Source organism: Zingiber officinale, chromosome 3B, assembly GCF_018446385.1.
Source record: "Zingiber officinale cultivar Zhangliang chromosome 3B, Zo_v1.1, whole genome shotgun sequence".
NCBI lineage: Eukaryota > Viridiplantae > Streptophyta > Magnoliopsida > Zingiberales > Zingiberaceae > Zingiber > Zingiber officinale.
Window position 1 is genome coordinate 62,549,069 of NC_055991.1, and position 72,089 is coordinate 62,621,157.

The 72,089-nt window shown below is 37.0% G+C and overlaps 1 pseudogene; it reads left to right on the forward strand.

The window, feature by feature from the left end:
* Positions 1–32,053: 32,053 nt before the first annotated feature.
* LOC122054918 lies at positions 32,054–34,598 on the forward strand (annotated as a pseudogene).
* The last annotated feature ends 37,491 nt before the right edge of the window (positions 34,599–72,089 follow it).

Consider the following 72,089-nt stretch of genomic DNA (forward strand, 5'->3'; position numbering starts at 1 on the left):
GAGCAAGGAAGAAGATGAAGGAATGAATGAGATTAATTCACAAAATGAAAACTCTTCAACCCATTCATGTGGCCGGCCACATTAAGAGGGTGTGTAACTCCCATGGAATGCCAAGAGTCACAACTCTTGGTAACTCCCTGTTAGAGTGTATACTGAAAGCCTAAGCTTTTGTAAACATTTATTTTGAATAAAGAATCACATTTGGTCAAATTATCTACATTTGTTTGTAGTTGTTCAATTAATTTATATTGTAGATAACATAGTATGTGGTGTCACATACAGAAGATGATGTTATCGGAACCTTATAAATTATAAACAGCAGCTCACGATCAAAATGGAAAGGAACAAACCATTGGAAGGTCGTAGTGTAATTAGGAATTAGTTTATGTTAACTATATAATTACACTAGTACACTTAGAGTGTATTGAGTAGGACCATTTGAGGTCGTTTCTTTTATACTGACTTTATAAAGGAACAAAGACCTCAGTTATTATGGAAGTGTGTGCTCTTAATCCTAATATAATAACAAGCACATATATTTGATATTTATTTCTTTAATTTATCAATGGGTGAGATTTAGTTCGATGAATCAATAAGTCTGATAAATTGGGAAATGATATCACTTATAGTGTGTGTTGTTGATTATAGAAGGAAACTGTGTCCTAGTAATCTAGGTTGATAATGTCCCCAAGATGAGCTCATAAAGATTATCATGTTAAACCCTGCAGGTGGACTTAGTCCGACATGACGATAAGGTTGAGTGGTACTATTTTTGGATTAAGATATTAATTAAATGAGTTGTCAGTAACTCACTTAATTAGTGGACATTCGACATCTTAAACACAGGGAGACTAACACACTAATAATAAGGAGCCCAAAAATGTAATTTGGGATTGGTGCGGTAGTTCAATAATAGTTCTCTAATGGAATGAATTATTATTGATAAAATTAAGTTGTGTGTTCGGGGCGAACACGGGATGCTTAATTTTATCGGGAGACCAAAATCAATTCCTCCTCTCGGTCCCTATCGCAACCTCTTAATTATAGAGTACTATACCCACCTATACCCACCTTCAATACCCACCTAAAGGGGGTCGGCCAAGCTAGCTTGGGGATCAAGTTAGGGCCGGCCTAAGCATGGTTTATGGGTGCTCGGCCCTAGCTTGAACCCAAGCTAAAGGGGGCCGGCCCTAATGAAATTAAAAAAGAATTTTTATTTTTCTTATGTGGAAGATATAATTTATTGGAGAGAATTAAAATTAAAATATCTCTTCTACAAAAGATTAAGAAAAGAGATTAGATCTCTTTCCTTATTTGTAGATAGGAAAGATATTTTATTTTTTTCTTTGAAAATTATTCACATGTTGAAAAATTAAAATTATAGAAATTTCTTTTTATCAACGATGAAGGGATTTTAAAAGGAAATTTTATTTTTTAAAAATTTCTGAAGGCAAATAAGGAATTTTTAATTGTTGATTAAAATTGACTTGTTTGCTCTCCATGAGGTGGCCGGCCACATATAATTAATTAGGAAATTTTATTTAATTTTTCTTAATTAATTGTTGTCAAGGAAAGTTAAGGAAATTTTATTGAAATTAAATTTCCTTATTTACCAAAGCTAAGGAATATAAAAGAGGGGGTTGGGGTGCCTTCATGAGACACAACATCTATTATTCTTCTCCCTCTTTTCTTCCTTGGTGTGGCCGGCCCCTTCAAGCTTTCTCTTCTCCTTGTTGTGGCCGAACCTCTTCTTCCTTTTGGAGATCAAGTTGTGGCCGGATACAAGCTTGGAGAAGAAGGAGAGAAAGCTTATATCCCATGGAGCATTGGTGGTGTTTTCTCTTCATCCTTGGAGGTGCATTTGAGTTGGCCGAATCTTACAAGGAGGAGAAAAGGTGCTTTGGTGGTTTCTCATCTCGGAAGATCATTGCCCACACAACGTCCGAGGTTAGAAGAGGAATACGATAGAAGATCAAGAGGTTTTTCTAAAAGGTATAACTAGTATTTTTCCTTTCCGCATCATACTAGTTATTTTAGGAAATAATACCAAATACAAGAGGCATACGATTTTAGTGTTTCGAATTTGCTTTCGATGTAGTGTTCTTTTGTTTGTTCTTTTCCTTGTGATTTGATTTTTTTTTTCGGTTGACCTAAAGTTATTTTAGGAAATTAAATATTAGCTTTCCTTAAAAGGTTTTGTCTAGTCGGTGGTGGTTGCTCCCATATCCAAGAAGCCCATGTGCCTCGCAAGTCAGTACTGGGAACCAATTATGGAAATTAATATTTAATGGAATTAATAACTTAGGTGATTTGGATCGAACGTGTTAAGTTCCGCAGGAGATCCAAGTCAAAACCTAAAAGAACAAATAGATTAAATTTCAGATCAAACGTGTTAAGTTCCGCAGGCGATCCAAGTTTAATTTAAAAGAACACATGGTAGCTAGGAAAAGGTTCGGACCTTTGTACAAAATTTTTGTACAGTGGAACCATTAGGTTTTCCGAGTAGCAACCAACAATTGGTATCAGAGCTAGGGTTTTGCCTCTGTGTATTTGGTATTAGTTTAATTATGCACATGTCATACATAATTTAGGCAGGTTAATAGTAGGATGTGCCAACTTTGTGGATGGAGGATCCAACTATTATGACTTATAGTTTTTTATGTGTGTGATTGGATCCTTGGACATGTCAAGGGCATTTATATGTGTGTGCATGATTGTATTATAAAATACAGCAGGAGCTGTATTTAGTTTTTATTAGGATTTTATTTTTGATCTAGTTACATGTACATTCCTTTTATGGAATACAGGATCGATGGATGTAAATTTTTATTTTATGTTTGATCTAGTTTACATGTACATTCCTTCGAGGAATATAGGATCGAAAAATGTAAAATTCTATTTGTGTCGCGGATCAAATCTTGCACGGCGTGGAACCTTTTGAGGACCAGAGGCGCAGCGGAACATGGAGCAAGATGGATGCGACAGTAAGTCCCGGTGGTGGTGGCCAAATATGGCAGCAGCTTGGGATAACAACACACGGAGGACAACCATATATAAAAGCCATAATAGTTAAAAATTAGATTTTCTATTTATTGCTTTTATATTGTGTTGTGTGTGCATGTTAGTATACATGTTTAGTAGGCTAGCATAGCTAAAATTCCTCATTTATAAATAACTAAGTGGGAGAAGGATTTTAAATAAATTCCACGGTCTCCATTACTGGTTTGTAAGTGATGCAAACAAGCTTGCGCGTTGGCTCTGAGTGCCTTCCTCCATATCGGATGAGCTTGTTTGTGGATCACTAGAACAAACTTCCATTTAGGATGACTATAGGAAATTAATTAAGAGCGTGTGATCTTCCCCATCGGAAGGGGCACAATCTTATTAATGGACTTAGTGTCAAGTAATGGTATACACTTAGGCACATCTAATAGTATCCTCCCCATCGGAGTCACTGCTATTATTTGTGTGACCAAAGGATACCAACTATTAATTTTATTTGTCAAAAAGTTAGGTTGACAAGATAATAAAATTAATGGGTTAAAACCCTCCTTTTACAAATGCTGAATTTGTATACGTCCACACTATCGTGGCATACAATATTCACGGTGTTTTGAGGTGTTGGTTAATTTAAAATAGTATTGTTTGAGGAATCAATATTATTCTAAATTTAGAGTTCTGACCAAAAGTTATTTGTGATTCTTAGGATGACTTTCAACCCACTGTCCATCATACTACAACAGAATAGACTTATTGGTCCTAATTGAAAAGGAACCTGGACATTGTTCTTACTGCTGAAAGCTATAAGTTTGTACTGACTGAGCCTTGTCCTGATGCACCCACTGGTGAATCTACTCAAGAGGAGATTGAATATCATAGGAAATGGGTAAAGGCAGATGAGATGGTGCGGTGTTACATTTTGGCTTCAATGTCAAATGTATTGCAACATCAGCATCAAGATTTACCAACAGCTTATGATATTATAAACAATCTCAAGGAACGCTTTGGTCATCAGGATCGGGCTTCTAGACAAGAAGCCATGAGAAAGATAATGACAGCCACCATGCAAGAGGGTACTCCTGTGAGGGATCATATCCTAAAGATGATGGCTTATCTGAACGAAATACAGATCCTTGGAGGAGAAATTGATGGGGAAACCCAGATCGATATGATCCTCCAAACACTACCTAGAAGTTTTGAGCAATTCCGCCTGAATTACAATATGAACAAAAGGATATATTCATTGGCGGAACTACTGACAGAACTTCAGGCAGTAGAAGGTTTGTTTCGTCACAATTCTCATATTCACTATGTTGAAAATGGTTCTACTTCTAAACCGAAAGGAAAGAAGAAGAAGAAACAAGTTGGTTCAACAAAGAAAGTGAATAAATCTCATAGTACAGCACCTAAAGCTGGAATGAAGAAGCCGAAGGGCAAGTGCTTCATTTGCAAGCAGTCAGGGCATTGGAAGGCGGGCTGTCCTCGTAGGAATCAGAACAAAAAAGGTATATCTCATGCTCTAGTTGTTGAAACATGTTTAGCGGTGTTATCTACCAGCACCTGGTGTGTAGATACGGGAGCCACTGATCATGTCTGCAATTCCTTGCAGGGGTTCCAGGAAACCCGACGACTAACTGAAGGAGAGATTACCGTCTACATGGGTAATGCTACTAAGGTGGCGGCTGTTGCAGTGGGAGACGTCTACTTATCTTTTAATAGAAATAGAAATTTGGTTTTAAGAAATTGTCTTTATGTACCCAGTTTTAGAAAGAATTTAATTTCAGTTTCTAAACTGTTTTTGGATGGATATTCAATTTCTTTTAGTAATGATGTAATTATTAAGAGAAATAAAGTGATTATCTATTCTGGTGCATTTGTTGGCAATTTGTATACTTTAAATCAAATTTCTCCCACAAAGCAAAACATGGAAATTTATAACTCATCTTCTAACTCAAATAAAAGAAAAGAACCTTCGGAAATGAACCAAGCATATCTTTGGCATCTAAGGCTTGGTCATATTAACTTAAGTAGGATTCAAAGGCTTATAGCCGATGGACTTTTCAGTTCATTAGAGTTGGAAAATTTTCCAACTTGTGAATCTTGCTTGGAAGGTAAAATGACCAAGAGGCCTTTTAAGGCCAAGGGGCATAGAGCCAAAGAAGTATTAGAATTGGTTCATTCTGATTTATGTGGTCCTATGTCTGTCCAGGCAAGAGGAGGTTTTGAATATTTTGTATCTTTTATAGATGATTATTCAAGATATGGATACATTTACCTAATCCGCCGCAAGTCTGAGTGCTTTGATAAGTTCAAAGAATACAAGGCTGATGTGGAGAAACGACTAGGTAAAAGTATCAAGACACTACGGTCTGATCATGGTGGCGAATACCTCTTAGGAGAGTTTAGGAATTACTTATCAGAGGCAGGGATTCAATCCCAACTATCTGCACCTGGTACACCCCAACAGAATGGTGTGACAGAACGAAGGAATAGGACTCTTATGGAAATGGTTAGATCGATGATGAGTTATTCAGAATTATCAAATTCATTTTGGGGATACGCTCTGGAAACGGCAGTGTACATTCTGAACTTAGTACCTTCTAAATCAGTTTCTTCTACTCCCACAGAATTGTGGAATGGACGAAAGCCCAGTCTAAGACATATTCAGATTTGGGGTAGTCCAGCACATGTGCTGAAACCAGATGCTGATAAGTTAGAATCTCGTACAGAAGTTCGCGTGTTTGTGGGGTATCCCAGAGGAACGAAAGGTGGTTTATTTTATAGTCCTAAAGACCAGAAGGTCATTGTTAGCACCAATGCCCAGTTTTTAAAAGAAGACTATATAATGGATCACAAGTCCAGTAGCAAAGTTGTTTTAGAAGAACTTAGAGAGGACACGTCTACCTTAGTACCAACAGTACAAGATGAAGTACCACAAGAGACTGCAACACGTGTCACACATGATACACAACCACAGACTGTGCCTCGTCGTAGTGGGAGGGTTGTTAGGTAGCCTGATAGATTCATGTTTTTGGGAGAGTCTTCGGACTTGATCCCGGGTAAACATGAACCTGATCCCCGAACATATAACGAAGCACTCCAAGATATAGATGCAGCATCTTGGCAAAAGGCAATGAATTCTGAAATAGAGTCTATGTACTCTAATAAGGTCTGGAAGCTCGTAGAACCACCTGATGGTGTAAAAGTTGTTGGATGCAAGTGGATCTACAAAAGGAAAAGAGGGACAGATGGGAAGGTAGAAACCTTCAAAGCTAGGCTTGTTGCAAAAGGGTACACTCAGAAAGAGGGAATCGATTATGAGGAAACCTTTTCACCGGTAGCCATGCTTAAGTCTATCCGGATACTCTTATCCATTGCTGCTCATATGGATTATGAGATTTGGCAAATGGATGTCAAGACAGCTTTCCTTAATGGAAGTCTTGAAGAGAACATCCATATGAAGCAACCAGAAGGGTTCATTGAAAAAGGTAAAGAGCATCTGGTGTGCAAGCTCAATCGGTCCATTTATGGACTGAAGCAAGCTTCAAGGTCTTGGAACATCCGGTTTAATGAAGTGATCCAGTCATATGGATTTATTCAGTGTCCGGATGAGTCTTGTGTATACAAGAAGTGTAACGGAAATGTGGTGGTATTTCTTGTACTATACGTAGATGATATTTTGTTAATTGGCAACACTGTCAAGGTATTATCAGACGTAAGGGTATGGTTGTCCAAACAATTTGATATGAAGGACTTAGGAGATTGTGCACACATTCTAGGGATCAAAGTTATAAGGGATCGCAAGAAAAGAATGTTGTGTTTGTCTCAAGCTTCATATATAGATACAATCCTTGCTCGTTTTAGCATGCAGGATTCCAAGAAAGGTTTCTTACCTTTTAGGCATGGAGTAGCTCTATCTAAAGAGATGTCTCCGAAGACATCGAAGGAGATAGAGGACATGAAAGTAGTTCTTTATGCTTCGGCTGTAGGAAGCTTAATGTATGCAATGCTATGTACGAGACCTGATATCTGTTTTGCAGTAGGCATGGTTAGCAGATATCAGAGTAACCCTGGACAAGGACATTGGATTACGGTAAAGCATATATTAAAGTACCTGAGAAGGACTAGAGATTATATGCTAGTTTACTAAGCAGTTGATTTGCTCCCTGTGGGTTACACGGATTCAGATTTCCAATCAGATAGGGACAACAGTAAGTCTACATCAGGCTATGTGTTTACTTTGGGAGGTGGAGCCATTGCGTGGAGGAGTGTTAAGCAGAAATGCGTTTCAGACTCAACCATGGAAGCTGAGTATGTAGCAGCCTCTGAGGCGGCTAAAGAAGCAGTATGGCTCAGGAACTTTCTAATGGACTTAGATGTGATTCCTGGTTTGCCCAAAATCATCACAATTTATTGTGATAATAGCGGTGTAGTTGCAAACTCGAAGGAACCACGAGCCCATAAGGCGAGTAAACATATAGAGCGCAAGTACCACCTGATACGAGATATTGTGAAGCGAGGAGAAGTTGTCATCGCCAAGATTGCATCAGCAGATAACCTGGCAGATCCTTTCACTAAGGCCCTTCCAGCAAAAGCTTTCGATCGGCATGTGGAGGGAATGGGAATCAGATGTATGGCAGAAGATATGGCAGCTTAGTCATTAGTATAAGTGGGAGATTGTTAGAGTGTATACTGAAAGCCTAAGCTTTTGTAAACATTTATTTTGAATAAAGAATCACATTTGATCAAATTATCTATATTTGTTTGTAGTTGTTCAATTAATTTATATTGTAGATAACATAGTATGTGGTGTCACATACAGAAGATGATGTTATCGGTACCTTATAAATTATAAACAGCAGCTCACGACCAAAATGGAAAGGAACAAACCATTGGAAGGTCGTAGTGTAATTAGGAATTAGTTTTTCTTAACTATATAATTACACTAGTACACTTAGAGTGTATTGAGTAGGACTATTTGAGATCGTTTCTTTTATACTGACTTTATAAAGAACAAAGACCTCAGTTATTATGGAAGTGTGTGCTCTTAATCCTAATATAATAACAAGAACATATATTTGATATTTATTTCTTTAATTTATCAATGGGTGAAATTTAGTTCGATGAATCAATAAGCCCGATAAATTGGGAAATGATATCACTTATAGTGTGTGTTGTTGATTATAGAAGGAAACTGTGTCCTAGTAATCTAGGTTGATAATGTCCCCAGGATGAGCTCATAAAGATTATCATGTTAAACCCTGCAGGTGGACCTAGCCCGACATGATGATAAGGTTGAGTGGTACTATTCTTGGATTAAGATATTAATTAAATGAGTTGTCAGTAACTCACTTAATTAGTGGACATTCAACATCTTAAACACAGGGAGACTAACACACTCATAATAAGAAGGAGCCCAAAAATGTAATTTGGGATTGGTGCGGTAGTTTAATAATTGTTCTCTAGTGGAATGAATTATTATTGATAAAATTAAGTTGTGTGTTCGGGGCGAACACGAGATGCTTAATTTTATCGGGAGACCAAAACCAATTCCTCCTCTCGGTCCCTATCGTAGCCTCTTAATTATAGAGTACTATACCCACCTAAAGGGGGCCAGCCAAGCTAGCTTGGGGATCAAGCTAGGGCCGGCCTAAGCATGGTTTATGGGTGGCCGGCCCTAGCTTGAACCCAAGCTAAAGGGGGCCGACCCTAATGAAATTAAAAAAGAATTTTTATTTTTATTTTTCTTATGTGAATGATATAATTTATTGGAGAGAATTAAAATTAAAATATCTCTTCTACAAAAGATTAAGAATAGAGATTATATCTCTTTCCTTATTTGTAGATAGGAAAGATATTTTATTTTTTTCTCTGAAAATTATTCACATGTTGAAAAATTAAAATTATAGAAATTTCTTTTTATCAACCATGAAGGGATTTTAAAAGGAAATTTTATTTTTTTTTAATTTCTGAAGGCATATAAGGAATTTTTAATTGTTGATTAAAATTGACTTGTTTGCTCTCCATGAGGTGGCCAGCCACATACAATTAATTAGGAAATTTTATTTAATTTTTCTTAATTAATTGTTGTCAAGGAAAGTTAAGGAAATTTTATTGAAATTAAATTTCCTTATTTACCAAAGCTAAGGAATATAAAAGAGGGGGTTGGGGTGCCTTCATGAGACACAACTTCTATTATTCTTCTCCCTCTTTTCTTCCTTGGTGTGGCCGGCCCCTTCAAGTTTTCTCTTCTCCTTGTTGTGGCCGAACCGCTTCTTCCTTTTGGAGATCAAGTTGTGGCCGGATACAAGCTTGGAGAAGAAGTAGAGAAAGCTTATATCCCTTAGAGCATTGGTGGTGTTTTCTCTTCATCCTTGGAGGTGCATTTGAGTCGGCCGAATCTTACAAGGAGGAGAAGAAGGTGCTTTGGTGGTTTCTCATCTCGGAAGATCGTTGCCCACACAACGTCCGAGGTTAGAAGAGGAATATGGTAGAAGATCAAGAGGTTTTTCTAAAAGGTATAACTAGTATTTTTCCTTTCCGCATCATACTAGTTATTTTAGAAAATAATACCAAATACAAGAGGCATACGATTTTAATGTTTCGAATTTGCTTTCGATGTAGTGTTCTTTTATTTGTTCTTTTCCTTGTGATTTGATTGTTCTATTCGGTTGACCTAAAGTTATTTTAGTAAATTAAATATTAGCTTTCCTTAAAAGGTTTTGTCTAGTCGGTGGTGGTTGCTCCCATATCCAAGAAGGTCATGTGCCTCGCCACGTTAGTACTGGGAACCAATTATGGAAATTAATATTTAATGGAATTAATAACTTAGGTTCCGCAAGTCAAAACTTAGTGATCCAAGTTAGTACTGCAGGAGACCCAAGTCAAAACCTAAAAGAACAAATAGATTAACTTTCAGATCAAACGTGTTAAGTTCCGCAAGTGATCCAAGTTTAATTTAAAAGAACACATGGTAGCTAGGAAAAGGTTCGGACCTTTGTACAAAATTTTTGTACAGTGGAACCATTAGGTTTTCCGAGTTGCAACCAACACTCCCATGAGGTGGCATCCCACTTATGCAACCATGATGATGTGGAGCATCATCATTGGCCCACTCAATGCCAACTCACCAATGAGGTGGCATAAAGTCAAGTCAAACTTGACTCTTCATTTTCCTCTCAAGTCAAGTCAAACTTGACCTAATCTCTCTCATGGTTGATCTAATCCAACCATTTATTTCAAACCAATTAAATATATAATGAATCTAATTCATTTAATTAAATTGATTCAATGAGTCATAATCCAAATTAGACTCATTAAACACATGAATCAATTTGAGTCTAACTCAATTAGCCCAATTAGGATTACTCTTAATCCAATTTGATTCATCAAATAAATCTAATCCTCTTGGTTCATCATATGAACCTAATCTCCATCTAATTGTCCTTAGTGTGTGACCCTATAGGTTCTTGTAACGTTGGCAATGCCCCTAAACCCATTTAGGAGCATAAGTAATGAGCGATATCTAGCAACACATCATTACTACCCAATGTTACAAGAATGTTGAGATCCAACATCACCTTGTGACTACTAATTGTGACTCCTCACAAAATATGACAAGTGTCCTTCTATCCTAGACATCTAGATTGATTAATGTGAGGCACAGACCATGTCATCCTCTGATCAATCTAAATCTTGAACTCCAAGTAGACTCACTAAATCAAATGAGCTCAATATCTTATATTAACTCATTTGGACATGGTCATGCACTTCGTGGTCTCACTCTATCAAGAATACCGATGTCTCTCCCGTCATATAGGAGGGATAGATACCATCTACATCACTCACATCCCTCCGCATAATTTGTTACATACCCAGTAATCGCCTTTATAGTCCACCCAGTTACGAGTGACGTTTGACGTAACCAAAGTACATAACTCCTTATGTAGGGAACCATGGTGACATCAGGTCTAAGGACTAGTAGTCATACTAATAGCCACATGAGAAAGTATATGGCACTCATATAACGATCCATGATACTTTCTCATGGCAGATAATTCAGTATACATTCTCTAATGCATACCCATGTGTCAACTTGATATCTCTATATCCATGACTTGTGAGATCAAGTCATCGAGTTGACCTACATGCTAGTCTTATTTCATTAACATTGTCCCTGAATGTTAATACTCGACTAGGAATGATTAAGAGTAGTGTTCCCTATATCATCTCACTATCGATTCAACCAATCCATTGATATAGGTAAGAACCTTCTACTCAAGGACGTTATTATACTTAGTTTATTTGGTACCAATACAAGTAAGTATAATAACCAAAAACCAAATGCCTTTATTTATATAGAATATGATACAACAAGGCCAAAAATACAATTATCAAATGATTGGCTCTAGGGCTCTAGCTAACTCATACTTGGTTGGTGTACATGGATTCCATTTTGGATCTCATGGCCTCTAGTCATTTCTCGGAATCTAGTCTCATCACAGCTTCTTGATAGGTGGTAGACTCATCCTCTATGAGCACAACGTTATCATGGTCAGAAAAGAGAAATGAGTATCTCTCAGGCTGACGACGTACCCTATCAGACCTGCGAAGAGGTATGTCTACTTGAACTGGTTGTTGTTCCTCAACTCCTTGTGGAACAACATTATCCACAACACTTTGTGGTTGCAGTTCAACTTCCATCTAGGCATCAGTGCTATGGTCCACATCTTGAACTTCTTCAAGATCGAACGTACTCTCACTAGTCTTTCTAGAAACAAAGTCCCTTTCTAGAAATACCCCAGTCTTTGCCACAACTACCTTGTGCTGACTGGGAATGTAGAAGTAATATCCCTTCATTTTCTTGGGATATCCAATAAAGTAGCACTTGTCGGATTTGGGTCCTAACTTGTCTGAGACTTGACGTCGAACGTAAGCCTCACAACCCCAAATCCTCATGAAAGACACCTGGGCATCTCTCCCAGTCCATATCTTATATGGTGTCTTTATCACGGCCTTGGATGGAACTCGGTTGAGTATAAAAGTTGTCGTGTCTAGAGCATAGCCCCAAAGGAATGTCGGAAGATCTGTGTGACTCATCATAGATCGTATCATATCTAATAGAGTACGGTTCCTCCTTTTGGATACACCATTCCACTGTGGTGTTCCAGGAGGAGTGAGTTGGGATAGAATCCCACACTCAGCTAGATAGTCACCAAACTCATGGCTAAGGTATTCTCCACCTCGATCTGATCGAAGTATCTTAATACTCTTGCCAAGCTAGTTCTGTACTTCATTCTTGAATTCTTTAAACTTTTCAAAGAATTCAGACTTATGTGTCATCAAATACACATAACCATATCTACTGAAGTCATCAGTAAATGTGATGAAGTATCTATAACCGCCTCTAGCAGCGACATTGAAAGGGCCACATACATCACTATGTATAAGACCTAACAAGTCAGTCGCTCTCTCACTGTGCCCACTAAAGGAAGTCTTGGTCATCTTGCCTAGTAGGCATGACTCGCACGTCTCATAAGATTCAAAATCAAATGAGTCCAGCAAACCATCCTTATGGAGCTGGGATAAGCGCTTGTCATTTATATGACCTAAGCGACAGTGCTAGAGATAGGTTTGGTTCATGTCGTTTGACTTGAACCTTTTGGTATTTATGTTATAGATAGGGCTTTCAAGGTCTAGAATGTAGAGTCTGTTTATCAGAGGTGCACTATAATAGAACATTTCATTTAAATAAACTGAACAACATTTGTTCTTTATAATAAATGAAAACCCTTTCTTGTCCAAACAAGAAACTGATAAAATGTTCTTAGTCAAGGCAGACACATAACAACATTCATCTAATTCTAGTACATGCCCAGAGGGTAGAGATAGATAGTAAGTTCCTACAGCAACAGCAGCAACCCGTGCTCCATTGCCTACTCGTAGGTCTATCTCGCCCTTCGTCAATGCTCTGCTATTTCTCAGCGCTTGTATATTAGTACAAATGTGAGAAGCACATCCGGTATCTAATACCCACGATGAAGAAATAGAGAGGTTGACTTCTATAACATTTATACCTCAAGTAGAAATCTTATTTCTCTTCTTCTTAAGATCTTCCAAGTATCCTATGCAGTTCCTCTTCCAGTGCCCTGCTTGTCCTTGATACAGTTGACGAAGATGTTCAACCATATCATAAGCGCCCATTAACTCGTGTTGCTTCTGAAGCTCAAAATTCATGGTCGCGAGCATAAGACAGGACACATCTAATGCGTCATCTTGATGCTTCTTGTAAGCATCTCGGTCAGCTCGCGTGGCAGTGGCAGGAGGAGCCTCCGAAATGGGCTGCTCCAGAACGTACAGTTTACGTTCTTGGGTGATAACTATTCTCAAGTTCCTATACCAGTCCAGGAAATTTGCTCCGTTGAGCTTGTCCTTCTCAAGGACATAACACAGGGAGAAAGAGTTCGTATTCGACGTCATGGTTATCTACAACAGAAAAATGCAGAAAATAAATATCATATTCTTTTAAATCATTTAATTAGGCCTTTAACTAAATGATGCTCCCGCTGAATTCTATAATTCATGTGGGACAAGATCCACATCATACTAACCCTTGAGTTAGCTTTGGCTAATACGGCCAAGATTTAGTATGATCAGTAGGTAACGATTTACCAATTACATCTCTATGCAACTCTCGTTTATAGGATCATTATCCGCAGTTATATTAAAACTTGAGTTAGCTTTGGCTAATACGCCCAAGAATTAATATAAATGTGATTATGTCCTATATTCCAACCGTTGGAAATATGCCTATAATTTTACTAGATCCAACCGAGTTAACTAGTTACTCAATCTAATTGAGTTGTACTCACCCATGCGTTGATAGGCGGGACCAAGATTGTCCCTCCGTACCCTACCAAGATAATATGTGTTGCTCTGCTTTGGCAGATTCAACAACACATGTGATCGAGGTAGTGATAGGTATCACGGCATGGTAGGCATTTTAGAGTTGACGCAATTTAGATCTAATCTAATCGACAATGTGTATCATATACTCGATTTAGATCTAATCTAATCATAGAGGAGGTGCATCATGTGCGCGACTTAGATCTAATCTAATCGTCGAGATGTATCATATACGCGATTGATCGAATCGAATCGTTAAGACGCTAATTAACTACTTTACTAGCATGCATCAAATACACACACACAAGCAATTAATTATACTATTTGTGATTAGTTATGGCCCTACTACGATCTTCTCAAGCCAATGAGAAGATCGGATGGTCAACCTAGGGTCAACAACTTCTCAAGCTCCTCCTTTGACCACCTTGTGTTGCTCGCGCCCTCCTCGTAACTCCGTCTCGAGTGGACCTTCCACAGCTCCAATTTTGTACATTACAATTTTGAAACTCGAGTTACATACGAGTCTAAACTAATTTACAACAAGAATATAAAATAGAGAAAGGCACGATGCGTAGGTCGCGAATAAAATACAACACGCACATCACAAATAACGACGCGCAGGCCGTTATATGAATTACAACACAAATCCAATCAGATTGGGTCTTTTTGGGCCATGACTATCACAAATTATACATAATTATAAATTATGTAATTTCCATAATTTTTTATAATTTTAATACTAATTTTTACAATTTTTACGAGTAAAATTTTTCGACGGTCCCGTTTAGCCATTTTCGGGCGCAATCGCGGAACGAATCCCGTTGCGCGGCCAGGGGCAGCCCCCCTACCCGCGATCTAACCATCGCGAGTATCCCTAAGTGATCCTACAGCGCCTTAGTTCACTGTTCCAAAAAGTTTTGGGGCGAAACCTTGCCGTTTCAGAAAAATCTTATCGGTAGTCGAAGCCTACAAGCGTATAAACACTTGTGCTTCACTTCTACGAGAAAATTACTCATAAAAATCCATAAAAAATTAAATTTACAGAAAATCACAGAAGCTATATTTTTCATAAAAATCAAAATAAACTCGTACAAGTCTTCGCACGTGGCTCTGATACCACTATTGGGTTTTTCGGGCCGCGAAAACCGCTTTTCGCGTCGCGGAAACCCCGAAACCCCCAGCCACAGATCCGTGCGAAGTAAAAACTTTTGAAAAATACGAGTACGAGTTTCTAAACTTTGATCTACAGTAGATCTACAAAGGGGAAACCTTTTACCCTTGATGCGAAGCCCTTCGCAATCCCACTCGTCCTCGATTCGCCGGATCTCGAAAGTGTCAAAGTAGACACTTTTCTATGTGTATCCACACAAGCAAGAGATGGAGAAAAAATCTCTAAGGATGTGCTAGCAACCTTAGAGATCAGTAATGGAGGAGAGGGAGAGCAAGAAGAAAGCTAGAGAGGAAGAAGATGGGAGTTACCACAAAAAAATGGAACTCTCCACATGAAATCAAGGTGGCCGGCCACTTTAAGTGGAGGTTGTAACCTCCATGGGATACCAAGAGTTACAACTCTTGGTAACTCCCATGAGGTGGCATCTCACTTAAGTAACCATGATGATGTGGAGCATCATCATTGGTCCACTTCTTGCCAACTCACCAATGAGGTGGCAAATGGTCAAGTCAAACTTGACTCTTCATCTTCCTCTCAAGTCAAGTCAAACTTGACCACTTCTCTCCCATGGTTGATCAAATCTAACCATTGGTTCAAGTCAATTTTAATTTAATGAATCTCTATTCATTGAATTAAATTGATTCAATGAGTCTAAGTCCAAATTAGACTCATTTAACACATGAACCAAATTGAGTCCAACTCAATTAGCATAATTTGGATTACTCTTAATCCAATTTGGTTCATCACATGAACCTAATCCTTTAGGTTCATCAAATGAACCTAATCTCCATCTAATTGCCCTTTGTATGTGACCCTATAGGTTCTTATAACGTTGGCAATGCCCTTAAACCCATTTAGGAGCATAAGTAATGAGCGGTATCTAGCAACACATCATTACTACCCAAGTTACAAGAATGTTGAGATCCAACATCACCTTGTGCCTACTAATTGTCACTTCTCACAATATATGACAAGTGTCCTTCTATCCAAGACATCTAGATTGATCAATGTGAGGCATAGACCTTGTCATCCTCTAATCAATCTAAATCTTGAACTCCAAGTAGACTCACTAAATCAAATGAGCTCAATATCTCATATTGACTCATTTGGGCATGGCCATGCACTTCGTGGTCTCACTCTATCAAGAATATCGATGTCGCTCCCGTCATATAGGAGGGATAGATCCCATCTACATCACTCACATCCCTATGCATAATTCGTTACATACCCAGTAATCGTCTTTATAGTCCATCCAGTTACGGGTGATGTTTGACGAAACCAAAGTACATAACTCCTTATGTAGGAATCCATGGTGACTTCAGGTCTAAGGACTAGTAGTCATACTAATATCCACATGAGAAAGTGTATGACACTCATATAACGATCCATGATACTTTCTCATGGAGGGTCATTCAGTATATATTCTCCAATGCATACCCATGTGTCAACTTGATATCTCTATATCCATGACTTGTGAGATCAAGTCATCGAGTTGACCTACATGCTAGTCTTATTGCATTAACATTGTCCCTGAATGTTAATACTCGACTAGGAATGATTAAGAGTAGTGTTCCCTATATCATCTCACTATCGGTTCAACTAACCGATTGATATAGGTGAGAACCTTCTACTCAAGGACGCTATTATACTTAGTTTATTTGGCACCAATACAAGTAAGTATAATAACCAAAACAAATGCCTTTATTTATATAAGAATATGATACAACAAGTCCATAATACAATCATTAAATGATTGGCTCTAGGGCTCTAATTAACATGTGCGTACTCTTAATCCCGATATAATAACAAGTACATGTACTTAGTATTTATTTTTTTTAATTTATCAATGGGTGAGATTTATTCCTTAAATTAATAGGCCTGCTATGTTGGGAAATAATATTATTTATATGGTGTGTTGTTGATTATAGAAGGAAACTGTGTCCTATTTATTAGGATGATGATGTCCCCTTGAGGAGCTCATAAAGATTGTCATGTAAATCCTCTAGGTGGACTTAGTTCCAACATGACAATAAAGTTGAGTGGTACTACTCTTAGAGCTAGATGTTAATTAAGTAAGTTGTCAGTAACTTATTTAATTAATGGGTATTCGATATCTTAAACATAGGGAGATTAACACACTCATGATAAGAAGGGCCCATAATGTAATATGGGATTAGTGCGGTAGTTCAATAATAACTCTTTAGTGGTATGAGTTATTATTGATGAACTTGAGTTGGGTGTTCGGGTCAAACACAGGAAGCTCAAGCTCATCAGGAGGCCAAAGCCAATTCCTCCTCTAGGTCCCTGTTATAACCTCTATGTATAAAGAATCATATCCAACCAAGTCCACTTCTTACCCAAGTAATGGGCCGACCACATCCTTGCTTGGTGCCCAAGCAAGGAGCCGACCACAAGGGAATTAAAATAGAGTTTTAATTTTTTTTAAATCCTTCCTTTTATAGCCATCCTCCAAGGGATTTAAAAGAGAGATTTTAAATTTAAAATCTCTCCTTTTATAGCTATCCTCTAAGGAATTTAAAAGAGATATTTTAATTTTAAAAATTTTCCTTTTATAGACATCCACAAAGGGATTTAAAAGAGATATTTTAATTTTAAAATCTTTCATTTTTTTTAGCCATCCACAATGGTTTAAATGAGAGATTTTAATTTAAAATGTTCCTTAATTGATAAGGGTCAGCCACACATAATAGAAAGGTTTTAATTTTAAATCTTTCCTTTTTTGCATTCACCAAGGATTATAAAAGAGAGGTAGATGGTGCCTTATGGTAGAACACAACCTAAGTCTCTTCTTTTAATCCTTGTCTTGGTCAGCCCTCTTCCTTTTCTATTCTCCCATTGTTTCCTTTACCAAGGGTCGGAGGCATCAAGAAGCTCCATCTTCTTGTGGCCGGTTACTTGGAGGAGAAGAAGAAGAGAAGGAGGCTCCCTATTCTAGCATCCCTTGGTGGCCGAAAGTCTTAGAGGCAAAGAAGTGGTTCAGGTGGTGTTGTCTTGGTAGATCATCGCTCACATGACGTCCAAGAGGAGGAGAGGAATACAGAAAAAGATCAAGAGGTCTTTAAACTACAAAGAAAGGTATAACTAGTTAATTGTTTCTGCTGTGTACTAGTTTATTTTTCCTTTGTATGGATTCTGAAATACCAACACAAAAGGCTAGCGATCTTGTATTTTGATTGAGGTCTCTATAGTTTAACCTAGAGTTTACTGTAAAGAGTTCAAATATTCAATTTCTTTGAAAGGCTTTGACTAGGAAGTGGTGGATGATCTCATACCCAAGAAGGTCGAGTGCCTCGCCAACGACCTAGAAGTCAATCCTTGAAATAGATATTTAATCAACTTCTGTAATATGGTTTAACTTCTGATGAACACGTGGGTTAAACTTGGATTAATAATGTTAAGTTTCATTTACAATCCAAGTTTAACTTATGAAAAGCACATGGGTTGCTAGGAAAAGTTTTGTACTTGCACAAATTTTTGTACAGGGGAAACAGAACAGAATTCCGTGTAGCGCCAACATGGATGATCATCAAGACCGACATCTCGCTCCCACTTGACGACGCAGGAAACCCCGTATCATGCAAAAACTGGGAACCTAGCATAATAAAGAAGGTAGAAGCCAACACAAAAGCAACGTGTATCCTTCAATGCGGCCTTACAAAGGAGGAGCTCAATCGAGTCGGCCCCTTCTCAAGTGCAAAAGAGTTGTGGCAAAGACTGATCGAGCTACATGAGGGTACATCAGGCACGAAGGTAAGTAAGAGGGATCTCATTTTTAACAAATTATATAATATAAAATTGTAGGAGGGTGAAACAGCAAGCCAATTGCATGCACGCATCCAAGACCTCCTCAACGATCTCCACGCAATCATACAAAAGGTCAAAAACAGAGATATAATCAGGTATTCACTTAATGTTTTCCCGAGGAATACCTTATGGGCATCCATGGTAGATGCTTACAATGTATCAAAGGATTTATCTTTAATTAAACTTGACAAATTATTTTCTGAATTTGAATTACATGAACAAATTAATGCTTGATCGGTCGGGAAGGGTATAGCTCTGATTGTAGGTACAAGCAGAGCGCGCAAACCAAAAACAAGACGTAGAACTAAATCGGAATCAGAAGAGGAATAGGACTCAGACGATGACGACGATGAGATCATAGCCGAACTCATCAACTTGGTAAGAAAGCTTTATAAAAAGAAGAAAGGCTTCAACAAGAAGGACATCAAGAAGGTGATCCAATCCAAGGAGGTTCAACCAAGCTCAAAGGTGAAGTTCGAAGTAACCTGTTACGGCTGCAACCAAAAGGGACATATCAAAGCCAACTGTCTGAATCAAAAGGATGCAAAGAAGCAAAGAAAGAAGAAAGCTATGAAGGCAACCTGGGACGAGTACTCATCAGAAGAATCTGATGAAGAGCTCGAATAGACGAGCTTCCTTGCACTGACGGCCCGGACCAAATCAATGAATCTGAAAGCGAGATCGAATCGGAAACAGAATCAGAGAGAAGCCACGGATCCGTATCCGTTTTTGAAGGGCCTAACCCCGATGTAAGTATTTCTCAGTTGCATAATTTAGTCAATTATCTTATGCATAAATTAAATAAAGCTAACGTTCGGATCAAATCACTTCTAAAGAAGGTAACAACCCTTAAAGAAGTGACTAACTCTAAATCCTTGACTAACCCTATTCAGACTGAAACCTCAACTCAAGTCCAAAAGCTTAAGGAAGATAATTCCAGCCTGAAAACTCAAGTCAAGGATTTGAAGATCATCTTGGAACGGTTTACACTGGGTTCCAAGAATCTTGATCTGATTCTTGGAAAATAGCGAGTCGTTTATAACATATCCGGGCTTGGATTCAAAGCTAAATGAAAATACAAGTCATATTTTTCTCTGCTAAATAGAAATAATAACAAATTAGTCCAAGCATCGGTCCCCAAGTCAAACTTGGTTAATCAAGTTAGACTTGGACAATATTGGATCCCCAAGGATCAAATTCATTACCTTGATAGACCATATCGAGGCTATGATCTAGGGGGAGCCAATTGGAAGACCATTTTTAGAATTGTTTGATGATTATTGTTTACTGCTTTAACTACACATGCTTAGATTAGGCTAGTAAGGACCTAGGCGTAATTTACACTTGACTAGTTAGACCTAGAGATTTCAAAAGGAAAATTAAATACTCAATTTCTTTAAGCGACTTTATCTAGAAGTAGTGGATGATCTCATACCCAAGAAGGCCTAGTGCCTCGCCATAGCCTAGAAGCCAATATTTGAAATGTGTATTTAATTGACCAATTGAAAAACCTGAGTCTAACTCATATGTAAATTAATCCTTAGACATAACATAAAATAAAGATAAAATTAAACCATCTCACAAAACCCATAAGGATCCCTGATTGATAATTTAGAAATGGGTGAGATAGACCTAGGTAAAATTTAGAAGTGAATTAAAATAATTGTAAATTAACAAATTAATTTTAAAACAAATAAATCAATTGTAACCTAATCAATTTCATTTTAAATAAATAATTTTAACTCAATTTTCACTTAATTAAGTTTCACTTAATTAATTTTACCTTAATTTTCACTTAATTAATTTTAACTTAAATTTCACTTAATTAATTTTAACTTAATTTTTAGTTAAATAATTTTAACTTAATTTTTAATTAAATAAATTTAACTTAATTAATAAAAATTATACTCAACTCTAACCAATTCCTAATTGAAAATTGTTTAACTCAATAAAACTATCTCACAATCACTCATAGGGATACCTTGTTTGATAATCTAGCCTGGGTGAGATGGAATATTAAGAGTTAATTTCAATCAAACTATCTTTCTATCTATCAAATTGAACCAAATCAAATACTTTATGTGTAAGAACAAAAAGATTTGGATCAATGGATGCTAGATAGTGTGATCCAGGCACATGACTGGAGATAGATTGAAATTCACTAAGTTAAAATTGAAGAACCTAGGGTCTGTCGCATTCGGCAACGACGGGACACTAAAGGTAATCGAAACAGGTAATATCCAACTAAGTTCTGATTTCTATATTCGAAAAGTTTTATTGGTTGATCGATCGAATTTTAATTTACTAAGTATTAGCCAGTTATATGACTCAAGATACTTAGTCACATTCTCAAAATTTGAATACTTAATTAAAAATGTTGAAAATCCTAACATCACACTTAAGGGTATTAGGAAAAATAATATCTATTCAATTGATCTACCAACCTCCTCAGTCCTCACTTAAGTGTCTATTGACACAACATGAGGAAACTAAGCTGTAGCACAAAAGACTGGGTCACACTCACACCAGACTCATTTAAAAAATGAGTCAAAATGGCTTAGTCAGAGGCTTGCCCAAATTAAAATTTACCAAAAATTCAATTTGTAATACATGTCAACAAGGTAAACAAACCAAGTCATCCCATAAATTAACTAATTTAAGTAGAACTAACTCAATACTTGAACTTCTACATTTAGACCTATTTGATTCACATGGGGCTAAGTCACTAAGAAAAAACCAATATTGCTTAGTAATAATTGATGATTACTCAAGGTTTACTTGGATAAAATTTCTAAAATCTAAAGATGAAACCTATGAAATGTTTAAAACTTTTTGTAACTTAGTAGAAAATGAAAAAGATACTAAAATTAAAAGAATTAGAAGTAACCATGGGAGAGGGGGGATTTGAAAACCTCAAATTCATTAAATTTTGTGAGATTAATGGATATAAACATGAATATTCATGCCATAGAACCCCCGACAAAATGGTCTAGTAGAAAAAAAATAGAACCCTACAAGAAGCCGCTAGAACAATGTTAAATGAATACAACTTAAATAATCAATACTAGGCTGAGGCAATTAATACATCCTGTTACATTCAAAATAGAATTTTAATTAATAAAATACAAAATAAAACTCCATATGAATTATATTACAACAAGATTCCTAACTTAAATTATTTAAAAGTTTTTGGGTGTAAAGTTTATATATTAAACACTAAGGACTAGTTAGGAAAATTCACATCTAAGTCAATCCCGGAAATATTTTTAGGGTATTCCACAACCAGTAGGGCCTACAGAGTTTATAACAAAAATACCTTAAAAGTTAAAGAAATAGCTAATGTAATTTTTGATGAAGAAAATAACTTACCTAACTTAATAAATGAAAATATTAATTCAAGAAATTTAGAAGATGATGAAGATATTTAAATAAAATCTAGTCAATCACAAGAACTAATTATTGACTCTAATATAAGACCATCAAGAACAAGTACCAATCACCCACCTGATCAAATTTTGGGTGATCCAACCATAGGAGTTAGAACTAGATCATCTTATAGGAACCTAAGTCAGATAACTCTTATTTCAAAAATTGAACCCAAAACTATAGAAGAAGCCCTACTTGACCCAAACTGGATAATAGTGATGCAAGAGGAGCTAGCCCAATTTGAAAGAAACCAGGTCTGAGAACTAATACCCAAACCCAATAACAAAACTATAGTTGACACCAAATGGGTATTTAGAAATAAATTGGATGATAAGGGTGAATTGTAAGAAATAAAGCTAGGTTAGTAGCTAAAGGGTTTAGTCAAGTAGAAGGGTTAGACTATGATGAGACTTATGCCCCCGTAGCCAGGCTTGAATTCATTAGGATGCTGCTGGCCTATGCAGCACACAAAGGATTCAAGTTATTCCAAATGGATGTATAAAATCTACCTTTTTAAATGGATTTATCAAAGAAGAGGTATATGTAAGTCAACCCCTCGGATTTGATGACTTGGACCACATGAACCATGTTTTTAGGCTAAAAAAGCCCTATATGGACTAAAATAAGCACCTAGGGCTTGGTATGAACGACTATCAAATTATCTAATATCTAAAAGTTTTAAACAAGGTTAAATAGATCAAAACTTATTTGTAAAAACCTTAGAAAAAGATATTTTTATAGCCCAAATCTACGTAGACAATATAATTTTTTGTTCAACCAACACAAAATTCCTAAAAGAATTTACCAAATTAATGGAGAGTGAATTTGAAATGAGTCTAGTAAGAGAACTCAACTTTTTCTTAGGCTTACAAATTAAACAAACCAAAGATGGAATTTACATTTTTCAAACAAAATATGCCAAGGAATTAATTAGAAAATTTGGAATGGAAATTCAAAAATTATAAGTACTCCAATGGCTACAAATGTTAAAATTAAATTTGACTTAGAAGAAAAACCAGTAGACTTAAAATACTATCAAAGTGCGATAGGAAGTCTACTCTACCTAAATGCAAGTCGACCAGACATCCTATTTGCAGTAGATATGTTTGCAAGATACTAATCTTGTGCAAAAGAGTCACACCTAACAAATGTTAAAAAGAATACTTATGTAACGCCCCGCCCCTCCTACTAAGGCGACGGGGGGTTACTTGGACATACATACTTACTTACTACAGCGGAAGTCTTGCTTAAAGAATTTAAAACTTTTCCTTACTTTAAAATCACCATGGACATATAAACCACATAGCATACTTAACATGAATTTTTGAATCATAATACTTAACACATAACTAATGTCATGGAGTCATAATGTAATAACATAACATGGCATATTTCTTATTAAACAAAAGCAAGTCTTTCCATTTAGCCAACCACTTCCACACACATCCTTCTAGCCCCTCCTACTGCTCCCCTAGTACATCCATTCCTTGCCTTTATCTGCGGTACAAGAAAGTAAGCTGTGAGCACTCATGGCTCAGTAAGTTCCTTTCCTACTCACAAAAAAAATCGCATAGCATATCAAAATCATAAGTCATAATGCATGGAAACAAATCTATCATATCAAGCAACATATCATGGCATATCGTAACATAACCAGCATAAGGTATCATGGCATAATATAACATAATCATCAAATGTGCCCTGATATAGCATAACATCATCATAAATATCATGGCATAATCATAACGTATATACAAGGTAAATTCCTAATCATGTATCATGAAACATATGCAACATGTCTTTTGAAAACTTATAGTATACATACTTAAACATAATCTCAACATGATTAGGGCCCCGGCTTGTACCACATACATAAATGCGCGCGTCCTATGTAGGTCCAAGGTAGCAAGTCTTGAACCCTACAAGGCATACATACTAGGTTCGTTTCTTAGTCCATCGACCTAGGGGCACTTAGGAGTCCATCCTAACGAGGCCCGTTTCTTAGTCCATCGACCCCGGGGCGCTTATGGAGCCCACCCTTGGTACAAGCCATACATAAAGTAAAGTAGCATGTCATACATATCATAATTCTTATCATTTCATGCATATCATATTTCTTAACATATCATAAAATATGCATATTTGGGCACACAGCACATGCATGGATCATAAGCATACATAATGAACATGTCATTTATCACATCATAAGGCATGCATATTTGGGCACACAGCACATGCATGGATCATAAACGTACATAATGGACATGTCATTTATCATATCATAAAGCATGCATAATTGGGCACATAGCACATGCATGGGTCATAAGCATACATAATGAACATATCACTCATCATACAAAGACATAATCATACATGGAATCATTTAAATAACATCTCTTATTTCATAACATGGCATGTGAGGCACAACTAGGTCACTAAACCTTTTATGGCCGAAAGTCAAGAGTAGGGGCATGAATTCTAAACAACATACAAACATAAGAAATTCATGATAACTTCATATCCTATCATAAGAAAGATCATAAGCATGTTAACCTAAATTTTTAAGCTCTCCTAGGTTCCTAATTCTTTCATGGCCGAAACCTTCATAAAGAGCAATCAAGTTCTAAGCAACATGCAAACATGTAAACCTAAACTCATATCACATCATATTTCATAAGGAGCAACTTGAGCATGTTTAATTTGGGTTCTAAGTTCCCTAAGCTTCTAACCTTATCATGGCCGAACCCTAGCAAGGCCTTATTCTAGGTTACATGTAGCATGAAAATGTTGAACCTTAAGCCAATATCCTACACATTTCATGAGGAACATCATAAGCACATTTGGTTCAAGTTCTAAACTTCCTAAACCCATTAACTCAAGGTGGCCGAAACATATTAAACATGGAAACTAGGTTTCTAGTGGCATAAGAGCAAGGAAACCACAACTACATTTCATAGCATTTATCACAAGAAACATCATGAGCATATCTAATTTGTGTTCTAAATTTCCTAGGCCTTTAATCCCATGGTGGTCGTAACATGTGAGCAAGGAACTAGGTTTCTAGTGGCATAAGAGCAAGGAAAACACAACTACATTTCATAGCATTTATCACAAGAAACATCATGAGCATATCTAAGTTGTGTTCTAAATTTCCTAGGCCTTTAAACCCATGGTGGCCGAAACATGTGAGCATGGAAACTAGGTTTCTAGTGGCATAAGAGCAAGGAAAACACAACTACATTTCATAGCATTTATCACAAGAAACATCATGAGAATCTCTAAGTTGTGTTCTAAATTTCCTAGGCCTTCAAACCCATGGTGGCCGAAACATGTGAGCATGGAATTGTTTTTCATGTGGCTTAAAAGCATGGAAACCTTACACAATTTTCATGGCATCATTACAAGAAACAACATGAGTAAACTTAGTTTAAAAATCTAAGCATCCTAGCCCTAAAACTTAGTGTGGCCGAAAGTTACATGTAGCCAAATTTCTATGTAATAAGCAACCCTAGGAACATCAAACTAGTTTCATAACATTTCATCAAGAAGGTCATGAGCATCTTAGACTTGGTTTAAACTTTTCCTAGGCCTCAAATCTCAACATGGCCGAATCTTTACAAGCATGAAATAGAATTCAAAACCAACATACAATCATGGCATAACATCTTAGCTTCATATCTTGTCTTAGGAAAAATCATAGCATGCTTAGTTTTAGGTTTAAACTCTCCTAGGCCTTTTATTCTTCCATGGCCGAATATTCATGAGCATAAAATAGAGTTTAAATCAACATACAAGTAAGAGGAAAAGTTAATAACAACATTATCATAGGGTACATAACACCAGAACAAGGGAGCATGTTTAGTTGGAGTCTTTAGCTTACCTAGTCCTCTTGTTCATGCTTGGACGAGAGTCTAAGGTTCATGGATCTAAATTCTAATTAATCATTCTAGTATGAACACATTAGATTAACCTCCTACATAAGATACATGTCATAAGGAAAATAATAAGCACATCTAGTTTAAATTTCTTAGCCTCTTCCTTTTGTCTTGGCCGAAAGTTCCATAAAACAACCCTAGGTTTCTTTTTAAGCACTCTATCTTCATGAAAAAAAAACATATGAGCTATTGTACCACAGGTGAGGGGAAGCTTACCTAGTGTTCACTTGTAAATCCTTAAGGAAATGGTACCCTTGGTGAAGAGGAAGAAGAGAGCTACTCCTTTTGGTTTCTCTTGCTTGGAAGGGTACACCTTGAAGGCTCCTTCTTGTAATTTAGTTTTCTCTTAGGGAGAAAACCTAAACTTGGCTTGTGGTGATGAGGAAGAAAGACTCTAGTTTCGGCAATGGTGAGGAAGAAGAAAGAAAATGAAACCCTTTTCTTTCTTTCCTTTTTATGCTAAGTGGGTGGAAGAAACAAATATGAATTTTGCTTCCCTTTCTCCTTAATTCATGTATATACTTTTCTAATGAGAATATGTCCTCATTCATCTCCCTTAATTCTCCTCATTCTCACTCTCTTAATCCCCACGAAAACAAGGAGAAAAAAAATAGAAAAGACAACTTGTCTTTTGCTTACTCCTTTTCCTTAACCAAGAGGTAAACAAGAGGAAGAAAGCTACTTGATTTTCTCTTGTTCCCTCACTTAATTATATCCTCACTTTTAACTACCATTCCCATCATTTTCCATTCATATGTTGTTCATTATCCTAGTGGTTATCATACATAAATTTATTTCTATTCTTTGTGAGAGGTTCAAGGTTCAAACCTTCACCTCTTCTTTTTATTTCTCTTATTTCTTTTTCTTTTGATTCTTCTTACTTTTATGCTCTAAAGCAAATAACACCCATATACTTATCTTATAATTCTGTGGGTGTTACAACTTAGGTATATTAAGGGAACTCTAAATGTAGGACTGTGGTACCCTAGAACTTGCACCTTTGTTCTAATCGGCTACTCTAACTCAGAATATGTCGAGTGCAAATTAGATAGAAAAAGCACAAGTGGTAGCTGTCAATTCCTATGTTGGTCAAGTAGAAAGCAATACTGTGTTGCATTATCCACTATTGAAGTTGAATACATAGCCTTAGGAGAATGTGCATCTCAACTATTATAGATGATGCATACCTTAAAGGACTATCAACTAGAATATAAAAACACAAAAATTTCCATTGATAATATAAGTTCAATTAACTTACCAAGAATCCAATTCACCACTCAAGGACTAAGAACATAGAAGTTAAACACCACTTTGTAAGGGATCATATAGCTAAGGGTGACATTGTGCTTAACTACATTGAGTCCAAGTCAAACCTGGCTGACATTTTCACAAAACCCTTATCTGAACTCGAGTTCAGTGCACTTAGAAGGAAAATAGGGATGTGCTTAGCAGAATAGGGGTTGTTTTTTTATTTTTTTCAATTGATTCTTAATTTTCAATTTCAAAATACTTTGAATTCAAATTCTAGGAAAAATAATTTTCAAAAATCCCAAGTTTATTAGTTTTCAAAATTTTGGATTTAGCCTAGGAAATTACCCCTAGAAAGCATGTACCCCTAGTTTTAGCCAGAGCATCTCACAAGTACACTAGGATTACCTTACTTGTATATGAAAACACTTAGAATGGTGTGAGATGCATAGGGTACTACTTAGACTTCAGAATGCTTATATCTGTGCATCATAGTAAGTCTGAGCAATAAATACCAAATTTACATTAATCAAGTTAAGTTATTCTGTCTTAGTCAAATCTAACTGGATCACTGACTTAACTTGACTAACAAAGTGAAAGATATTACCTTTTAGGTAAGTAGCTAGTAACTAATGGTTAGACATTTGGCTAAGGAAGCTAAGTATTTAGTTTGAATTTTTTAATTACTCATGCTTGGACTTTAGGACTTTGGAAAAGAAAACTAAGTTTTTCTTTAACAAAATTGTCTTACTCTTTTTGGTTCTAAGTGAAAGTGGACTTAGCTAAAGTTATACAAATTGATACTATTTAAGCTAAGTACTTTCAAAATTAAGTAAAATTGTTTTTTGAAACCCTAAAGTGTTTCTTTTTGAAAAATTTCTTTTATTCTTTTATCAAATTTTTTATAACTCAAAATTTTGCTAAGTTACTTTTCAAAGTCAATAAACTTTTCCATGGCTAAACTACTTTCCAAACTTAGTTTTTGAGAAAAGTATTTTTAAAAAAAAAACTATGATTCCTATTAAACTTTGTGATTTGTTTCCTTAACTTTTGATAAAGGTTTTTTTTTAATCTATTCATTCACTCAGCTAAAAATTCTTACAAGAAAATTTGTTCTAAAAGCTAAGTGTTTATCAAAATATTTTTTATTCAACCTCCTATTAAACTAAGTTAGTGAGTTTTAGCTAAAGTGTCTTTTCTCATATTTTTTTTATCACTCTTAAAACTTAGTCTATATCAATTTGTTGACAAATCAATTTTTTTTTAACAAAGTGTTGTCAAACAACGTTTTTTTACTCCTTCCCTCCCAAAGTTTGCTTTGATATATGGCAAAGGGGAGAGTATAAGAAAATTCAAATCTAAAAGTCAAGTATAAAGAAAATTCTAAAAAGGGGGAGCTTTTATTAAGGGGGAGATTTTTTAATTAAATTTATTCATTCTTACGTTGTTCTTAAATTCTTTATAGCATTATTCTTTATGTCTTTTTACTTTGAATTTTTATTGCCATAATCAAAAAGGGGGAGATTGTTGGTGCGGGAAGCATCCGACGATCGAACCTGAGTTTTGATAATGGAAAAGGATTCAAAGTTAAGGTTATTTGTGATCTAATGTGCTTGAATGAGTTTGCAGGAAAAGCCCTAAGGTATCTTAGGCAAAAGTCCTAGCTTTGGTTAGGCAGGCAGAAAACCCTAGGGGGTGGTAACCCTAGGTCCTAGGGGGTGGTAACCCTCGGTGGAAAGCATTGGAGAGTCGAGGTCTTCGGGCAAAAGTCCTAGAGTTGGAAACTCTAGGTGAAAATCCCAGTGTCACGGATCGGGTGGAAAGTCTGGGCGGGTCATGGAGCGAACGTCCAGCGGAAAGACCTGAAGACTCGGACGCTGAGAAAAAGCCCAGTTGATCTGGAGGATCGAACTGGCAATATGTATACTCTCCTGAGTGGAGTAGGTGAGGGCGCGTTCCCCGCTGAGGGAACAGTAGGCATCGGTTTGACCTAGGGTTTTCGGTTGAAAATTTGAAGTTAGAACCGGACAGTCCGGTGACTATCAAATATTCATATTTATGTTATCATTATGTGCTAACTTTGTGTTGCAGGGTATGCTTGGTATTTTGGGACTAACATATCTTGCAGGGACAAAATAGCATGATTTACCTCTAATGAACAGTACCTGAGGCACCCTCCATAGAGCTTGGAGGCGCCTCGGGTGCAAGAGCTAGGGAGTGTGTGCAGCAGAGTTGGAGGCACCCTCATCGAGTGCTAAGGCACCTCGAACTACCTTAGAGGTGCCTTCGAGGGCATCAGAGGCACCCTTAGGTGGATAGGCTGTGAAGGAGTCAAAGTTCATCCACGCTGCAAATATGCCGGTAATGGAGGCACCCTTAAGGGGCTTGAAGGTACCCTCAATGGCTTATATAAGCCTGTCTCGACCATCAGTTTGAAACAACACAAATTTGGCAATCCTTCTTCAGCGTACTGCTAACGAGATGATCTAGCTAAGCTACAACAAGACCTCGACGACCCAAAGCTGCTAATTTATGATTCCTTATTGTCAGTATAGCTTTTTAAGTACAGTTTTCTAATAATCTCTTGTAACCTTTTGCGCGATTATAGTTGTTGCCCAAAGTAAACACTCAACGAGTGTGGGCTTTGGAGTAGGAGTCATCACAGGCTCCAAACCAAGTAAATCCCTATGTTTGCTGGTGTCCTTCTATGCATTGTTTCCTCATTATTCCACCGTGTTATTCGATAAGATTTCTGAAACGAAAAGTGAAAGCCACGAGCACTATTCACCCCCCCTCTAGCGCGTCTCGATCCAACAATTTATGTAAAGGAATGTGAGTGATGTAGATGGAATCTATCCCTTGCATATGACGAAAGTAATATCTGTGGACCCCTTGATTAAGTAGGACTACTAAAATACATTGTTATGCTCAAATAAGTCAATATGAGATATTGAGCTCATTTGGTTAAGTGAGTGTACTTAGAAATCAAGAAACATAAGGATTGATAAGAGGATGACAAGGTCTATGGTTCATAGATCAATCTAAATATCTAGAATAGAATGATTGAATTATACAAAATAATAGACACAAATAGGTTAGGTTGGATCTCGATATTCTTATCACTTGAGTAGCAAAGATGCATTGCTAGATATCACTCATTGCTTATGTATCTAAAATAGTTTTAGGAACACTGCCAATGTTACGAGAATCTATTGGGTCACACATAAAGAGCATTTTGACTTGGAGATTATTTAATTTTTGTTTGACTAAAATTGTATGAGTTTGAGTCTTAATTTAGAAAGTAGTTTCAGGCCTTATTATTGCCCAACCTAACTATATAGCCCATTAAGATAAACACTGATAGTCATCGGAGAAGATGAAGAGTCATCAAAGAAGATGAAAAGTTCATCGGATAAGTGAAGAGTTAGTGTTTACTCTTTTTTAATGTCTCCTTAAATAGCCATAAAGAGGCCAAGAAGGTGAAGAAACATATGTGCCTCTTGGATTGCCATGGTATATATCATTTCTAGCAAGATGATGAGTGGCATGTGACTATCCATTCTTGCTCTTCCATTTTCATGGGTCAAGAGAGAGCTCTTCAATTTTTGAAGTTCTTGGAGAAGAATCGAGGGATTTGCTCATGTGGATACCATAGAGGTGAGGACATTCTGATCGTGCTGAGATCTATTGAAGCATCAGTGTTGCCAGGATTATTCCATTCATGCAAAAAAGGTAATATTTCGATCAAAATGTGTATTCTTTATTCGCTTGGATCTCTGGAGGGATCTTTTTTCGCTGTGTTTATATGTTATTTTTCGTAAAAGATCCCTACACATTCCATGTGTCATCCTGCATGCACCTGTTAGGGTTGATTTGTAGCTACAGAGGGTGAATAGCTCGTCGCACTTCATTTGCTTACTTTGGTGTTGTTGATATGCAATGTAAAGAAATCGAAACAAGACTCACACTACAACAAAAGTGACTTTCCGCAGCGCATCATCAACAGCATGCGGTTAAAGCGCATCGTTAATAATCATTTTTACGGCGTGCATAATTATGTGTACTACGGATAGTATAATATTTATACAAACGATGGCGTGCAAAAAAAGTACGCTGTCAATAAACTTTCTACGACATGCAGAGTGCGCTGTTAAAACTTAATATTAACGGCGTGTGGAGTGTGCTGTTAATAGTTCACTATAACAAATATGACTTTCCATTACACGTCATTAACGACGCATAGTTAAGACATATTGTTAATAATAATTTTTACGATGCGCTCAATTAAGTACGCTGCGGATAATATTATTTTTTTTATAAAGTGTGGCGTGTAGAAAAATATATACTGTTAATGATTTTTTTTATGGCGTGCAAAATACATTGTTAATATTTAATATTAACAACACATTTTTTAAAATATAAATATTAACAGTGTGGGTAAAATGCGCTGTTAAAAATAAAAAAAATGTAGTGCTTTTGTAACCCAATGTATCACACCAGAGTTAATCCGTGAAACCCTTCCTATGCCGCCGCCCATCCCTTCATGACTTTGCCTCTGCCCAAAACCCTCTGCACGCCTCCGCCCTGCGCAACTTCGACTTCGTCTTCCTCTTTGCCCTTCGCCTCCTTCGTCCTCGACGCTGAGGCGACCTTCACACTACCCTCGAAGATGAGAACGAGGAGGAGGTGCCAAAGAATGGGGAGGCTTTCGATTCTGACGGAGCCGTGGCGGAGAAGGCAGCTAGCGCGATCGGGGTCAAATTAGGGTTCCATGGGAAGGGACAGGGAGAGGGATCGGGTGATCGAACTCACTGTTCTCCGGCTCCTTCCTCAACGCCAACGACCAGTCGGACGCGATCGCGGAGGTGGGCCAGATCTACTCCCGCGACCTCCTGCCACAGCTCATCGCCTTCACCCTTTATTACCCAATGCAACGATTCCTAAAGGCCCAGAACATCATCAACCCCATGGCCATCATCGTCGTCGCCGTCCTCCTCTTCCATATCCTCATCTCCTGGCTCGCCGTCTTTGTCCTTGACTTCGCCTCCTCGGTGCCTCCATCACTCTCAGCATCTCTTGGTGGGTGCTCGTCCTCTCCACCTGCCTCTACATCATCCTCAGCCCTTCCTGCAGGGCCACCTGGACCGACCTCTCCGTCAAGGCCTTCACTGGCATCTGTCTCTTTTTCAAACTCACTGTTTCATCAACCATCATGCTCGTGTAAGTCAACCCTCCAACTTTCTCCCCCTCTCTTCCTCTTCCCCCTCGCTCAAACTCACATTCATCACAGCTTGGAGATTTGGCGCGTCCAAGGTTTCGTGCTGATCACAGGCTACCTCCTAAATCCGGAGATCTTACTCAATGTCATATCTATTTGGTAATCAATGACCACACAGCTTATTAATTCCTATCTAAATTTCTTACTGACAGTGTGATCGATTCCAGTGTGAATTAGTGGAATTGGGACTTCATGATCATGCTCGGCCTGAGCAATGCCGCAAGGTTTGATGACTACTGCACTTGCATCAATCTCCATGAATCATTCACTAATAACTAGAGGTTGTTTGTTGCAGTGTGAGGATAGTGAATGAGTTGGAGGATGCGTATCCTCAAGTCGCTAAGTTTGCAGTCCTTGTCATGGTGACGACCAACTTGATCCTTAGCTTGATCATCAGTGTGTTGGTCCTCATACTGCGCATGCTCTTGAGCAAGCTCTACACCAACAATCATTAATCTAACTCCTCTACTTTCCATCTCCATTTTCTTGAATTGAGGTTGCCAATTTTGTCTAGTACAACATTGATCTAAAACTCTATAATTATTTTTTTTAATGGACGACTAGCTTCAAGTGTTCATGAGGATGGACGATGCAGGAGTTGCTATTGGAAGTGGGTGGCAAGCCATAGTGGCTTATGTAAATGTGGGTGCTTATTACTTGATTGGACTTCCTATCGGCATTGTTTTTAGATACAAGTAGTTTAGCTACTACTGTAAGTGAAAACTAAGATTTAAATTACTCTTTTGATCTGTTTTGCTTTAGGAAAAATACTAAACAATTGTTTATGATGCTGCTGTGGCTCAGGGAATATGGTGGGGATTGATCATTGGAGTCTTTGTTCAAACGATCTCTCTCATTGTTTTAATCGTCAGGACAAATTGAAACAGAGAAGTTGTCAAACTGCTGCTCACCCATGAAACACTTTTTTCATAAAAAAATATCAAAATTTTCATTGTCTGAAAATGGTGATAGAATTTTTTTTTTCCCTCTTTTAGCCTAATGAAATAGGACATATGAGAATGACCTCTGTTTGCAAGTGGACAAAGCGATCGAACGCTTGAAGCATACTGATGATGAAGATACTTTAGCGATAGTCGGCGACATCAAGTGACTAGTCAGCAAAGTTAAGTTTTGTGAACATTTCGTGTAGTATGTGATTTACACTGAAAAAGAATACTCTCATGTTGTTCAGTCACTTTGCTTATTCTTCAAATCCAGAAATATATTATACTTTTCTAGCAACTTCTGTAGTACAACTTAGGCATAGGAATAACTACTGGACTTACTAATGTAGCTGCATATGGTAGTTGCAGGTCTAACCTTCTGTTGTATGAATCTAGACTTGGGATGATTAGGTTTTGGTTCAAGTATTCTTGTTAGGTTTTGATCCATAGCAAGCTACATTAGCATTCTCTGCTTGAAATGGAATCACATAATTAGTTGTTACATTTCGATTTAGAACATTTTTCAAGATATACTTATTGTTCTTGTGAGATGTCATAATGATCTATTTGAAATGGAATCACATACTGTAATGTATGTTTTCTTAGTATAGTTGGCAACTTCTATGTTCTCTTTGTGCAACTACTTTCGAGATTCCAACTTACTTTAATTTGTTGTGTAAATACATATTGTAAATATTCACATTTGTAAGGCATGATATATTATTAGTTTGGCTGAAAGACAAGGTGCTTCCCTCTAATTTTCAATCTAACTATTTCAGATTCTTTACACACCTACAAGATAGAAAATCTGCAAAAGCTTGGTGAAGATGAAGAATATGCTCGAATTATGGCAAGGATAGAAGAACTAGAAAAGATGGAGGAGCTTGAAAATAGAAATACTTCAAAAGATAACACTCAAAAGAATGAGCACAGTTCATGATAGAGATGGGGGTAGCAAAGCTGGAGATAAAGATAAAGACGAGGGCATTGAGGTTGGTCATAGTTTCTCGACATCATATTATAAATATGAAGCTGAGAGAAGAAAGCTAAGATAAAAGTCTTGAAAATGGCACAAACACTTGTGGCAAGTGGAATAATTGGATGCATATATAGATTGAAGCAGTGTTGGAACATTGTTGACAGTGAAGTCTTTGATTGTTAGAAATTCATGATTTTTGTACTTGATTCAAAGAAATTTGTGAGCTTTGTAAAATTATTATTAGATGAATAAAAATTATGAATTCATATTTTTATTGTATTTTGTAATTTTTTATTTCTATTTTAAGTAATCGATAAATTGTGATAAATTTTAAATTATATATTTTAAATAAATATTAGTGATAATTGTATAATATTTTAACTGTAGTGCGCATCGCGCGCTGCGAATACTGTTAACAATAGCGCACGGTGCGCGCTGCGAATGCTCTTAATCGCAGCGCGCAGTGTGTGCTGCAAATGCTTTTAACCGCAGCGCGCGATGCGTGCTGTCGATGTTTTATGACTTTTAACAGCTCACAGTTATGCAGCATGCAATGTGCGCTGCGGATAGCATATTTGCACGCTACGGAAAGTCATATTTGGTGTAGTGTCACAACGCTAACATGTAGATTTACTTTGTATCCACCTCAAGAAGAGGTGACTAATCCAAGGATCCACACACGACGCACACTCCACTATGAAAAATACTCCTTCTCGGTAACTACCAAAGGCGGAGAAGCCTTGTACAATCTCTCAATACAAAAAGAAGAAAGGAAGAAGCGAATACAAAGAATCTCTTACAAGATTTATACAAATGAAAACCCTAGCTAGCTTCTTCTTCTTATGGAGAACGCCTCTTGACCATAGAAGTGCAGCAACACTTTGCTTCAAGAAGCTTCAAGAACTGACGTAAACCTGTGAAAGATGATCGCAAGGAGTGGAGTGGAAGAACTGTTGCATCGCTACGAGGAAGAAGGCTTTTGTGCGCTTTCCTTCGCAACGGTCATATCCCAATTGATTGACCAATTGATTGGGGAGGCTTGAATTGATCAACTGATCGATTCAGAGCGCCTCTGTGCTCTACTGGAAACTACCTGAATCAATCGACCGATCGATTCAGGCTTCATTAAGATCGCACAAGAAAACCAACCCCCAATCGATAGACCGATCGATTGGCGGTGCCCAATCGATCGGTCTATCGATTGGCTACATTCTTTGCTCGTGATTTAGGCTCCCAATTGATCGGCTAATCGATTGAGTTGCTGTTTTTGCAGCACTGTGCCCAATTGATCAAATGATCAATTGGGCTTGGTCTAATTTGATCATTTGATCAAATTAACCAACCCTAGCTTGCCCGAGTCAAATCTAGGGCTCCCAAACCCAACATTTGGTCAACCGTGACCTGTTGGGACTCCTCGTGCCTAGCATCTGGTCAACCTTAACCTGCTGGGACTTCTTCACCAAGTGTCAGGTCAATCCTTTGACCCACTTGGATTTTTCTCCTCGTGCCTAGTGTCCAGTCAACCTTGACTAACTTGGACTTACTATCTTGTGCTAAGTGTCTGATCAATCCTTTGACCCACTTGGACTTTTTTCAACACTAGGTGTCTAGTCAACCTTGACCGACCTGGAATGTGTCTAGCTTCACTCACCAGGACTTTCACCTTGCTACACTCACTAGGATTTTCACCTAGCTTCACTCACCAGGATTTTCCCACTGCCTGACTTCACTCACTAGGATTTTCCATCTCCCTAGCTTCACTCACTAGGACTTTCAACTGCCTAGCTTCACTAACCAGAACTTTCCTTTGCCTAACCTCTAATTAGGACTTTCTCAGTCAAGTATTTGGTCAACCTTGACCTACTTGACTCTTCTTCACATCAAACTGGTCAAACCTTGACCAGAGGGGAATTGCACCAACAATCTCCCCAATCGAACGATTGCACCTACAATCTCCACATATTGTCAAATATCGAAACCTAAGCATTAAGACTCAAGCTTGAGCCAACTCAAACTTAGTCAACCTGGTCAACCAGACCCAAGGGATATTGCACCAACAATCTCCTCCTTTTTGATGTTTGACAATACCTTTAAGTTAGGTTAATCTTATAGCCTCAACTTCTTCTTCATGTCAAATCATGAATGAGGGTTTCCTTCATTTTCCCCCTTTCTAGAGGGCAAACTCTCTCTTTAGGTAATTAAGGTCTAACTTAAACCCTACATTCTCCCCCTTTGACACACATCAAAAACTCTCCCCCTAAAGAGTTACTCATACGTTGTTCATAATTTCACTCATTGTTCACAACACCACAATAAAGGTCTCATTCCCTTCATTGTGTCCAATGCTCAACCTTGAGCATTTACTCTAACGAAGGTTAAACCACCTTCTATGGTGTTTGAAAAAATAAAGTTTTCATGTCCTTCAAGAGTAACTCTTTCTAAAGGCATGCTCCAAACCTCTGTCATTGCACCATGGTGTTTGAAAAAAAAAGTTTTCATGTCCTTAAAGAGTAACTCTTCCTAAAGACATGCTCCAAGCCTCTGTCATTGCACCAACAATGACTTGGAATCTCTAAACCTTTACGAAACCCAAAAATTTGAAGTTTTAAGGTTTAAAAGATTCAATATTGAAACCAACCTCATCCTAAACTTCAATCTAGTGTTCCTTATCCAATTATCCTTGTTTTCATCATAAAACCACCCTTAAATGTATATAAATATATTTCAAGGGGCTAGGAGTGGTTAAAGGGACTAAAAATGACTTAAAGTGCTTAAATCATACTTTTCCAACCAAAATCAGCATTTTCAATCGATTGGGTTAGGACTCGATCAATTGTCACTTGCTCAATCAATCCACTGATCGATTCAGCAAGGTTTTGTTAGTAGAAAATGCCTCTGAATCGATTGTCCAATCGATCCAGGCATGAATGAATCAATCGATTGATCGATTCAGTGAGCTTCTGCTCACGGGAAACACATCCTAATTGATTGACTGATCGATTAGAGCCCTCCAATCGATCAGTTGATTGATTGGGGCTCTGATTTTATGAAATTCAATTTCAACAAAATTCAGAAATATCCTAAAAATTCTACAAAATTCTAAAAATCATGAAACTCTTGTACACATTATTTAGGATATATACTATCATGGAAAAATAGTTTTCTAAGAAACTGCACCTTATTTTCAAAGATTGACACAAACTTAAAGACTTCAATGTTTTCTTTTAGTTTGTATTTAACATTTCAATGATGATTACTATCAAAGATACCCTTCACCAAGGTTTTCTAAAGTATATTTCAAATTATTTTCAAAAACAATTTCCAACCACATTCTTTAGGCTCAATGCACATGACTTGTACATTAGCTTTCCCAATGATTGGAGTACACATAACTATGTGTTTTAATGAAATTAAAACTTAAATAGATGCACTAAATCAACATCTTGAGTCTTGTTCATCATCCTAACATCTCACTTGTATCTAATGTGTACTAAAATACATACAAGTCAACTTATAGACTTTGTGAGATGTAGATTTTAGTTTTGCCCTAAACTAAGGATCATGCATATCTTGTAAGGAACTAGGGTGCTAAACATATGAAAGCGCAGCAGAAAACATCTAGTTCCTTATCAAGAGGATCCATGCGAAGGGAAGAATAAACAAGCATCCTATACTAAGTTTCATGATAGTTATACCTTTGGTGCGAGCACATGATCTCCCGACTGCTAGGATCTCAGCACGATCAAGCGTTCGCACCTCTAATGGTATCCACACAAACAAGCTTCTTGTTTGTCTCACAAACTCATAAAGTGGAGAAAGAAAGAACCTTTGGTTGTGCTAGCAACCACAGGGTTGATTTTCGTCCAAGATGAGGAAGAAGGAAGAAGAAGAAGAAGACAAGTTTTTTTCATCTAATAAAATTTATCATCCATAAATCAAATTTATATCCATTTCATGAATACCAAAGGGTTTTTCCCTTTCATCTCCCAATCTAATGGCTCAAAATTGGCCATTCAATCCAATGGTTCAAAATTGATTATTCATCTTCCTTGGTGAACTCAAGTTCACCCAATGAGTCTAACTCATTGAACCATTACCCAATGAGTCTAACTCATTGAACCATATCAATCCAAATTGGCTCCATGAACATCAATCCAAATTGGCTCCATGAATCTAATTCAAATTAGACTCAATCCAATAATTGAATCCAATTGAGTCTAACTCAATGAGTCTAATTTGGATTAGATTTAATGCAATGATCCATCATATGAATCTATCTCCAAATTAACTTGTTCTTTGTGTGTGACCCAATAGTTTCTCAGAACATTGGCAATGTATTTAAATTAACATTTAGATACATAAGTAATGAATGACATCTAGCAAGGCATCATTGCTACCCAAGTGACGAGAATGTCGAGATCTGACTTAACCTTTCCATGGCTATTATCTTGTATGACTTGGTCCCTCTATCCTTGATATCTAGATTGATCAATGGGGTATAGACCATGTCATCCTCTTATCAATCTTTGTGTTTTTTGATCTCTAAGTAGACACACTCAATTAAATAAGCTCAATATCTCATATTGACTCATTTGCACATGGTCATGCTTTCTTGTGTCCTACTAATCAAGGGGCCCATAGATATTGCTTTTGTCATATAGAAGGGATAGATCCCATCTACATCACTCACATCCCTCTGCATAATTCATTGCATACCCAGTGATCAACTTTATTGTCCACCTTTTTACAGGTGATGTTTGCTGATACCAAAGTATACAACTCCTTATGTAGGGAACTGTAGTGACTTCGGGTCTAAGGACTATTCATACCAATAGTCACATGAGAATGTTTATGAAACTCATATAATGATCCATGAAATATCCTCATGGCGGGTCATTTAGTATATATTATCTAATACATACCCATGTGTCAACCTAATATCTCATATCCATGACTTATGAGATTAAGTCATCTATTGACCTATATGTTAGTCTCAACGCATTAATATTGTCCTTGTATATTAATGCTTGACTAGGAATAGTTAAGAGTAGTGTTCTATGTATATCTACAATTTCACTATCAATTCAACCAATTGATATGCTGTAGATAAGAACCTACTATCCAAGGACATTATTATATTTATTCAATCGGCATTGAACTGAAATAAATATAATAACCAACTTTACCTTTTTATTAATAATGAAATATGATAAAAAAAAAAAATGTGCCATTTACAATCATCTTATAATTGGTACTAGGGCTATTACTAGCATATTTATCTAGGCATTTTAGGAATTATGAACATCCACCTAGGATGTCACTTGTTATTAAATGTCATTGTCTTATTTACAAGGAAATTAAAATAATGCATGATGATTTATGACATACATCAAAATAAGTAATTTTTAAAAGAAGATATACTATAGCTATATGATGTATGTATGACATGACATGATATTTTTGTTTATTTTTCATAACAAGCATGAATGCAAAATATGATTTCATGGAATATAATGGGAAAACGATCATGACAATTAGTATAAATAAAATATACCTAGATAATCTATCTAAGTATCTTAAATCCTTAGCTAAAATAAAAATGATCCTAGATTGCCCTCATTTTCTCAAGAAAATGTCAAAACCCAACTTGGAATTGCTTTTGATTTTCCTCATTTGTGCCACTTTAAATTAAATCCACTTCCTCAAAGTTTGGCACATTTTACTCTTCCAAAGAGTAATCAATTAATCCTCTTCATTTTCCAAGGTTAACAAAAACCTTGAAAATGCCTCCAAGTGCCAACTTTATCAAGGTTGGGTTAACCACCCTACCCAATTCTAGTTGACACTCTCTAATCCATCTAGGGCATAGACAATATGCTCCTAGGAACCTAAAACCTATTGGTGCTCCTTGGATGCTCCAGGTACTCACAAGGGATGACTTCCTTAGATACCTTCCTAATAACCTTTCTAGGCTTCTTAGAATCCTTGGTCACTTCCTCTAAGGTCAACTCTAGGGATAGCTTCCCTTGTGAACTTCTTGGTGACTTTCTTTGACTTCTTAGAAGTCTTAGTGACATTGGTATTGGAAAAAATACTTCTAGGGATAGCTTCACTTGTATCTTTGACTTGACCCCTAGACTTAGGGTTGATTTCATAACTATATAGAACCCTATGATATGAAGTCATATTTTTCTTGGCCTTAGGTTTGTATCCCAAACTCTATAGCCATAGAATGGCTCTTGTTTATCTAAACCTAGGTTTTGCTCATTTTGACCCTTAAGAGTATTTTTCCATTTTCTTTAGGGTCTTTTCTAATTTATCAAGTCTTGACCTTAAGGCTTGATTTTCCAACCTTAAATCCTTAGATTTTGATTTTTCTTGGTTCCTATGAGCATTTCTATTTTTAGGCCTATATCTAAAGTCCTTAGAGTTACTGCCTAATTCGTTATCCATTTTTCTAGCCTTAGACTGAGTGGTTTTAGTATGATAAGCTACATAATTTTCCTTAATTTTATCATGCTTCCTATTTTGATGATAAATAACATTAAAATGATATAAACTATTCCTAGCATGGTTTTTATCATTACATAAAGGAATAGGCTCAATAAATGATACCTTGGGTTTGCTCTTGAGAGCTCCCCCTTGACTTGAGCTTCCTCCTTTGATTTTGACTTATTTCTTCCCTTTTGGGCATTGACTCCAGTAATATCCTCTTTGATTGCAAGAGAAGCACATAATGTACTCCTTGCTCTTCTTTGTCATGGGAGCGGTCTCTTTGGGCTTCTTCTTGCCCTTGGGTGCCACTTGGTCCTTCTTCTTAGCTAATTTAGGACACTTACTCTTGTAGTGCCCTCTTTCCCTACACTCAAAGAAAATAATATGATTTTTATTATTAACAATTGAAATTGCTATACCTTTACTTATAGAGATGGCACATGATCCTCCATTTGATTTTTCTTGATTTATGGAGGTGGCACTGATGTTGACCATTTTACATGTCACGTGACACTTCAAAATTAATAAAGATTGGAACCCATTAAAACTAAAGATAAGAGTTGTAGTAAGGAGTCCCAAATCATATTTTTTTCCAAGGATAACTAATAAGTATGTGAGTACTCTAGACTCAATTCAAATTAAATTCTTACATCAACAAGATAAACTTGGCACTTCCATTAGATTCACACTACGAATTGAATTCATCTAATTCTCAATAGTGCACTAGTTAAATCAAGAATAGAATCAAAGAAAGATTGATCTCATCTAAACATGATTCACTTTCATCTCATCAAATTAACAACAATGAAATTCAGATTTAAATGCATCCTTGAATCAAGTTCATCAATTACAAAATCTTCAATTCAGAACCACAATCAACAATGTTTAACAAAGGTAAACAATTTAAAGCTCAAGAATACATTCAATATGTAAGTTCAATCGTTCAATCTCAAGCACAACAGATTAGTTGCATAGAACATGGAGTTTCTAAATTCAATGACTAAAACTAAGCAAATTGCAATAAATGGAATAGCAAATTCGAAATAGAAAGAAACAATGCAAACTAAACTAATCAGATCATCAGATCTGAGCAAGGGTAATAGAAATCAAAGGTAAACAAAAACAAACATGTTCCACATTTAAAACCAAGATTCAGTCACTCATCTATCGAAAAATAGAAATGCTCCTGGGAACCTCCCTTCAAGCATTCGACGAGGAATGTCCAAGCTTCTAGCTATTACCAGACGGCGCTCACAGCTCCTGGGAACCTCCCTTCAAGCTTTTGATCATCTGGTAATCACATCGCCAAAGAACAGAGGATGAATTCTGTGAATCGATTAACCTGAACAATTGATCAGATCGATCTAGGAGTTGCCGCGGAATGAGGATCAGAATAGGATCAGGAACTCCTAGGGACCGCCCTTCAAGCTCCAATAAATGTGAAGATCGCCAATCGGGAACCTCCTACGATTAGGAATGTGGCAGTGAAACAGAATCCAAATCGCGGACTGGGGTACCTCCCTCTGCCACTCTCTAACCTCGGAAGATGAACTCCGACATCTTAGAGATCACCGCCGATGAAGAAGACTTATTTTCGGATCTAGAATGGGGACGGGAACGTCAGACGGAAGAAGATGAATAGTGCAAATGTCGCGAGAAGAGAAACACCGAACTTCCCTCACTACAACTTCTCACTAGTTTTTAAATCAACTCAAATCTCAATCAATGGCTGAGAATGCTTCAGATCTTATCTAACAGCTGGATAAACTCAGATCTGGATCAAAAGCTTCGGATCTTGATCAATAGCTGTGATCTACATCCACTTGGCTCGGATGGATCAGATATTTAATGGATGATTCAGATCTCTCTTATTCTTGATGAATGGTCCAAATTAATTCTGGATTGACCCTCCTTGATTAGCCCCATATTTGAGCCCAAATTTGATCTGATCTGATCGGGTCCATGACCCTTTGATGCCTACAAAGAATATATCAAAATATTAGCATCAAATACCATGATTATAAGATAATTTGTAATTAAGTCCAAGAATAAATGCAATGCATGAAAATGATGTAAATATGAGTTTCATCTATGAACAAACATCAAATCATGCATGTATAAATCAAAATAGTGTAGCAAAATTATGGTTATCAAATCTCCCACACTTAGTCTTGAACGTCCCGTGCAAATCAAGAAAACCTAAGAATCAACTGAAAATAATCTCCACAATAATTCCCTAGTAATACCTAGAAGATAGTGAAAGGAATTTAACTAAGACCATCTAAAGATCACAAACAATCATGAATCCAATCCAAATAATAATCAGTAGGTATGGTGATTTCAATCCAATTGAAAAACTAAGCAAGATGCAATCTCACAAGGTATTCACTTATTCTAACTCTCACACTCAATCATGTATATAAGTAGAGCTCAACTCAATGCCACTCACAACATTTCACTACCATAAGCTTGCTTATTTTCTAATTCTCCACCACTATAAAATATAGCATACATGAATCAAAAGGATTTCATTAATAACTGAAATAGAATCAAAAGAATTAAGTGAAGTAAACAAAATGGCAAAGGAAAAGGAATTAATGAAGAGATGAGAGTATTGGAGGAATATACTTGGTGAGTTGACCAATTTGATGTGAAAAGAGATGAATACCATTTGACAATACCAACACAGAAGATCAAACCTAACCCTTCTTCAATTGGATAGCTATCCAAAAATCTTGATACATTGTCTCCACACTTGATACTCTCTTTAATTGCCACTGTTTGTTGTTGTTTTTTTTTCACACTTCAATTCCAGAATTTGGAAGCTAAAAAAATCTCAAATCACCTTATGAAGAAGAGTTCCCTCCCCCATACTTAAAATATTGGCTGCCTTGGACAATGCAATACATCATACTATTTAATTACTTGATACTCTTCTAGCCACTATTTCTGAATTCAGTTTTAGAATTTAGATTTAGAAATCAAAGCTAAGGAAGTTGCTGTCCTTGAGCTATAAGAAAGTTGGGCTTCAATTGGAAGAAGAAAAGAAACCAACTAGCAATAAACCAAGTGCTGAAATAACTTGAATTTCTGAAATAACCATTCCATTTATGCATTTCCTAGATTTTGCAATACCATCTTCTCGAGGTTTCAGAATTTATGAGTTCTAGAATTTTGGTTCAATGAATCAACCCTTCAGATGTTTGAGGCTTAGATTATAAAGAGTTTTATAGAGGAGAAGATTGTAATTCCTATTTACAATGAATTGACAAGAGCCTTAGTTGAAGTAGTTGCTGTTCAGAAACAGGAATTACAATTGGCAGATGGAATTTGGGACAAATCTCTTGTTCTCTTCTTTTCTTCTTTCAATATTTTTCTGTGCTGCATCTGTTACTCATTCCCTAATCAGCTCAAAAAAGTGCTTCCACTTAGTGTATATATATAAACAAGAGTGTTGCATCAATAGCAACTAGCCCAGCAATTATTAGACCCCAACAAAAGCCAAAGGAAGAAGAACTTCCATTAACTAATCTTAACAATTCAACAATATGGAGCAATGTAATTTCTCCTTTAAAGGATAATCGATGTGAACCTCTACCTAAGCATTCTAACTCACTGATTCTAACACCGAAATCAAGCTCACAATTTCAGAATTACATCCATCGGAGCTACATGCTTAAAAATCAAACAAGAGTTGTCCCCAGGGCGTAGCACAGATGGGGAGTGCATGGTTCTGTGGCTGAAAGGTCCAGGGGTCGATCCTCGGGGTGTCACTGCCAGGGGTTAACGTCTCCGCCATGCACTTTTCACCTGTGTACCTGCATTTACCTCCCTCCATATCCGTGGGACTGGCTCTAGGGGGGTCGCTGATGTGGCGGTTCCACATTTTTTTAAAAATCAAGCAAGAGTTTAACTCTAATCCTTCAATTTCAGAAAACTACACCAAGCATTCAATAGATAAAGGACCAAACTGCATTTTGCAGTAATCCAGCTGATCCCTACACATGTTACTCAGACCAAAGATATGCAAACATGAAATTGATTCCTAAACTTTTGTTGCTTCAGATTCAGAATTCAAATTCAGCAAACATGCTTCCAGCAATTTGGTTTACAAGCTTGGTACAAAACAACTTAACTCATTATCACAGTTCACACTTTTCAACCTAACAATTGTAACTCCTTGGATTAGGTTTCAGAAACTGAGAGTTGAGGTAATTACAGCTTGTGTAATCAAGAATTCAGTTTGTCAAAGGTTAATATTTGATACTAGGCTAACAGGATTCAAACTTGAAGTTGTTGCTCGTAAAGATCTTCAACATAATTGGCATATAAACTCAAATAGTTTTTTCTGAATTCTACGAATTGAAAATTCAGTTTTAAGTAGTAGTAGAAATTAACTTAGATGCACTTCTTCAAGTTGATTCCAAATGCCAATGACAGATATGACACTTAACTTTGACATACGACTGAATCTTCATAGATACATGTCCGAAATTTCCAAGTTCAGTATTGTATTCAGAACAACTTACTGCAGCTACTAGTTGAAACTTTCAGAAATCCAAAACCCAAACTTAAGTTTCTGAATTGTGATTCTAAGGTAGCTCCAGTTAAAATTATACAGAATTCAGCTTGGAAGAGGAAATCATTTGGCACTAAGATGATAAGAGATTGAGTTCAGCTCATTTTCTAATCAAAAATAGCATGATTAATTGGCACAAAACAGGTTTAAAATGCCAAGTTATGAATCTCTAAATTCTTGTTAATTCTTGTTCCTAATTTCTTCTGAACTTCAGGTTCTTCAAAATTACAACAATGCTGCCAACTTCAGTTAGGAAGCTTCTTCAACATTTCTTGTTTTACAATTTTCAAGAACATTAAAATCTTACTAAGTTCTGATAGTTACAACTCCCACATTATTCCCAATTCATAACATTTGCTCTCCAACAATCTATATCATTCTTTCATGAGGATAATCTTGTTGAATTTAATTTGTTTCTAAAATAGTTCAACAATCAAATTGGTATGAAGATGAAACTTGACAAATCTGTACCAATCTGATTGAGCAATTTCAGGAATCATAGTCACTGAAATTTCATGCTTTAAATCATGACTGATAGATCAGATGCGAGTGATAGAGGGGGGGTGAATATCGCACTCTTGTTAAAACTTTTCTTTTCGTTTTTCAAAATAATTCGAGTAAGCAGCGGAAAATATAAAGGGACAAGTTCGTTTACTTCGTTCGGAGCCTAGTTCGACTCCTACTCGAAGGCCCAAGATCCTTGACCGCACTGATGGGCAATCACTATGACTCTTCTTTCTGAAACCTTCGAAAAGAACCAGATCATACAGATACAGAAAGTATAAGATAGTAACAACCTACTATCTTATTTAAAAATGAGTGCAATACAAAAGTTATACCGACAGTAGTATTCGTAGAATGTAGCTTGGTCAGTACTTCCGGACGGAGTAGCTTGTTGAGCTGATGAAGACATGTAGCACAATCCGTATGCAAAGAAGGGCTTTTTAGATGATCAAAAGAATATATAGCCTCAGACTTCGAGCCTCCTTTTATAGGTGTACTGGACGTTCGGTCGACCGATCCTCCTGTTCGGTCTACTAAACACGCTCCCTTCCTTTCTGGTTGGAGTCTGACGTTGGCTCGATCTCCGGCAATCAATGCTCTTTAAGGGTTTGGTCGACCAAACCCTTTTTTTGATTGACCGAACAGCTTCCTTCCCTGTTCGTCATGATTTGCCGAGATCAACAGTTAATGCACCTTTAATGCTTATTGGTTCAGTCGACCGATCCATGCATTCGGTCGACCGATCCGTGTCCTTTCCTTCTGTTCTGATCATTGATGTCTGTGCTGAGTCATTTGGGTTCGGTCGATCGATCATAAGGTTCAATCAACTGATCAGTATTTGATCTAACTTGGACTCTGTTCTTGTCTGGTCTGAATATTGCACTAATTTTTCCTTGTTTGGTCGTCCGATACAGTGGTTCAGTCGACCAATCCAATTGGACCTGCAAAACAGTGTTAAGTAAAAATCTCCTGCAAAACAGATGTTAGAACAATAATATTATAATGCAAGAGTAATATGAAAGACAGTAGAACTGTCTTGATCTCAACTTGAAACCTTCCCGGTTTCTTCAGTTGGATCAGCGACTTAAGGTTGTTCCCTTCGGGAACCCGACCTCACTGTCACTCCTCCATTTTGTTTACCTTTATCTACCTGCCAAATTTTGATCCTCCAGATCTAATTTGGACTTTTCACTCAGCCTTGATCGGCTCGCCAGGACTTTTCTCTTGATCTTCGGTCCTCCAGACCTCTCGATCACTCCGCCAAGCGTCGGGTCCCCTTGACCTACTTGGACTTGCACCTGGGTTCAATGATCTGCTAAGATTTCTCCTTCCTAGCCTCCAGCTAGGTCTTTCCCGGTTGATTAAACAGCCTGCACACTCAGTCAACTTGTTAGATCACAACAAGACTTAACTTGAACCTTTGACAACATCAAAACTCAAGTTTGATTCTGGTGCAACTTGCACCAAAAATCCCCCCCTTTTTGATGTTTGGCAACCAAGGTTCAAAGTTAAGTTAAAATATGCAATAATTAAATAAACAAGCAATTTTAAATTTTAACTCTCCCCCTGAGTTAAACAACTCCCCCTGAATTCACTATCTCTCCCCCTTTGACATACATCAAAAATAGGGGAAGACTCAAAAACCAAGTATAAGTAAGATTTGAACCTTAAAGTTTGAAAATTTTAACACTTTAAAAAGTTAGCTAGGTTTATAAAGAGAGTTACCCTTTTATTTGTAAAAGAACACTAACAATCCAGTATAATTAAAATTCTCAAGGTATAGTAACTTTGAAAGGTTTGCCAAGTTGTAAAAAGATCTTACTAAGTTTTAAAGTTTTACTAAGTTATTTAGAAAAATATTTCACCTGAATTTTTCAAAGATAATAAATTTAATAACTTTAAAAGTCGAAAAATATGAAATCCAAGTGTAAAAGAAGAATTTTACTAAGTGTAAAAGGTTTTTTGAAAAATAGAAATCTAAAAATTAAAATATAAAAAGTTTTTGAAACAGTTTTTCAAAAATAATTTTGAATACTTTTAAAAGTCTAAAAATATGAAAGAATTGTACTAAGTGTAAAAAAATGAATTTAAATAATTTTTGAAAATATTTTCAAGAATAATTTTGAACACTTCTAGAAATCTACTAGATATAAAAAGTTCCACTAAGTGAAAAATAATTTTTTGAAAATTTAAAAAAAATTAAGATAAAAATGTGAAAATTTTATCGAAGTTGAAAAAGTTTTTCAAAAAGAGAAGAAAAAAAATAATAGTTCAAGGCTCCCCCTAGAATTGATGACAACCTAAAAGTCCAAGCATGGGCAAAAAGACTAAGGAAAAATGTCCTTATGATGAAATGTCCAACGTTTGTACAAAGCTAACTACCATAAGATAGTAGCAATTGACTTAGGTTGGTCAATTTGAGTATTTAGGACTAACCAGGTTTTTACTTGCTAGTCAACTCAAATTGATCTATGTATGTTGTTTAAAGCTCAGATTTATAGCGATGTACTAACATAAGCATCTGAAATCTAAGCTAGGTCCTAAGCATCTCACCCATTCTAAGTTATCAAGCAAGGGATCCTACTGTGCTTGTGAGACGTTGGCTCCTAGTACTAAAGGAATATGTAGTTCTACGGTAGAACCTATGCTATAATAATTTGAAAGAGTTTTGAAAACCAAAATTTTGAAAGAGGGATTTTACAAAAATAATTTTTGAAAAATAAACTAAGTAATAATTTTTAAATAAAAAAACTACTCTATAAATATTACCAGAAGGCTACTAACAAAGATCATAATTGAAAAGTACTTAAGATCATTCATAGTCATAGTCCAAGGTAGTGAATAGATACAACAAGTCAAAAGTAAGAGACACTAAGATCACTCCTCCGCATCCTCATCATCTCTAAGATAGTCAAATATCCTCTACTGTTCCTTTTCTAAAGCATCAGTACGATCCATCATCTCCTGACGAAAATCTGCAATCTGGCCCTGAAGGGAGTTGTACTGATCATTCATCTTTGTCTCTAAGGAGGTAAATCGACTAAAAATATCATCACAAAGACAAGTAAAGAAGTCACTAGTCAGAGGAGGAGGAGCATATGAACTGCTTTAAGGAAAATCAAAGTAAGGTGTCGTGGCAAATCCAGGATCAATAAACACCGGAGGAGGCACAATAGCTAGGACCGGATCATCTTCAGCAATGGGTTCTTCAACAGCCGGTGGTATGTAGTATGGATGAGACCATTTATACACAAGACCCTTGGCGCTAGTCTTAATCCCAGCCAAAGACAACTGCCTAATACCAACAAGATCGAAATCAGATAACTCAATTAGTTCACCACGGTGAACTCTGACCCCTAAAGAGGCAATATAGGCAATGAGAACATGACATTGGATCATATGAACTTTATTCGAGGTGTTGTACCCCGAATAATAGATGATGGATCGGAATACCCAATATCCTAAGTCAAAGTCTAGTCTATGTCGCAGTGCATACATCAGAAAAAGATGAACTGGTCGTAAAACACCCTGATCTCTAGATGATAGGGGATGAATGTAGGAAACAACCATCTTATAAAAAGCATTGTCTATCAGACTAAGGGGTACAATAGACATCTTTTTAGGACATGGTCCCTCAAAGAAGTCGGCATACATAAGATCAAGAGTAAGATGTGCAAATGGAGCAGGTAATGGATCTGGAAGAGAAGCACTGAAAAATATACGATTCATCGAGGGTCAGATCCGTAGAAATCGAAGAAACATATCTAGATTAAACAACATCTCTCTGGTGGCTACTCTAGTCTTATAGTGATGATGATCAAGTTCACATAGGGTGTGATAAAATTCAGAACAGAGGATGGGATTGTAAGCATGCCGGCAAAAGACTGTGCTATCTAGTTGAAAGTATTGATGGATCTCTATGGCTTCAGGATAGAATGTTTGGTAGAATTGGAGATCTAGACAACGAGTACCTATCACCTTAAATTTTTTATTTGGAAAAGATCGCCTTAATTCCTCAGTTGAAAACCTAGGATCCTGATTGGGATTAAGAGACTAGCCTCTCTTTGCGCAATTGCTCTACTCTTTTCACTAAAAAAAATAACATAATTTAGCAAAATGAAAATTAATTAAGAGAGGAATAAAGGAGAGTACCGAGGCATTGTCAGGTGTACTTGAACCGGCAAAAAACTTCTAAGGCAAGGAGGAAGGTAGGTAAAGAGAAAGAGATTTGGGGATGAGGCTTGCGGTTTGCCCGACCCTGTATATTTAGAGGTTTATCGGTCGACCGATCCATGGTTCGGTCCACCGATCCATGGTTCGGTCGACCGATCCCTTTAATTCATCATCCTTTTTGACCAGGGAGGCAGCGTTCGGTTGAACGGACAATTGTTCAGTCGACCGATATATTTATTTTGGTACAGATACAGGGGAGGTGCAGAGTAGCTAAACGGGTGAAAAGTTATTACGAGTTATTGGTTCGGTCGAACGATAAAAATGGTCGGTCAACCGATTAATTAATCATCATCCTTGACTGATTCAACGTTGGTTCAGTCGACCGAACAATGGTTTCGGTCGACTGAACATTTTTTTTTAAATAGTTTTTAAGTTAAGTTTAAAACGTTTTAAAAAGATTTTAATTAATTTTTAAAAAAAAAATTAATTAACTTTAAAAATAATTTTTAATTGAGTTTTAAAAAGATTTTAATTAATGAAGTTAAAAGATTAAGTTTAAATAATTTTTAAATTAAGTTTTAAAAAGATTAAGTTTAAATAATTTTTAATTAAGTTTTTAAAAAGATTAAGTTTAAATAATTTTTAATTTAAGTTTAAATAATATTTAAATAATTTTAAATAATTTTAAATAATTTTTAATTAAGTTTAAATAATATTTAAATAATTTTAAATTAAGTCAAAAGATTAAGTTTAAATAATTTTTAAATTAAGTTAAAACATTAAGTTTAAATAATTTTTAAATTAATTTTTTTAAAAAGATTAAGTTTAAATAATTTTTAAATTAAGTTTTAAAAAGATTAAGTTTAAATAATTTTTAAATTAATTTTTAAAATGATTAAGTTTTAAAATAATTTTTTAAGTTTTTAAAATAACTTTTAACTATGTTTTAAAATAATTTTTAAGATTTAAAATAATTTTTAAATAAGTTTTTAAATAATTTTTTAAATAATTTTTAAGTTTTAGAATAATTTTTAAGTTTTAAAATAATTTTTAAGATTTAAAATAATTTTTAAATAAGTTTTAAAATAATTTTTAAGTTTAAAATAATTTTTAAGATTTAAAATAATTTTTAAATCAGTTTTAAAATAATTTTTAAATATGTTTTAAAATAATTTTTAAATTTTAAAATAATTTTAAGTTTTTTAAGTTTTAAAATAATTTTTAAATAAGTTTTAAAATAATTTTTAAGTTTTAAAATAATTTTTAAGTTTTAAAATAATTTTTAAGTTTTAAAATAATTTTTAAGTTTTTCAAGTTTTAAAATAATTTTTAAATAAATTTTAAAATAACTTTTAAAATAATTTTTAAGTTTTAAAATAATTTTTTTAAAATAAGTTTTAAAATCATTTTTAATTAAGTTTTAAATAATTTTTAAGTTTTAAAATAATTTTTAATTGAGTTTTAAAATAAATTTTTTTAAATTAGATTTGAAAATTTAATTAGTTTTGAAAATTAATTAGGTTTGAAAATTTAATTAGGTTTGAAATTTAATTAGGTTTGAAAATTAATTAGGTTTGCAAAAGGTTATGGAGCCCATGTTAGATTCAAACTTAACTTTGGGTTAATCAAGCAGGTTTCCTAAGGATAAGTTTTCAGTTCAATGGCGAGGCTTATGGCCTTATTGTGTATCAACGGTGGACCACTTGCTGAAGACTTTCCAAACTGTTCCCACTCAAAGAACTTAATACTAAATTTTAGTCTAACTAGCTCATGTTTGACTGGGGTAGCTTCAGTCAGATCCACTAATTCTAGTGCACCAGGTAGAATTCCATATTCAGCCTAGACATGCCTTCGACAAAATTTTCTTGACGTACTATCATCCCAATTCATTCCGATGCTATGTTGTAGGATTTGGTAAACCTCTTTCATCTAACCATTCTAAACAGAAAAATAAACCTAATCCTAAGTGTTGAGTTTGGTTAATCAAGTTAGTTGTATTATTTTTCTACTTGCTCCCCCTAAGTCATAGCTTAGATAAGATCTATCTAAGTAATGAATCTGACTCTTAGCGATTAAGTATAGGTTTGGTTCAATTTGTTTGGTTAAAAGTTTTGTTTGTACCTATGCTTGGACTTGACTTCTAGCATTTTGACTGATTAAAGATAAATATGATTTGTTTGTTTTATTCGATTTATAGCCAAGTCCCGATTTGTTGTACACATCTTGTTGCGATCCAAGTACTATATTTAGGCATTTGGATCTCAGTTCGAACTTATCCAACGTTTTCTTGAGTCGCTCGACTTGACCTTTCAAGTTAGAATTTTCTTCCTCAAGTTTTTCAACTTGAGTTGAAGTTCCAACTTGAACTTGGTTAGTTGAGTCACTCAAGCTAACTTGTTGCTTAAGGTGGTTTATTTCCTTAAGTAACAAGTTGTTTTGTTTTTCTGATTTTGATAATTTTTTAAACAAACACTTAACTACTTTAAGCAGATTTGACTTAGAATAAATCATTACCATATTTGGATCTTCTGATCTGTGGCTTTTGTCAGAATCGAGGTCAATCTCAGACTCATACTCTTCGTCGGACTTGGAGTCGGAAACTTCATTTTTTGCCATAAATGCAAGATGGCTCAAATTCTTTGTTTGTTCAGTGTCGGATTCATAGGATGAAGTCTCGTCCCATGTCGCTTGAAGAACCTTCTTTCGTCTTGTCGATTTAGGTCTTTCTTCTTTCCGATTCGGGCAATCGATTTTGAAATGTCCCTTTTTGTTGCACCCGTAACATATCACTTCTGATTTGTTTTGGGTCTAGTTGAGTAGTGTCTTCTTGCCATTTCTTCTGAACTTCTTTTTCGTCAAAAGTCTCCGGACCATGTTGACTAACTCTTCTTCGTTTGTTGAGTCAAAGTCAGACTCGCTTTCTGACTCGATCTTCGTTTTTTACTTTGCTTCCTTGCTTGGACCTGCATACAAAGCAACTCCTTTCTCGACATGACTTATGTTAGATTGTTCATATAATTCCAACTCACAAAATAATTCATCTAACTTAAGTATTGAAAGGTCCTTAGAAACTTTGTACGCATCTACAATTGATGCCCACAAAGCATTCCTCGGAAAAGCGTTCAGAGCGTACCTTATCGTGTCGCAGTTTTCAAGATTATGCTCGATCAGGTGGAGGTCGTTTAGGATGTCCTTCAATCGAGCATGTAGTTGCGAGGTCGTCTCTCCGAGAAACATTTTTATATTAAAGAAATTGTTTAAAAGTAAATCTCGTTTGTTTACCTTGGACTCATCGGTCCCTTCGAGTAGTTTGACTAGCGAGTCCCACAGTTCTTTGGCATTGTCGTAGGGGCCGACTCGGTTCAATTCCTCCATTGTGAGCCCACATTGAATGGTGTTGATCGCCTTGTAGTTCAGTTGTGCCTTCTTGATCATTTGGGGAGTCCATTCTGCTGGTTCTAATGTTGCTCCATCTTTTGTCGGTAGAGTGTAGCCTTTCAAGATTGTAAACTAGAGTTCAATGTTGGACTTCAAGTAACACTCCATTCTATTCTTCCAATAACTAAAATTTTCTCCTTTGAATAGTGGAGGTCGGACCGTACTGTGGCATCCTTGCAAGGAAAAAATTAAAAGAGAAAATATTTCCAAGACTTTCGTCTTGGGATTAGTAGTACTTGAAAAATAGAAATGAGAAAAGAATTATTATACAAGAAAAGAAAAAGAAAATAGTTTTAAAAAGTTCTTTGAAAATCGGTTAAGAACTTTCAGAGCTAACGAGGCTCTGATACCAATTGATAAATCGGATGCGAGCGATAGAGGGGGGTGAATATCGCACTCTTTTTAAAACTTTTCTTTTCATATTTCAAAACAATTTGAGTAAGCAGCGGAAAATATAAAGGGACAAGTTCGTTTACTTCATTCAGAGCCTAGCTCGACTCCTACTCGAAGGCCCGCGATCCTTAATCGCACCGATGGGCAATCACTAAGACTCTTCTTTCCGAAACCTTCGAAAAGAAGCAGATCGTACAGATACAGAAAGTATAAGATAGTAACAACCTACTATCTTATTTAAAAATTAGTGCAATACAAAAGTTATACCGACAGTAGTATTCGTAGAATGTAGCTTGGTCGGTACTTTCGGACGGAGTGGCTTGCTGAGCTGATGAAGATGTGTAGCACAATCAGTACACAAAGAAGGGCTTTTTAGATGATCAGAAGTATATACAGCCTCAGACTTCGAGCCTCCTTTTATAGGTGTACTGGACGTTTGGTCGACCGATCCTCTTGTTCGTTCAACTGAACACGCTCCCCTCCTTTCTGGCTGGAGTCTGATGCTGGCTCGATCTCCGGCAATCAATGCTCTTTAAGGGTTCGATCGACCGAACCCTTTTTTCGGTCGACCGAACAGCTTCCTTCCCTGTTCATTGTGATTTGCCGAGATCAACAGTTAATGCGCCTTTAATGCTGATTGGTTCGGTCGACCAATCCATGCATTCAGTCGACCGATCCGTGTCCTTTCCTTCTACTCTAATCGTTGATGTCTGTGCTGAGTCATCTGGGTTCGGTCGACCAATCATATGGTTTGGTCGACCGATCAGTATTTGATCTGACTTGGACTCTGTTCTGGTCTGGTATGAATACTGCACTAATTTTTCCTTGTTCTGTCGTCCGATACGGTGGTTCAGTCGACCGATCCAGTCGGACCTACAAAATAGTGTTAAGCAAAAATCTCCTGTTGAATAGATATTAGAACAATAATATTATAATACAAGAGTAATATGAAAGACAGTAGAACTGTCTTGATCTCAACTTTGAAACCTTCCCGGTTTCTTCAATTGGATCAGCGACCTAAGGTTGTTCCCTTCGGGAACCCGACCTCACTGTCGCTACTCCAGTTTGTTTACCTCAACCTACCTGCCAAACTTTGATCCTCCAGATCTAGTTTGGGCTTTTCACTCAGCCATAATCGGCTCACCAGGACTTTTCTCTTGATCTTTGGTCCTCCAGACCTCTCGATCACTCCGCCAAGCGTCGGGTCCCCTTGACCCACTTAGACTTGCACCTGGGTTCCACGATCTGCTAAGATTTCTCCTGCCTAACCTCCAGCTAGGTCTTTCCCGATTGAGTAAACAACCTGCACACTCAGTCAACTTGTTAGATCACAACAAGACTTAACTTGAACCTTTGACAACATCAAAACTCAGGTTTGATTCTGGTGCAACTTGCACCAACAATAACAGTCTTAAAGAGAAGTAAACACCAAATGACACCAAGAAATTAAGTGTTGTGCTTAATCTTCCTACTGATAAGGAACTTGCATCCACAAATTGGCACACATCATTTTTAAATTGATGCATAAATCAAACCTTCTCAATATTAACATATGTTAGATTGCTGGTATTTAGTTTCAGAAATCATATTTTGGTTTTGACAGGTTTTGAATCACGGGTACTAGTCCAACATGTAATTACATTCCCATTTCTAAAAGAGCACTCCTTAAAATGCTTGATAGACTTCTTGCTCAGATTTTTCTTTACCTCAGAATTTCTGTAGTCCTATCAAGTTCTAAAAATTACAAGTTTCATACTAGTTTTGATCATGACATCTACACTTCATTACCTTCTTTACTTGTTGCTTACTCCAATTGTAGAATTATTCCCATTGGTTGCACACCTCAACCAGATTGTCTATTATTACATATCATGTAGTTGTATAGATTCGAATTAGAATGTACAGTCTAATAGCAGAGTATCAGATTTAGTTTCGATTTCTTATTCGTGTTCTGATTCCAATTCAGGATCTCTCTTACAATTTGCTGCAGCCCAGAACTCACTTCTTACATAAGAATGAGGAGTCAAACAAGGCTATTTTATAGCTCAGATCTCCTTAATAGCAACATCAACTCAGTAATTCCACTTCCAGCAATCAAGAACTTGAATCAGCAACTTCCTGCAAATCAAATTCTTTTTTATAGATAATATTTATTGTCTGATCATCCTAAAAATTATAATCATACCACCTGGGTAAGGAATGAAAACAAGGTCTATGAAACATCAATCACAGCTAATGAATTCTAGAAATATAGCTAAATTCTGATGATTTTTTTTTTAATTCCGAAATTGGAATTTGGCTTGAATCATGAAAAGCTCAGCTCAACAAGGACTCTCATTTGGCATTGAGATAATAGAAAGTTGAATTCCAATTGATGCTTTTTCGGTAATAATATCTGAAGTTGGCACAAAAATAAGTTCAGCTTCAAGATCAAACACATCCAACAGAATCTGCCTTCAAGATATCAGTTATACATTCACAGATTTGCAGAATTCAAATTCTGTATTGCTAGCAAAAACTCCTTCTAACTTAGCTCTTGCAAAAATCATGAAATGTCGTAGGTGATTGTGTTCACCAAAAGATTGATTCAAAACTGAAATCTCCAACAATTGTCTACTTATCAAGTCCACCTTCCACAAATTGAGCAAAACTTCCTACTTCCACTTGTATTTCTAGAATCTGAGTCTTCTGTGTTTTTTTTTCATCATTCTAATTTGTTGGATGATAAAAATTACTCTTGAATTGATGTATTCAGACACATTTACCAAACAAAATTTCCAAACAAATCAATTGATGGCAAACACTTCCAATTAATGTATCATTCAAACTTTCCATTACTGTGGAATTGCTCATTTAATTCTTTCCAGATTTGCAACACACAATTCTGAATTTCTGAATTTAATGGTTTCAATTTCACTTCTACTGATTCCCTTGGAATTCCTGACCAATCCTTGCAGTTTAAGTCTCAATAGACTATCTTATTTATCATTCCATCAAATTCATCTTTTCCTTCAATTCCTTTCCAATAAAAAAAATCAATAAGAATGCTGATACAATTTCTACACAGAGAACAATTTCAGCTTCCTTTCATTCTGTTTTGTCACCATCTTCTTCTCCTCAATTTCACTTGTAGCTATTCCTTTGTTGTATGCGGCATTGTCTCATTTCAAATGACATCAAATACAAACATTTTCCAATTCCATCAGCTCTCTTTTCCACCAAACAGTTTCAGTAATGTGCCAAGTTACTTCTTTTGCCTCACTAAAGCTTAGAAGAGATTTTAATGTACTTCTCGAATAAAATTGTACTCACCAAATTAAATTCCAGCCCTCATTTTCCATTGATCTGATTCCAAACATCTTCACAATTACATTTCAGTAATTCACAGTTTACATTTAAGTAGCTTCTGAAATAAAAAATCTATACAAATCAATTGTGGAAGACCAGGAAAGAAGGGAACACCATTTGTTACTGAAAATCACAGAGTTTCGCTTGAATTCATAAATGATTTGAGGGATGCCTACATCACTTTTAAAAATCACAATTCAATACTTATGAAACCATCCCTCATCTTCAAAACTTGAGCATAAGCTAATTCTCCCCCACACTTATCCTTTGTCCACATCTTGGTCAAGCTAACTTATAAAGCAATTAATCCAAAACTCTCAACGAAATAGAGCAAACAAAGATGATCAAAGGTTAAAATGCTAGATGAAAATATTTTAAGAAAATTGTGGAGAAAGAAATTTGAAATAATAAGGGAACAAGAATGAGAACTATCCTACATTTCCATGCATACATATGCTATTGTGATTTTGAAAAGAAGCAAAGCGAGTTCTAGAGTTTCAATTACTATGAGTACATATCACACAAAAATATGATAGAGATTAGGCTTGCGGTAGTCCTCACTAGGTAATTTTCATGCAATCAAACTCAATTAATCAAAGTGAAATCCACCACCACACTAACCAATATCATGTAAGTAGAGCATTCAATCATGCTCAATCATCTAGAGCTTAATGGTCAAATTTAAGAAACTTTTACCATCTTAAAAGTATTACTAGAACAATTCCATGGAGAATTTTATTTAAAATGGCATGCTATGTATACTAAACAAAGTGCAAAGTTTAGAAGGAAAATGCAAATGTAAAGTATGAAACTAAAGAAATGTATAAGGTAAAAAAGAAAAGCAAGGAACAAACTCCCCTTAATTCCTGGTGGTTGAAGAAGATTTAGAAGAAGAAGCCACATCGGTAGTGGAGTAATTGTGGTTGCAGTCAAACCATTTTTATTCATCACTTTTGTTAGCTAGAGCCCTAGAGTCAATCATATGATGATTGTTGTATGGACTCATTGTATCATATTCTTATGTATATAAAGGCATTTATTTTGGTTATTATACTTACTTGTATTGGTGCCAAATAACTAAGTATAATAGCGTCCTTGAGTAGAAGGTTCTTATCTATATCAATCGATTAGTTGAATCGATAGTGAGATGATATAGAGAACACTACTCTTAATCATTCCTAGTCAAGTATTAACATTCAGGGACAATGTTAATGTGATGAGACTAGCATGTAGGTCAACTCGATGACTTGATCTCACAAGTCATGGATATAGGGATATCAAGTTGACACATGGGTATGCATTGGAGAATGTATACTGAATCACCCGCCATGAAAAAATACCATAGATCATTATATGATTGTCATATACTTTCTCATGTGGCTATTAGTATGACTATTAGTCCTTAGACCTAAAGTCACCATGGTTCCCTACATAAGGAGTTACACACTTTGGCTTCGTGAAACGTCACTCGTAAATAGGTGGACTATAAAGGCGATTACTGAGTATGTAATAAATTATGCGGAGGGATGTGAGTGATGTAGATGGGATCTATCCCTCCTATATAACGGGAGTGACATCGTTATTCTTGATAGAGTTATTAGTTAGAGCCCTAGAGCCAATCATTTGATGATTGTATGGACTCATTGTATCATATTCTTGTATATCAATAAAGGCATTTGTTTGGTTATTATACTTATTTATATTAGTGTCAAATAGACTAAGTATAATAGCGTCTTTGAGTAGAAGGTTCATATCTATATCAATCGATTAGTTGAATCGATAGTGAGATGATATAGGGAACACTACTCTAAATCATTCCTAGTCGAGTATTAACATTCAGGGACAATGTTAATGCAATAAGACTAGCATGTAGGTCAGCTCGATGACATGATCTCACAAGTCATGGATATAGAGATATCAAGCTGACACATGGGTATACATTGGAGAATGTATACTGAATGACCCGCCATGAGAAAGTATCATGGATCGTTATATGAGTGTCATATACTTTCTCATGTGGCTATTAGTATGACTATTAGTCCTTAGACCTGAAGTCACCATGGATCCCTACATAAGGAGTTATGTACTTTGGTTTCGTCAAACGTCACCCGTAACTGGGTGGACTATAAAGGCGATTACTGGGTATGTAACGAATTATGCAGAGGGATATGAGTGATGTAGATGGGATCTATCCCTCCTATATGACAGGAGTGACATCGATATTCTTGATAGAGTAAGACCACGAAGTATATGGCCATACCCAAATGAGTCAACATGAGATATTGAGCTCATTTGATTGAGTGAGTCTACTTGGAGTTCAAGATTTAGATTGGTCAGAGGATGACACGGTCTATGCCTCACATTGATCAATCTAGATGTCTAGGATAGAAGGACACTTGTCATATATTGTGAGTAGTCACAATTAGTAATCACAAGGTGATGTTGGATCTCAATATTTCTTGTAACTTGGGTAGCAATGATGTATTGCTAGATGCCGCTCATTGCTTATGTTTCTAAAGGAGTTTAGAAACATTGCCAACGTTACAAGAACCTATTGGGTCACACACTAAGAACAAGTGGATGGAGATTGGGTTCATATGATGAACCAATTGGATTAAGTTCATATGATGAACCAAGATGATTAGATTCATTTGATGAATCAAATTTGATTAAGAGTAATCCAAATTGGGCTAATTGAGTTGGACTTAAGTTGATTCATGTATTCAATGAGTCTAATTTAGATTATGACTCATTAAATCAACTTAATTTAATGAATTAGATTCATTATATTAAGTTGGCTTGAATCAAATGGTTAGATTAGATCAACCATGGAAGAGATTTGGTCAAGTTTGACTTGACTTGAGAGGGAGAGGAAGAGTCAAGTTTGACTTGACTAATTTCCACATCATTAGTGAGATGGCACGATGTGGACCAATGATGATGCTCCACATCATCATGGTATGCCACATCATGGAGGTTACAAGCCTCCATTCTCATTAATGTGGCTGGCCACATTAAATGAGTAGGAGTTACTCATGTGGTCGGCCACACAAGTGAATGAATGGGAATGAATTTTCATTCATTGGTCTCATTCATTTCATCTCCTTCCTCTAGCCATTCTCTTCTCCCTTTCCTCCTTCTTGGACGAGAGTTTCAAGCAAGGTGAAGAGGAATGTGTTAAGGTCCAAAGAAAAGGATGAAGTGAAGGTCACAAAGGAGGACACCTAGAGGAGTATGTGAGATTCCTTTCCTTTCTCTTCTTTTCTCCCTTTTTCAAATCAGACCCGAGAGCTCTAGAAAGTGCTAGCACACTTGGGGCTCTCTTATCCATCCTTTGAGTGTGAGAGACACTCCTTGTTCGTGTGGATATCATTAGAGGAGTGTCTACGTTGACACTCTCGAGATCCGGCAATTCCGTGGACGAGCGGGAAAGCGAAAGGGCTCGCTTCGAAGGTATAACTCTCATCTAGTGTAGATCTAGAGTCTTTGAAACTCGTACTCGTATTTTCGTTCGGTTTTTTTTTCTTGCACGGATCCGTTGGCCTTGGGTGATTCGGGGTTTCCGCGACGCGAAAAGCGGTTTTCGCGGCCCGAAGAACCCAACAGTGGTATCAGAGCCACGTGCAAGGCTTGTAAGAGTTTAATTTTTGGTTTTATGAAAACTAAGGTTTCTGTAATTTTCTGTAAAATTATGATTTTTATAGTTTTTATGAGTAATTTTTCCGTAGAAGCGAAGCACAAGTGTCTCGGCACTTGTAGGCTTCGGCTACCGGAAAGATTTTTCCAAAATGGCTTCGTTTTGCCCCAAATCCATTTGGGACAGCGAGCTTGGGTGCCATTAGATCGTAAAGGAGCAACTCACGATGGTTAGATCGTGGGTAGGGGTACTGCCCCTAACCCCGCAAGGGGATTTGCTCCGCGATTGCACCCGAAATCGCTAAAAACGAACTTGCCGGGAAGATTTTTCCGAAACGGCAATGTCTCGACCCAAATCGTTTTGGGACAGCGAGTTTGAGCGCTGTTGGATCACAAAGGAACCCTCGCGATGGTTAGATCACGGGTAGGGGCGCTGCCCCTGGCCCCGCAAGGGGATCCGTTCCACGATTGCGCCCGAAACCGCTAAACGGGACCGCCGGGAAATTTTACTCGTAAAAATTGTAAAAATTGTTTTTAAAATTATGAAAATATATAATTTTGAATTATATATTAATTTTTTGATAGTCATGGCCCAAAAACCCAATATGATTGGATTGTGTTGTAATTCATAATACGGCCTGCGTGTCGTTATGTGTTTGCGCATGTTGTATGTTTTTATTTTTCCGCGACCTGCGCGTCGTGCCTTTCTCTTATATTCTTGTTGTAAATTAGATTTAGACTCGAATGTAACTCGAGTTTCAAATTTTAATGTACAAATTGGAGCGGTGGAGGGTCCACACGAGACGGAGTTCCGAGGCGGGCACGAGCAACACAAGGTGGTCAAAGGGAGGAGCTTGGAGAAGCTGTTGACCATAGGTTGACCATTCGATCTTCTCTTTGGCTTGAGAAGATCGTAGTAGGGCCATGACTAAATCACAAATATATTAATTAGTTAATTTCTTATGTATATGATGCATGTTTAATAAGTAATTAATTAATTAGTGTCTTACGATTAGATTAGATCTAAGTCGTGCACATGATGCACCCTTACGATTAGATTAGATCTAAGTCATGCACAAGATGCATCCTTTTCGATTAGATTAGATCTTGATCGAACCAACTCTAAATGCCTAACCGTGCCGTGATACCTATCACTACCTCGATCACATGTATTGTTGAATCTGCCAAAGCAGAGCAATACATATTATCTTGGTAGGGTACGGAGGGACAATCTTGGTCCCGCCTATCAACGCATGGGTGAATAAAAACTCAATTAGATTGAGTATTCCTAGTTACTCGGTTGGATCGAGTCAACTATAGGCATTCTTCCAATAGTTGGAATGATAGGTCAAAATCACATCTATATTAACACTCGGGCGTATTAGCCAAAGCTAACTCGAGTTTTAATATAAATGCGGATATTGATTTTATAAACAAGAGTTGCATAGAGATGTAATTGGTAATCGTTACCTACCGATCATACTAAGCCTTGGGCGTATTAGCCAAAGCTAACTCAAGGGTTAGTATGATGTGGATCTTGTCCCACAAGAATTATAGAATTCAGTGGGAGCATCATTTAATTAAAGGCCTAATTAAATGATTTTAAAAGAATATGATATTTATTTCTATAAATTTTTTGTTGTAGATAACCATGACGTCGAATACGAACTCTTTCTCCCTGCGTTCTGTCCTTAAGAAGGGCAAGCTCAACGGAGCAAATTTCCTGGACTGGTACAGGAACCTGAGAATAGTTCTCACTCAGGAACGTAAACTGTACGTTCTGGAGCAGCCCATTCCGGAGGCTCCTCCTGCCACTGCCACGCGAGCATACCGAGATGCTTACAAGAAGCATCAAGATGACGCATTAGATGTGTCCTGTCTTATGCTCGCAACCATGAACTCTGAGCTTCAGAAGCAATATGAGTTGATGAGTGCTTACGATATGGTTGCACATCTTCGTCAACTATATCAAGGACAAGCAGGGCACTGGAAGAGGAACTTCACAGGATACCTGGAAGATCTTAAGAAGAAGAGAAATAAGGTTTCTACTTCAGGTATAAATGTTATAGAAGTCAACCTCTCTATTTCTTCGTCGTGGGTATTAGATACCGGATGTGCTTCGCACATTTGTACTAATGTAAAAGCACTGAGAAATAGCAGAGCATTGACAAAGGGCGAGATAGACCTACGAGTAGGCAATGGAGCACGGGTTGCTGCTGTTGCTGTAGGGACTTATTTTCTATCTCTGCCCTCTGGGCTTATACTAGAGTTAGACGATTGTTGTTATGTGCCTGCATTGACTAAGAACATTATATCAGTTTCTTGTTTGGACAAGAAAGGATTCTCGTTTATAATAAAGAACAAATGTTGTTCTGTCTATTTAAACGATATGTTCTATTGTAGTGCACCTCTGATGAACGGACTCTATATTCTAGACCTTGAGAGATCTATCTATAACGTTAGTACCAAGAGGTTCAAATCGAACGATATGAACCACACCTATCTCTGGCACTGTCGCTTAGGTCATATAAATGATAAGCGCTTATCCCAGCTCCATAAGGATGGTTTGCTGGACTCATTTGATTTTTAATCATATGAGGTATGTGAGTCATGCCTACGAGGCAAGATGCCCAAGACTCCCTTTAGTGGGCACAGCGAGAGAGCAACTGATTTGTTAGGACTCATACATAGTGATGTATGTGGCCCTTTCAATGTTGCTGCTAGAGGCGGTTATAGGTACTTCATCACATTTACTGATGATTTCAGTAGATATGGTTATGTGTACTTGATGACACATAAGTCTGAATCCTTTGAAAAGTTCAAAGAATTCAAGAATGAAGTAAAGAACCAGCTTGACAAGAGTATTAAGATACTTCGATCCGATCGAGGTGGAGAATACCTTAGCCATGAGTTCCGTGACTATCTAGCTGAGTGTGGGATTCTATCCCAACTCACTCCTCCTGGAACACCACAGTGGAATGGTGTTTCCGAACGGAGGAATCGTACCTTATTAGATATGGTACGATCTATGATGAGTCACACAGATCTTCCGACATACCTTTGGGGCTATGCTCTAGACACGGCAGCTTTCATTCTCAACCGAGTTCCATCAAAGGCCGTGATAAAGACACCATATAGGATATGGACTGGGAGAGATGCCCAGGTGTCTTTCATGAGGATTTGGGACTGTGAGGCTTACGTACGACGTCAAGTCTCAGACAAATTAGGACCCAAATCTGACAAGTGCTATTTCATCGGATATCCCAAGGAAACTAAGGGATATTACTTCTACATTCCCAGTCAGCACAAGGTAGTTGTGGCAAAGACTGGGGTCTTTCTAGAAAGGGACATTGTTTCTAGAAAGACTAGTGGGAGCGCGCTCGATCTTGAAGAAGTTCAAGATGCGAACAATAGCACTGATGCCTCGATGGAAGTTGAACTGGAACCACAAAGTGTTGTGGATGATGTTGTTCCACAAAGAGTTGAGGAACAACAACCAGTTTAAGTAGACATACCTCTTCGCAGGTCTGATAGGGTACGTCGTCAGTCTGAGAGATACTCATTTCTCTTGTCTGACCATGATGACGTTGTGCTCATAGAGGATGAGTCTATCACCTATCAGGAAGCTGTGATGAGATTAGATTCCGAGAAATGGCTAGAGGCTATGAGATCCGAAATGGAATCCATGTAGACCAACCAAGTATGAACTTTGGTTGATCCACCTGAAGGGGTAAAACTCATTGGGTGCAAGTAGGTCTTTAAGAGAAAGACTGACATGGATGGACTTATCTATAAGGGTCGCTTGGTAGCTAAAGGTTTCAAGCAGATTCATGGTATTGACTATGATGAAACCTTTTCTCCAGTAGCGATGTTTAAGTCCATTCGGATCATGCTTGCTATTGCAGCCTACCATGACTATGAGATATGGCAGATGGATGTCAAAACCGCGTTTCTGAATGGAAACCTGCTCGAGGATGTGTACATGACACAACCTGAGGGTTTTTTAGATCCACAGCATACTAGCAGAGTATGCAAGCTGCATAGGTCCATTTATGGACTAAAGCAAGCTTCTCGGAGCTGGAATCTTCGTTTCAATGATGCAATCAAATAGTTTGGTTTCATCAAGAACAAAGATGAGCCTTGTGTCTACAAGAAGGTTGTAGGGGATATAGTTGTCTTCCTCATATTGTATGTGGATGACATACTACTCATTGGGAAGGGCATCCCTATGCTTCAGTCTGTCAAGACCTGGCTAGGGAGTTGCTTCTCAATGAAGGACTTAGGTGAGGCATCCCGCATTCTAGGGATATAGATCTATAGGGATAGATCTAAGGGATTGCTTGGCCTAAGTCAGAGTACATACATTGACAAGGTACTCCTTCGGTTTGCCATCCAAGAAGGGATTTCTGCCGATGTCACATGGCGTGAGTCTTTCGAAGACTCAAGGTCCCTCTTCTAGAGAGGAGAGAGACCGTATGGATCAGATCCCTTATGCCTCAGCCATAGGATCGATCATGTACGCCATGCTATGTACTCGACCTGATGTCTCGTATGCTTTGAGCATGACGAGCAGATACCAGTCAGATCCAGGTGAAAGTCACTGGATAGCGGTCAAGAATATTCTTAAGTACTTAAGAAGGACTAAAGAATATTTCTTGATATATGGAGGCAATGATGAGCTAGCTGTAAAGGGTTACAGTGATGCTAGCTTCCAGACCGACCAGGATGACTATTGATCGCAGTCGGGGTTCGTGTTTTGCTTAAATGGTGGTGCTGTGAGCTGGAAGAGTTCGAAGCAGGACACAGTAGCTGATTCTACAACAGAGGCCGAGTATATTGCTGTATCAGAGGCAGCAAAGGAGGCAGTTTGGATTCGCAAGTTCATCACTGAACTTGGGGTGGTTCCTAGCATCGCTGACCCAATTCAGCTCTATTGTGACAACAATGGAGCTATAGCACAGGCGAAGGAACCTCGTTCACACCAGCGGACCAAGCACATACTACGGCGCTTCCATCTCATTCGAGATATTATCGATAGAGGAGATGTGAAGATTTACAGAGTACCTACAGAGGCTAACATCGCAGATCCCTTGACCAAGGCTTTGGCACAAAGGAAGCATGATGGTCACACTAGGTCATTAGGCCTTAGAGCCTATACTGATTGGCACTAGTGCTAGTGGGAGATTGTTAGTTAGAGCCCTAGAGCCAATCATTTGATGATTGTATGGACTCATTGTATCATATTCTTGTATATCAATAAAGGCATTTGTTTGGTTATTATACTTATTTATATTAGTGCCAAATAGACTAAGTATAATAGCGTCCTTGAGTAGAAGGTTCATATCTATATCAATCGATTAGTTGAATCGATAGTGAGATGATATAGGGAACACTACTTTAAATCATTCCTAGTCGAGTATTAACATTCAGGGACAATGTTAATGCAATAAGACTAGCATGTAGGTCAGCTCGATGACATGATCTCACAAGTCATGGATATAGAGATATCAAGCTGACATAGGGGTATACATTGGAGAATGTATACTGAATGACCCGCCATGAGAAAGTATCATGGATCGTTATATGAGTGTCATATACTTTCTCATGTGGCTATTAGTATGACTATTAGTCCTTAGACCTGAAGTCACCATGGATCCCTACATAAGGAGTTATGTACTTTGGTTTCGTCAAACGTCACCCGTAACTGGGTGGACTATAAAGGCGATTACTGGGTATGTAACGAATTATGCAGAGGGATGTGAGTGATGTAGATGGGATCTATCCCTCCTATATGATAGAAGTGACATCGATATTCTTGATAGAGTAAGACCACGAAGTGTATGGCCATACCCAAATGAGTCAATATGAGATATTGAGCTCATTTGATTGAGTGAGTCTACTTGGAGTTCAAGATTTAGATTGGTCAGAGGATGACACGGTCTATGCCTCACATTGATCAATCTAGATGTCTAGGATAGAAGGACACTTGTCATATATTGTGAGGAGTCACAATTAGTAGTCACAAGGTGATGTTGGATCTCAACATTTCTTGTAACTTGGGTAGCAATGATGTATTGCTAGATGTCGCTCATTGCTTATGTTTCTAAAGGAGTTTAGAAACATTGCCAACGTTACAAGAACCTATTGGGTCACACACAAAGAACAAGTGGATGGAGATTAGGTTCATATGATGAACCAATTAAATTAAGTTCATATGATGAACCAAGATGATTAGATTCATTTGATGAATCAAATTGGATTAAGAGTAATCCAAATTTGGCTAATTGAGTTGGACTCAAGTTGATTCATGTATTCAATGAGTCTAATTTAGATTATGACTCATTAAATCAACTTAATTTAATGAATTAGATTCATTATATTAAGTTGGCTTGAATCAAATGGTTAGATTAGATCAACCATGGAAGAGATTTGGTCAAGTTTGACTTGACTTGAGAGGGAGAGGAAGAGTCAAGTTTGACTTGACTAATTTCCACATCATTAGTGAGATGGCAAGATGCGGACCAATGATGATGCTCCACATCATCATGGTATGCCACATCATGGAGGTTACAAGCCTCCATTCTCATTAATGTGGCCGGCCACATTAAATGAGTAGGAGTTACTCATGTGGCCGGCCACACAAGTGAATGAATGGGAATGAATTTTCATTCATTGGTCTCATTCATTTCATCTCCTTCCTCTAGCCATTCTCTTCTCCCTTTCCTCCTTCTTGGCCGAGAGTTTCAAGCAAGGTGAAGAGGAATGTGTTAAGGTCCAAAGAAAAGGGTGAAGTGAAGGTCACAAAGGAGGACACCTAGAGGAGTATGTGAGATTCCTTTCCTTTCTCTCCTTTCTCCCTTTTTCAAATCCTACCCGAGAGCTCTAGAAAGTGCTAGCACACTTGGGGCTCTCTTCTCCATCCTTTGAGTGTGAGAGACACTCCTTGTTCGTGTGGATATCATTAGAGGAGTGTCTACGTTGACACTCTCGAGATCCGGCAATTCCTTGGACGAGTGGGAAAGCGAAAGGGCTCGCTTCGAAGGTATAACTCTCATCTAGTGTAGATCTAGAGTCTTTGAAACTCGTACTCGTATTTTCGTTCGGTTTTTTTTTTCTTGCACGGATCCGTTGGCCTTGGGTGATTCGGGGTTTCCGCGATGCGAAAAGCGGTTTTCGCGGCCCGAAGAACCCAACAAGAGTGAGACCACTAAGTGCATGGTCATGCCCAAATGAGTCAATATGAGATATTGAGCTCATTTGATTATAGTGAGTCTACTTGGAGTTTAAGATTTAGATTGATTAGAGGATGACACAGTCTATGCCTCAAATTGATCAATCTAGATGTCAAGGATAGAAAGGACACTTGTCATATATTGTGAAGAGTCACAATTAGTAGTCACAAGGTGATGTTGGACCTCAACATTCTTTTAACTTGGGTAGTAATGATGTGTTGCTAGATACCGCTCATTACTTATGCTTCTAAATGGGTTTAGGAGCATTGTCAACGTTACAAGAACCTATAGGGTCACACACAAAGGGCAATTAGATGGAGATTCGGTTCATATGATGAACCAAGAAGATTAGGTTCATGTGATGAACCAAATTGGATTAAGAGTAATCCAAATTAGATTAATTGAGTAAGACTCAATTGAGTTAGACTTGAGTTAGACTCAAGTGAGGCTAGACTTGAGTTAGACTCAGGTGAGGCTTAATGATGATATTCATTGAATTTTGAATTCAATGATAAATGGAATTCAATTTCAATTTTAGATTCAAATTTCGAATGAGTTTCAAAATGGCCATTTAATGAAGAATATTAAATACTTATTAAGGCACATTAATGAGGCTCACTAATGGTGTTAATGAGCATTAAGTATTTTCATTAAATGAAAATACTTAAGCTATTTTTTACTCATTTTTCATAATTGATCATCATTATTCCTCCTTGCTTCTTCTTTTCTCCCTCTCCTCCTCCTCCTTGGCCGAACACCTTTAGAGTGCTAGCACACTCTAAGTGTTTTCTCCATCTCTATTGTTCGTGTGGATACGTATAGAGGTGTGTCCACTTGAACACACTCGAGATCCAGCAACTTTTGGACGAGCAGGATTCGCGAAGGGCTTCGTTACAAGGGTAATCTCTTAACCATGTAGATCTAATGTAGATCTAGGATAGAAAAACATGTACACAAAATTTTTGTTTTTTTAATCTTCGCACGGATCTGGTGGCATGGGATTTCGAGGTTTTCGCAACGCAAAAAGCGGTTTTTGCTGCTCGAAAATCCCAACAGTGCTATTAGAGCCACGTGCGAAGCGTGTACGTGTTTTAGTTTGTATTTTTATGAAAAATATCAGGTCTGTAAATTTACGTTTTTATAGTTTTTATGAGTTTTTTTCTTGGAGATGAGAAACAACAAGTGCTTGGTCACTTGTAGGCTTCGTTTACCGAGAAAAACCTTCCGAAACGGCAAGGTTTCACCCAAATAGTTTTGGGACAGCAGCTTAAGGTGTTGTAAGATTGTCGTAGGACACTCGTGAGACTCATTTCACGAGTAGGGGCTCTACCCCTAACCCCGCAAGGGGCATTGTCCCGCGATCGCGCCCGAAAATCGCTAAACGGGACCGTCGGGAAATTGTAACTCATAAAATTGTAAAAATAGTAGTAAAATTACAGAAATTTATATAAAATACATAATTTAGAATTATGTATGTATTTATGATAGTCATGGCCCAAAACCCCCAATTGGATTAGATACATGTGTTGGAATTCATAATATGGCCTGCGTGCCATTTTTGTGTGATTGTGCGTGTTGTATATTTGATACACGACCTACGTGTCGTGCCTATCTATTTTATTTCCTATTGTAAAATAATTTAGACTCGAATGTAACTCGAGTTTCATCTTTGTAATGTACAAAATGGAGCTGTGGAAGGTCAACTCGAGGAGGAGTTACGAGGAGGGTGCGAGCAACACGTGGCGGTCAAAGGGAGGAGCTTGGAGAAGCTGTTGACCTTAGGTTGGTCGTCCGATCTTCTCATTGTCTTGAGGAGATCGTAGTAGGACCATGACTAATCATAATTTAATTAATTGCTTGTGTGTGTGTATGTGATGCATGCTAGAGTAGAGTAATTAATTAGTGCTACCACGATTAGATTAGATCTAAATCGCGAATATGATCTAAATTGCGTATATGATACACATCAACGATTAGATTAGATCTTAATCGCGTCAACTCAAAATGCCTACCATGCCGTGATACCCATCACTACCTCGATCACATGTTGTTGTTGAATCTGCCAAAGCAGAGCAACGCATATTATCTTGGTAGGGTACGGAGGGACAATCTTGGTCCCGCCTATGAACGCATGGGTGAGTACAAACTGAATTAGATTGAGTAAAACTAGTTAAACTCAATTGGATTGGGTTTAACTATATGCATTTTCCAATGGTTGGTAGATAGGTCAAAATCACATTTATATTAACTCTTGGGCGATTTAGCCAAAGCTAACTCAAGTTTTAATATACATGCAGATCTTGATCCTATAAATAAGAGTTGCATAGAGATGTAATTGGTAATTAGTTACCTACCGATCATACTAAGTCTTGGGCGATTTAGCCAAAGCTAACTCTGTTGGTTGCTACTCGGAAAACCTATAGGTTCCACTGTACAAAAATTTTGCACAAAGATCTGAACCTTTTCCTAGCTACCATGTGTTCTTTTAAATTAAATTTTGGATCGCCTGCGGAACTTAACACGTTTAATCCAAAACTTAATCTATTTGTTCTTTTAGGTTTTGACTTAGATCTCCTGTGGAACTTAACACGTTCGACCCAAGTCTCCTTAAGTTATTAATTCCATTAAATATTAATTTCCATAAAAGGTTCCAGTACTGACGTGGCGAGGCACATGGCCTTCTTGGATATGGGAGCAACCACCACCGACTAGACAAAACCTTTAATAGAAAGATAATATTTAATTTCCTAAAATAACTTTAGGTTAACCAAAGAGAACAATCAAATCACAAGGAAAAGAAAGAAACAAAAGAACACAACATCGAAAAACATATTCGAAATACTAGAACGTAAGCCTCTTGTATTTGGTATTATTTCCATAAATAACTAGCATGATGCGGAAAAGGAAAAACTACTAGTTATACCTTCTAGAAAGACCTCTTGATCTTCTACCGTATTCCTCTTCTAACCTCGGACGTTGTGTGGACAACGATCTACCAAGATGAGAAAACACCAACCACCTTCTTCTTCTCCAAGCAAGGTTCGGCCACAAAGGGAAAATCTTCACCAAGGAGGAAAACCAAAATACTAACCAAGCTCCAAGAGATGCTAGCTTTCTCTCCTTCTTCTTCTTCTTCTCCAAGTAGTATCCGGCCACCACAAGAGCTCCAATGGAAGAGGGAGATTCGGCCACCACAAGAGGAAGAGAGGGAGAGGTTGGCCGGCCACACCAAGGAACAAAAGAGGGAGAGAAATAATAGATGTTGTATCTCTTGAAGGCACCCTCACCCCTTCTTTTATATTCCTTGGCCTAGGAAAATAAGGAAATTTAATTACAATAAAATTTCCTCAATTTCCTTGACATGATTTAATTTAGAAAAATAAAATAAATTTTCCAAATCAAACTTCAATAGCCGGCCACATCATTGGAGAACAAATTGGACAAGTTTTAATCAACAATTAAAACTTCCTAATTTGTTTCCGGAAATTTTAAAAAATAAAATTTCTCTTTAAAATCTCTTCATGGTTGATAAAAGGAAATTTCTATAATTTTAATTTTATCAACATGTGAATAATTTTTA